Source organism: Pinus tabuliformis, chromosome 4_1 (genome assembly GCF_031772625.1).
Source record: "Pinus tabuliformis cultivar Carrire ecotype Pingquan chromosome 4_1, CPIR1, whole genome shotgun sequence".
NCBI lineage: Eukaryota > Viridiplantae > Streptophyta > Pinopsida > Pinales > Pinaceae > Pinus > Pinus tabuliformis.
In genome coordinates this window covers 29,302,109-29,374,197 of record NC_142303.1, presented here as the reverse complement: position 1 = coordinate 29,374,197, position 72,089 = coordinate 29,302,109, and positions in this window count along the sequence as shown.

The following is a 72,089-nucleotide window of genomic DNA, read 5'->3' as shown; positions in this document are numbered from 1 at the left end:
TCTTGATCTGCAGATACAATCTGAATTTGGTTGTACCCACTGAAGCCATCTAAAAATGAAAATTATTTTTTACTAGCAAGGGTATCTAGCACCTGATCAATAAAAGGAAGGGGAAAGTTATCCCTGAGAGTGGCTTTATTAAGTTCTCGATAATCAATGCAGATGTGCCATCTCCCATCCTTTTTCGGGACTATTACCAACAGGGAGGCCCATTGGCTATTATATATAGGATATAGAAAGTTATCGTCTAAGAGTTTTTGTAATTCTTCTTTCACAACATCTCTTAGAATAGGTTTCATGCACCTTCGAGATTGATGAACAGGTCGGGCTCCCTCCTGAATATAAATATGATGAGTACAAGTTTCAAGAGGTATGCCTTTCATGTCCTCATAACTCCATGCAAAGGCATCAAGGTGATCATGAAACAAATCAACAAGTTGCTCTTGTTGAGATGAGTCCAGGTCTAAACTGATATGTAAGGATTTGCCTGGACTAGTTTCAACAAGAGTAGTCTTGGAATCAAGAGTGTAGGAAGATGCTACGAAGATTGGTGATGGGGAGGGTTGAGAATAAAAAATTTCTTGAAAATCTGGTCTAAAAATTTGATGAAACATGTCAAAATTAGGCATTGTTTGCAAATTATTCAAGAATTATTGTAATTCACCCTCCTGGGTAGACTTTGTATGATGGTGGATCAAAGAAACAGGTTGACTGTCCTCATCACTACTATTGTAATCTAACCACAAAGTGTCTTTGAGCTCCTGAATAGATCTAGCAGGTGGGTATAAGGTGAATTTCTTCCTAGAGTCTCCATGTGAAATATACATATCACCAGACCGACATCTAATGTAAGCATCGACTGTGGCAAGCCATGGTCACCCTAGAATCAAGGGATGTCCACCCACAAGATTTTTTGGCTAAAGGAAAATAAATTATGTGGGGTATTCACAACAGTCTATGGAGACAACCACATCATCTAGTACACCTTTTGGCTCGATTTTTGATCTATCTACAAGTTCAAGCATGGTAGGGGTAAGACGAATATGGACCAACCCAAGCTAATCCATGGTTTGCCTAGTCATGACATTGATGACCGCACCCAGGTCTATTAACAGATTGGGGACATGGATACCACCTATCTGAACAAAGACAACTGATTTTCTAGGATTGATATACTTTTCCATTTGTGCACATCCTGTCATTAACTTGGTTGCTCAACCAATAAATTGAATGGTTTGAGGTTTTTCTCTCTTCCTCCCTAGATTTTTGAGATAGAGTTCCCTAATGATCTTTGTGTAGATGGGGATCTCTCTAATAGCCTAAAGCAAAGGTACCCTTATGCAAATATTCCTTAGCTTAGAAGCTAGACTAGACTCAGGGTCACTCCTCTCCATAACTAGCCTCTCTGGGTAGGGAGGCCGGTTTGAAGAAGATGGTAACTCTGATGGTGTGGGAATGGGATGAATGGTGTCATTGTTCTTCAAATGACTAGGAGTTTCCTCCTCATTTTTCTCCTCAATGATCACCATGGGTTGTTTTTGTTTTGTTGGTTTAATTACCCTTCTCGATCTCAATTTAATCTCATGTATCCCAACCTACAAGTTTTCATGAATAGGAGAAGGGGACAGTTTAATAGAATGGATCAATTGCACCACCTTATTATTAGGATTTGGTACCAGTTGAGCAGGAATTTGGGGTGATCGAAAATGTTGTGGTAAAGGTAATGGTGGCATCGGTTGACTTTGTTGAGGTAGGGGAGGAAGGGAAGGCACTGACATATGGTGAGGTGCATATGTAGGAGGTTATGATGACATCTGTGTAGGATAGGATTGATGTGAATGGTTTGACCCTCTCCATCCTTGTTGCTAGGATTGAGGGGGTTTCCCATACTGATAATGGTTCCCACGCTGCCAAGGTTGAGAGTGTTGAGTGTTAAAATAGGAATATGGATTTTCATTATGACCAAAAAGATGTGGTGATGGTTCAAGAACCATACCTGCACCTACTTGAGGCCAATTTCTCCGTGTTCCCATAGCATGTAATGGTTCAGGTTCAGAATTCTCCCCTGTAAATACAACTTTTAATCCTGGTATGGAGCGAAATTTATCGGTGGCATGGTTCTCTGCAAAAATCACACATTTTAAATCAACAGGACATTCTCTTAAAATCTTCTTTTTCCTATGTTTAGGAAAAAAATAGACAAAGACTCTTATTCATCTACCAATTTCTACTGGATTTTTAAAGAGTCTATTTGCTTGCTAACAGTATCCATTATCTCAATTTTCATATTATCCATTTTTTTCTCCAAAGAAATAATCATATCATCTATAGATCCATGTTTACTAGTTTTATTTTGATTTCCTCTATTGGAGCTAGATTGATTCCTTGAAATTTATTGCAGAAGTCACAAATTTGATCAAAATATTTTTGAGCAATATCCCCTTGTCCTAATAAATTCAAAATATGCCTATAATCTTTAGTAACCCCGTGTAAGAACAAGGTCCTGGTAGTACTTATGTCAAATTTATGTTTCGACCTCTGGAGGATGTATAAAAATCTCTCTAAGAAATCCTCTAAGGTCTCACCATCACCTTGCACAGTGGTAAATAATCGTCTTGCATTTCTCTAGTTTTACAATATTCCTGGTATTTAGTAAAAAAAACTCTCTTCATTTGGTCCCAAGAAGTTATAGTTCTCCCTCCGAGTCCCATGAACCAGCGCAAGGTTGAGTCCTTGAGAGTGGCAAGGAATAACTTTAATTTATGGGCATCTGAAGAGTAATCATAACTTCTACATAGGATGTCAAACTCAAAAAGAAAAGAATCAGGATCTTCGTGCACCTTACCATAGAAATGAGGGAGAGCCGATGGCAGAATGTTCTTCATTTGAGTAATTGTTTCGGGATCCACTATTGGAAATTCAAATGTAGATTGTTCTTTAATTACCTGATTCTCACCAGTCCCCTCAGCATGTTCCTCATGCTCTACCACTTTTTCCCTTGATCAAACCACTCCCATTAAAGAGAGAAGGTTGACTATGTCTCAAATTGGTCTCTAGAGCACAACTAGTTTCCTTCTTCCCCTTCTTGTTTTGTGTCACACTTGAACTGTTGTTTCCATAATCCAAGTTGAAAGTTCCTGCGTGATGAGTTTGTGTCTGTTTGGACTTTCTGCCTACAAAAGAAGGTCCAATATGAGAAACAGTTTCAGATTTATCAGTGTTCCCTCGGCCCTTATTGGCCTTCGGTAATCTACCCCTTTTAGGCATTCATCTTAAAATAAAATCCAAAAAATGACAAAACCTTTAAATTTACAAAAAAAATCTTAAATCAAATGTTGCAAATGAATAAATAAATCGGCACTACAAAATCCTTCAACAATAGAAGCACACTACAGAAAAAATTAAAGCAAACTTACCCCTATTACAAAGGAAAGAAAACAAGAAAGTTCTTACCAATCTTTAGAAACACCTCCCCGACAATGATGCCAAAATGTTGGGTGCAGGAATTGCAGTTAAGCAAGCTCCTTTCACCACTTAATTTGTCAACCCAGGGTTTTGTACACTCTAAGGCATAGCAAAATAAATGCCAAGAAATGATATGAACCTTCTCTAATTGTATTCCTACTTCTTAAATCACAAATTTAAAGAATCAAAAGAAAAATGATGATCAAGCAGCAATTGATACTCAAAGAAAGTCTGGTGCTGGAATAAATGAAAAGTACTTTTGTAGAAACTAAAATGGATTTTTAATTCATTGTGAACAATCTTAACTAATGAAATGACCCTTTATATTTACCTTCAGTGAGACAATGTGATAAATAAGTTATTTAGTGTATCTTTCTTCTTTAAATATATTCTTGTCTGCACTAAATTGTTATTCTTGTACTACAACAACATTCATGTACCAGAATGTTGTGCCTACACTGGAATGAGGTTTAGATACCGAAAGGATTTTTTGTACTTGTAATGAAGTTCTAACCTTCGTGGAGGAGTTCTAAGTCTATGGGCTAGAACACTCTGATCCTATACTGGATCTGAGGTTCTTGCACTAGATAATCAATATTTCTGCACTTGGTTTCTAGATTACTTTTGGAAAATAAAAAGTGTGTTAAGTGAAATAGAGTGCAAAGCAAACATGGTTTGAAGGTAAATTCTCACAAGAAGAAATATGCTTCAACCAACCTTAGATTCTAGATAGGAAATGATTTTCAAAAGTTAAAGTAAATCTTTCTTTAAAACATAAAACTCTTCTATATAATTACGGAAATCATTTAATTGTGTAAACAAGCTTTTCCTGAGATAGTTGTGCATATAATTTAGATCTTCTTTTTGATGTTTTAACTCAGAGGGTTCATTTAATAATTAATCATGAAATTCAATCCTTTCTTCGAAAGTGTTTAGTGCAAGCACAGACCTGTAGGTTACTATAGCGTTTATTCCATATTCATCACAACACAATTAAATCTTAAGTGAAACCTCATATATTAATAATGCTCTTAGTTTAGAAACAAACATCAATCTTACAGGAAGGAATAAAGAAATATTGCAAAAGGAAAGGAGTAAAAGACTTGTGAAACTGAACCAATGAAATAAATCTGCAGAACAAAAAATGCACTAGTATAGGCAATGTTCTTGTACTGAACTTGCAGAAATGAAATCAAACATTAAAAGGAAAGTTTATGTAAATTGAAATCAAATACTTATAAGCCTGCACACCACGGATCTGTAACACAATAATTGTAAATGAAATCAAATTTGTAACTTGTGAGGAAAATCAAAGTAAATAACAAATTCATGTGTGAACTTTCAATTAAGTTAACACACCTTTGAAGAAAGGTAGAACGAGTTGAGTTGGTTGGGCCTTAGCCAACCAACTCGTTTCCATGTTAAGAAATAGAGAAATGAAATTGGTCAAATATTCATCACAATGCAAATGGAAAATGAAACTGTGTACTGGCACATTCCTTCATATTAGTTTCAGAAGAAAAAATACATCTTGAATATGTGATCTAGCCTACAGAGGCGATACTCCAAAATAATTATAATCTCTAAACAAAATTTTACCATAGCATCGCTCCTTAATTCCTATCAAAGTTTTACATTATATACAAGCCTTCATGCCTATGGCCATAACGAAATCATAACAGTAGCCTAATTAAGCCTTTTGGTTGTTCACAAAATACTAATCTAAGATATCTCGTTGAGGTCATGATCTGCAATCCGCTGATTTCTCTCCCACTCCAAGCCCAACTCGAGGTCAATTGATCCTTTACCAAAGATACGCGTCGGTTAGTGTGTTGTCACAAGAGTGCAGGAATCCACTAGCTGGTGCAGGAATCCTACCAATGAGCTATCACGGGAGTACAAGATTCCTACCTACACTCGACCATTCTATCATAATGATTAATACATTTGTTTATCAAATACTTTAGGATATAAAAATATTAGTTGCAAGGATAATTAAAGGTATATAAATCCATAAATAAGTAATTATGTCCATGACAAGCCTTTAATATGAAAATACAAATAGGGTGCATGAATGTGCATAATTTTAGAAAATGGTACAGGAATAAAAAGGTTGTTAGGTTAAAACACGGGTTTAGGTCATGTGTCTAAAGTGGGATAGAGGTAAAAAAATAAGACAATTTAGCCTAACAATAGAACTCAAGGATGACAATAGGTAAATGATATGGACCGTGGAGTCAATCATCTCGATATTGGGGTGAGGGATCACGATGGTAGGACCAGAGTCCCTGTGTTCCGGTGTACTAGTGGTACCAGAATCCACTGGTAGAGGACTAGGCGATCCACTATGGGTGGCCTCGTACTCACAACGTGCTTGAAGGCAATCATGAAATTCATCGAGACGAGGGAAACAATGGGAATAGTGACCATAATGATCGCATAAGGCACAAGGGTGATTTGTGTGCAACATTTTGAGTTTCTTGGCTGGTCCCGATAAGGTAACTTGGAACTCAGGGAACATTTCCTGAACCAAAGGTTTCAGACGAGGAAACTTAGGACAATTATTGGTGGCATGCCCAGCAACCTCACACAAAGCGCATGGAGGTGTCAGCTTTGGAGCTTTGGGAGCGGAAGTTGCTTGGGGAGCCTTGTCCTTAGGTTCCTTTTCCCTGGCTTTGCTCCCCTATTTGGATTCTTTCACAACAAGAGTGGGTTCCTATTGAGGTTGTGGTGGAACTGGAGAAGTGACATAAGTCGTAGGGGCCAATTGAACTAGGGTCAAAGCATGATACGGTCTGAGCTAACCATGCGGAGTGTTCGCTAGGGGATCAATATACCACACTAGGATCCCCAAAGTCATATTAGGGAGAATCAATGAAGCCATGATAGGGACAAAAACGATTCTAGGAGGAGGAAACAAGAAAGGTATATGTCCTGCAGGGTAATGTCCTGATGGAACAACTATTGGATGGTTGAGACCTGGAGGAATAGTTCCTGGTGGGAAAAAAGGGGAGGCACCCACAAAAGGAGGAGGTCCTATGAGGGTGGATCTGGATGGCTTGGCTGAGATGGTAACATCAAGGTATTGAGGAGCTAGCTATTGATTAGATGTACCAGACTGCTTTTGAGCAGCCCGTGATGCTTGTAATATGCAAACACTCAAAGAGCTAGGATCAGAGATGGGAGGGGGAGGAACAGGGAAAGCACCCAACAATGTGGAATCTCTATAGATTCTGGGTGAAACACTGGTGAGAGGGGTAGAACGCTTCTTATCAAACATCGACGAGAAAATGGATTCATGGGCGATCAAGGATGAAGGCTTGTATTATGTCAACTGATCGATAGTGATAAGATTCACTTCATGGGACAAGCACATCTTGTGGAAAACCATAAATGCAATGGTTGACATGGAAAGAGTGTAACTACGACCCAAGAGAATGTTGTAATGTAGAAGGGCATCAATAACCTCGATGTCTACATCGACAGTCTTTCCTGCAAGAGTCACTGGACAATTGTGATACATGTCGAGAGGCTGGGAGGAGTGGCCATCCCAAGCAAGCAAAGTGATGGTAGATGGGGATAGTTCAGGTGACTTGAGTTGCTTCCAAATGGAAATGAACATCACACAGGTGGATGCACCTTCGTCAATAATGCATCAAGAGATGATGCCATTACAGACCCTGATTGGTATCTGGAAAGCAACGGATGGAGGTAATGGAGGATGTTATGATGTATCAATAGGAAAGAAAATCAAACAATCATCTGAAGGATCTACTACGCCCAAGAAGTTAGTATAGATTTCTTTTGAGATGGGCATGACTGGAGGACTTATAGCATTGACATGGAAGAAAGGGATTTCACTAAGTCATCTAATATACTGTATGTATGGGCAGCTCAGTTAGAAGTTGCGTTACGGCGTAATGGTCCCTCGGGGATCTTGGGAATTGACTCAACTTTAGGTTGAGGGATTTTTAACGGACCATTTGGTGTCATAAGAGGCTCAACAGATGCTTTGGTTTTGGACTTAGTGGCGGACAGAGTCGATGGCTTATCATATTGACGTGACCGAGTTTTCAAGTTGATATCAGAGGTATTGACCTTGTCAGAATTCATCATGAGGATCTGGTAGTCACCAGGACCAGAAGGTTAGGGAGGGCGGGCTGCTTAACCTTGTTGAGGTTGAGTAGCAATATATCCTTGCTGAGGGAAATGATTTGTGAGCATAGCTGGTTGAGATGGCACATGATTTTGAGGTGATTGTTGCATGGGCGATTGACCTCTAGAAGTTGCTTGGGCTTCCCACATTTGGCACATCTGGTGTAAGAGGGGACACTCATGAGTATAATGGCCATGTACACCACAACATGCACAAGGCTTCTTCATATGAATAGCCTTGTTCTACTTGGGATAGTCACCCTGTTGCTAGTTTTTGGTGTTAGGCTAGTTCCCCTAGGGTTCATTAGGTTGATTACCTTGGTTACCCTAGCTACCCTAGTTACCCTTGTTGCCTTTCCCCTTATTCTTTTTCTTTGAAGTTTGGGGATTGGTCACACTCTCCTGTGAAAACACTAGAACCTGGGGGGCAGTGGTTGTTGGGGCTAAGGATGCATGGGAGGCTGCAGTGCTAATGCCTGAGGGGATGGAGCACTCAGTGGTGCATAGGTATAATATGGTGAAGGGGAAGCAGTGTGGAGTAAGTAAATATCCTCTGTGGACAGAGGTGATTCCTATAGCCCTAGAGTGGGTCTACCTGCAAACAGAATAACCTAATGAAAACTTCCTTAAACTAGAATCGAATAAGAGGGCCTACCTCTTAGAATGCTACTCCACTTGATGATGACCTCGCTCCTTTGCTCCAACTTCCTTTGAATTCTTCTCCTTCAAATACTTGAAACAAATACACAAGAGAAAAAAGCAAACGTAATAACATAAAATCGCATTCAATTTACTTAAAAGGTCATGGAATCCTAATCCATTAAATGTAATATGACACTCAATGTAGGAAATAAGTCATTAGCTGTATTGATATAAAGCTCAGAAAGAGATACAACCAAAGCCTTGATGTTGCAAGTCTCCTTTGACGTATTCGGGTTCCAACACCACTTCTAACATCTCGTGGTTAGCCTCAACAATGTGAGTTTAAGGCTTCTTCCCTTTAGTTCCAAACCAAACCAAACACACTATTCTCCATTTACACACATGAACTAGAAGGAAAAAAGCTATAGATATATTGTTGGTTATTCAAACTCCAAAAAAGACTAGTTCAACTTGGAAAAGGAGGAGTTTATATAGCTTTGATGGAGGGGATATGGTTCCTCTTATTATGGGAGAGGCCTACTCTCTTGGGTTTGTTCCATCTTAATAAGGGAAAGGATCCCAAACTGAAATCCTCGGCTCTATCCATCCCAACCATTTACTAGACTTTCGTTACGAAGCTTCTAGACATGGAAGCTTTGACTCCATATTTAAAAACCTTGCCAAAAGAGGTTCGACGTGAGTGATGAAGGGCTTACTTGTGTTTTACGGTGCTAGGCCTGGTTCTAAGTCCTGAAAATAGGCGCGAGGGAGGAATTGAGCACTAGTGCCTATCTTGTAAATTGGGATAAAAGGAGGATTCTTGGGAAATTATGCAAAAGGGAAAAGTTATGCCCGTGAAGAGGGACATAAGGGCAGTCTCTTCATGATGGGAAAGCATGTAAGGTTCATTGTAGAGGTCCTCCAAGATCGAGGAATGGGGAGTACAGGGACAGTGAAAAAATGCTATGTAACAGATGCCCCCTAAAGCGTGAAGGCCGAACTAGAGTGAGGGGTGAAATGATTTAGAAGAATATGTGTGGAACCGGATACCGTCACCTGAGAACCTGCAAGCAAGCATAGATACATATACATAGCTGAAATCTATGATAAATGATACATGAATCGTGGTATGGACACAACCACCCAGAGAATGATCATGTAAATGGATCCAAGGCATGGGCGCAACCATCCTATAAGGAGGATCATATCAAAACCAAGGTATGGTCACAACAATCCAATAATGAGAAGGATCACATATAACAACTCATGGTATGGTCGCACCCGTTCATCTGAAAGAGAGATGTAGATAAACATGATCATGTAACATCGCCTTGCAACCTAGACTTTTGTAATATGGGCCCAGGTTCTTGCGCTCCAACACAACCTGATCAAAGTACAAATTCTAACATGTGAATAAGTGCATTAAAGTCGAACATGATAGAAAGTCGCTTGATTAATAGTCAATGAAGCAAATCATTAACAAGCATGAGAGAAACCACCAATAATGATAATGGCTCTCAAGGTACTAGTAGCACAATTCACATAATGTGAAAAGGAACTGAAGTTGAACACCTGTGAAATCACCCAATCAAAAGCCAATGATGTGAACTTGTTGTCGAGTGCGAAGAACTTGCCATTAGGGCATGCAATCTCTAAGGTACTGGAAGGGAGTCTCTCAGTCAACTTCCCGGATAATGAGCTAAAGTCGACAGGAAGCGACCTTGTCGAAGGAGGGCCATGTGTTTTTTGGAAAACTAGTCTCTTTTCAATCTGCTAGCCCTCTAGGATTGGTAGCTATCCCAACAAACAAACAATCAAAGCAGTTTGGGATTTCCTCTATGTATGATAGATAAGAGAGAAGCAAAGGAACCAACCTGTATCTTCTGCTTGATTCCTTTCTTGATTTCCCTCCCCCTTGATAGAGCTTTCAACTCCTCTCCTACTTATCCCGCTTAGAGAATACCTATAGAGACAAAGTAACAAACACCATCAAAGCATCTTGATCTATATATCATAAACAATGCAGAATTAGAAATACATTGAACATATAATGAATTCAAAAATAACAACATTCACAAATACACGATTATATGGAGGAAAACTCAAAGAACTTTATTAAAATAGAAGGGAGAATTACAACCCAGCTGTCTGATCCAGCATCATCCTCCTAGCATCAAAGCCCTCTTCACCTCATGAAAAGCAAGATCACCCAACAATACAATACTCTTTCTCAGATACAAACTATCAACACTTCCTTACAAATTACAAAATTCCAGCCTCCAGATCTCTCAGATGAGGGATCCATTTATAGATGTCTGCAAGGGTGTGAGTCATCTTTGGGTTTTTGATTAGTGTCATTCCACTTGTTGTTTTTGGTTCCACTTGGATATTTCTTGGATCTCTTACTCATCCCTAGGCAAATTCAGAGAAACAAGTGTCATAGGAGAAGTTTCTAGTAGATTCCATGAGAATTCACTTAGCAAACTATCTTGGACATTTGTCCATTCTCACTCATTGCACCCCACAGAAGGCCTCATTAGTATGCATTGCACCTGGCTAGTGTAGAAATCAGTATGCATCGCACCCTGACAGTGGAGTAGTCAGTATGGTCCTGTTTTGGCTAGTTCTGGATGGTTTTTCAGGTGGAACTTTTGGGGAATGATGTAATCAGTTGACCATGAACTTTTAGGGTATGAAACAACACCTTTAGGGGTTAAAGAGCCCTAGTTTATCGACATATAAGACTGGGGTTGAAGTGCCCAAATATGTCTATAATAGCTACCCACTAAAGCATGAGGTCGTAAATCTTTGATGTTGGGTGAAATACTTTAACATGAGGATCCAAGGTTTTCGAAACTGGAAGGCAACCTATACAAGATACAATACAATACATCATCATCATATAATTTTCATGATCTAGCTGAGGCGTGAATTCCCATGCTCAACTTTATAAATTCATTTCATGTACATAGAACAGATAATCATTTGTAGTTGTAGACTAGTGATTCTTCATATGCAGGGTCATTGTCCTTGGCTTGGATGACCATTTGTGTAGCTTCTTTGTACATTTGATGTATTTATATTCCTGAATATATCGCAGCCCGGATGGATGAAACTAGATCCGGGGTCTTCAAACTCGTTCAATCTTCGCTTGATGTACAAGTCGATCCATGTGAAAAGATGTTCTAAAGTCAAACATGGAAGGACATCGCCAGATTACCAGCCAATAATGTGAGTTGTTAACAAACGCGAGAGGAATCACCGATAATGATAATGACCCTCAAGGTACTACAGTGCAATTCACGTGGTGTGAATATAAGATCCAATGTCGAACACCACGCAAAATCTTTTGGTCGAAGGCCATTGATGTCAACTTGTCGCCAGAAGTGAGAAAATTTCCATTAAGGAATGCAAGCTTCAAAGTACTAAAAGGGGTGTTTCTAAGTCAACTTCTTGGATAATGAGCTGATGTCAACAAGAAGTGACCTATTGTAGGAGGGCCTTAATGTATCCCACATCTACGACATGAAACGAAGCAAATGATTTTCTGGAGGTGAAAACGATTGACGACACAAGGTTCAAGAATGACGGTCATGAAAAAATGGACGTTGAAGGTATTGCAGTGGATGAGACATTAACTGGATGGTGAATTCTCAACTGAATGACTTCTCTTGAACATATCGGCGACACTAAGATGGATTGGTAGCGTTAACCCCAAAAATGGATGGTGTGAAAGACCAATGGTGAAATGACTGGTGAACGGAATAACCCAACCTGACTCAATCATGGTGATGGAGTGAAAGTGTCATGTTCAAGAGCAACCTGCTACCATAAAATTCTTTAAGTTTTCTTCCCTTTTTCCACAGTCATCGCTGACCAGTACCTCCTTATTCTTATCAAGCTTGAGGAGGATAACATGTGCTTGTTCTAGAATTTGTCCTTTGGGCAAACATGTCGCTATGTTTTAGCGAGTCTAGCGACAATGAAACTCGTTCTTGTCTAGGTGGACAAGTTTGTCGCTATTGTTTTAATGAGTTTAATGACAAAGACAACTCGGTCCTTTTCATGTTTAGAGAGTTTCAAAAGGAACGAAAAGAAAACTCCAATTTTTTTTTTCATAGCATAATCCCTTAGGTCTGAAAAAGATTAAAATAATACAAAAGGGATGACTTTTCCAATCACTTTAGCGAGCCGAAAAAGACAAGCGCTCAAACTTTTTCATGAGATAATCCCTCAAGTCTGAAAAATATTAAAATATACATGAGGGATGGCACTTTAAATTACTTTAGCGAGCTGGAAAGGCCAATAGCTTGACAATATTTTCATATTTAACAAGTCTGAAAAGGGTTTAAAGAGGACTCATTTTTGAGGAACGAGTGGTATCCGGGGTAGTAACTGGTTCCAGGTAATCCTGGAACTTCTCAAAACATGGTGATGTGAAGAGGGTGTCTAATAGGACCACTCGTCGCAGCTGTTCCTCAAAAGGGTAAACAATCAAGTGGAAGTGTATGATTGGCCAAAAGAATGGAGGTGATGGCAGGAACACAACCAAGGCTCAAAAGGCTGATGTAATGGCAATCATGAAGGTTATTTACTGAAGGTAGGTTCATTTTTTAAAGAGATTGAACTTTGGGGGAACATATGCTCTGTTTGGGAGCGGGTTCATTTTTTAATGAGCTTGAACCTTGTGGAAACTATGCTCAGAGGAGGTGGGTTCATTTTTTAGCGAGCTTGAACTTTGTAGAAACTATGCTCAGTGAAGGTGGGTTCATTTTTTAGCGAGCTTGAACCTTGCAGAAACTATGCTTGGTTTTTAGTTTTCTTTTTATGTAAACTAGAAACGACAAAACTAAAAGGCTAAAAAAAACTAGAAAGCTAAGGAACTACTGAGGTTAGGTAGGATGGTTTTGTCAGTAGTTTAGACAAAAAACTTCCTTTGCTTCATCCGCGGAGCAGACAAAGGTGAATGGTGTGATAGACCAATCACCTAACCTAAGAAGTTAAAAAACTAAAAAGCTAAAAAGCTAAGAAAAATGAAATTTTTCATATTTAGCTTGCATAAACAGGTTTGCATGCCCCCAGACATCGAGAAAAGGAGAGTCTCCAAGTAACCATATGGAAATCACTGCGGTTAAGCAGTATTGTTTTTGTCAGCGGAGCCGACGAAACACTTCCTTGGCTTTGTCCATCAAATAGACAAAGGTGAATGGTGTGAGATAACACTTCCAATCACATAACTTACAGGGAAACCTATATTTTCAGTTGGGTTTGTCTGCCTAAGCAGACCAGGGTGCATGCCCCCTAAGCTTCGTTACATTCACCAGACTACTCGCGGTAATTAGGTGGATGGAATGAAGGTTGAAGAGACACTCTTGATGCAAAAGGACCATTTAGGGGTGATGTTTGACTTGGAGCTGTGTTTGAACCGGGAAATGAAAGCTGGTCAATAAGCTGGACAATTTTGCCTTCATGTGGGAAACACATCACTCGAAAGAGTGTTGAAACAATAGCCTCCATGTTGTAAACATAGTCACGCCCAAGGAGTAGATTGTAATCTAATGGCCCTTGGACTACCATCACGTTCAAGTGAACGGTTTTCCTTCTTAAAGTAATTGGTAACTTAGGAAGGATCCCTAATGGTCGACTGGTTCCTTTGTTAAAGCCTGACAAATTTTGTGTAACAGGCATAAATTATGGCGAACCAAGCGCTTTCCAAGCAGTTGAGGAAAGGATACTCACTGATGCCCCTTCATCTATGATACTATCATACACGATCATTTTGTAAACTTGTACTATGATCTGGAATGGTACATTAGAAGGAAGGCGAGATCTTGCTAGTCGATTCCAATCAAAGGAAGTGACTAGACTGCTTGGAGGGGGTACCGAATAAACGATAGAATTAACCTCTTGAGTAGCGAGAATTGGGGGATTCTCTTCTTATTGTGAAGGAATGGGTGGATTGACCCCAAGTTCATCGGACTCTAAAGTAACAAAGAGAATTTGAATGATATCGTTCTCACTCTCTTGAGGATGGATATGATCTTTTGAAGGTAAAAATGGGTTGACTTCCATCTTGACTTGTTTACTTTGGTCCGATATGGACTCAGAAGATTCAGTTTCAACGATAGGTGTTTTGACCAATGGTTCAGTTAAGTCAATTGGATTTTCCATTAGTAAAGGACTAGGGGATAGTTTCCTGTATCCAGGTGGAAGTCACTGCGGTGAAGCAGGACGGTTATGCAAGACTCTTTTGGCCTCACCAAAAAAAATACAACGGGGAAGTATATGGTTCCCTTCACATAACGCACATGGAACTTTGATTTTTCGTTTCTGTCCATGGACTTCACTATCACTAGTTGATGGTGTATTATCAACATGATCATCAGAGGTTGATGACACCGGTTGGTGCGAATGGGGGGAACATTCTCTCAAGATCCGAGGAATGCATGGACAATCTCGATGATAATGGTCTCCTCTATAGATTATGCAAGGATATCTGGGTTTATGAGCTTTAATGTGTGGATTTTCACCAGTTGATGCATCCAAATCTATGGTTGGTTGGTTGCCCCCTTGTTAAATTGGCTTTTTCTTCTTCTTCTTAGCCACTTGGTTATTAGCATCACTACTTTCACCAAGTAAAGAGGAAGAAGGGGAGGGAGAAACAAATGAAGAAGAAGGCGAGAGGTCAATTTTAACATCAACTAGATGCTGATTCGATTGCTGAGGAATCACGTTATTTTGAAGCACAGAGGTTGAGAATAGCCATACTGGCAGGCCAATAGTAAGTTCCGGAAGGGACAAAGTGGCCATATGAGGTGTGCCAATATTTCCCCAAGATGTAAAAGGACTAGGAATCTCCTCCAAAGGGATTCCTTGATTGGTGGACTCCATTATCTCAACCTAAGACCAATAAAGGAACAGGCAAGCTATTCCGAAATTAATAAATTTTAATGATTCTTTGACACAACTTTGCTTTTTCAATTTTTAAGAGTCAAGAAAAAGCTAAATATGACACTAGTCCCCTTCGATTTTTAATGAGCCTCAAGTGCTTAGATGGACCTTTTCCTTTAGAGAGTCGAAAAGGTATGAAAGTGGCTACTCTGGAGATCTAGACAAAGGGATTACCAAACCAAATGCAAAACTGCAAAATACAACTTGGTGATAAATTAAAGAGAAATTACCAAGGACTTATGTATAGCAGTCAATCTTCCCGAATGTTGTGTTCAGTGCATTGCAATCGATATGGCGGCAGACACAGCTTCCTATGGATAAAGGATATGAGCCTATTGTGGTCTCCCAATATATACACGATGGTATGGGAAGCACAAGTTCGTGCTAGCACTTGTTGTATCAAAGAGCAGGAATCACCCAACATTCAATGAAAATGATAGTTACTAGATTTTACGACGCTGGAACACGTCTCTAGCCTAGACCTCTAGATGTGTTGTGTTAGGTTCCAAAGCATTGTTAAGTTCATTGAAATTTATTTTAGATTTGATCTTGTTTAAAGGTTTTCCTTTCAATGGTTCACCATGTGATGTATATTTAAAATTCCTAAATATGCAGTCTACAATGATAAACAATCGTTGTTTATTTTGAGCAATGAAAATCCTAGCTACTAAGGAAATAAGATTACGATTCTTTCAAATAAAGAGCAAACAACACACACTAAATGCACTTTTCCTAAATCATTTTTCGCACATAGTCTAAATGCAAATGGAAATTCATGTATTTGTTTTCGTTCTCTTTAATGTGAAAATGCTGAAAAAGAAAACTAAGTAGAGCAAAGATCTGAAATATTTTTACTCAAAGCAACATTTCGACAATTTCTTTTTCAAAATAGAAAGGAAGACTAAACGACACTTTTCAATTTCGAATAGAAAATGCTTTCGAAACTTCAAATATCAAATCAATCAAATCAAATACATGACAAAAAGTTCAATCGACTATCCAAGGAAGGAAGACTTAATGACACTTCTCTTTTTGACACAAAACGACAGTTACGACACTTTTTGTACTAAAACGACAGATCGATTTAAGCAACTTTTCGACAAAGGATTGTAAATGATGGAAAAACACACAAAAACATTTACTAATCCTAATCAATGGAGGTTGATCTATGTAATGCAATCAGGCTTCAATAAAGAGACATTGTTCATAAGCAGCAAATCAACTAAACAGAACTGACAACAAGGACAAAAAAAACCCAAATTTCAAGGAGAGAAGTAGGTGCAGTCAGTCATCGCACCTATGCTTCACAAAAACAAGTATGAATCACACCTGCTACACTCAAGAAGTGTAATGCATACTGGTTGACAGTGACAGACAGTGCGATGGGCCAGAGAGCGCAACTAAAGTGAGTTTTGGCTCAAATTTGCAGTTGATTTTAGTGATTTAAGCTGAGCTATGATAGAAAGTAAAAAGCAAAGTATAGAGGTATGATCTTGGGAGGTTACTGAGCTACCACAAGGGCATCTAGAATTTTTGTAAGTCAGATGTTCAGTTCATAAACTAAACTAGAGATTGACTGAAGCAACATCCATCTACTATGCAATTGTAGAGCAAGAGAAGTTCGAAGGCTATCTGGCTAACTTCAAGCTTCGTCTATAGTTTATAAAACAAGAAAAAATAACTAATAGAAATCTATTCGATCCCCAGTGGAGTCGCCATTTTGTTTTTGGGAAAACTAGTGACTTTTCAATCTGCTATCCCTCTAGGATTGGCAGCTATCCTAGAAAACAAACAATCAAAGCAGTTTGGGATTTCCTCCATGTATGATAGATAAGAGAGAAGAAAAGGAACCAACCTGTATCTTCTGCTTGACTCCTTGCTTGATTTCCCTCCCCCCTTGATAGAGCTTGCAACTCCTCTCCTACTTATGCCGCTTAGAGAATACCTGTAGAGACAAAGTAACAAAACACCATCAAAGCATCTAGACCTATTATATCATAAACAATGTAGAATCAGAAATACATTGAACATACAATGGCATTGACAAATAACAACATTCACAAATACACGATTGTATGGAGGAAAACTCAAATATCTTTATTAAAATAGAAGGGAGAATTACAACCCAGCTGTTTGATCCAGCATCATCCTCCCCACATCAAAGCCCTCTTCACCTCATGAAAAGAAAGATCACCCAACAATACAATACTCTTTCTCATATACAAACTATTAGCACTTCCTTACAAATTACAAAATTTCAGCCTCCAGATCTCTCAGATGAGGGATCCATTTATAGATGTCTGCAAGGGTGTGAGTCATCTGTGGTTTTTTGATTAGTGTCATTCCACTTGTTTTTTTTGGTTACACTTGGAGATTTCTTGGATCTATTACTCATCCTTGGGCGAATTCAGAGAAACAAGTGTCATAGGAGAAGTTTCTAGTAGATTCCATGAGCATCCACTTAGAAAACTGTCTCAGACATTTGTCCATTCTCGCTCATCGCACCCCACAGAAGTCCTCATCTGTATGCATTGCACCTAGCTAGTGTAGAAGTTAGTATGCATTGCACCTGGCTAGTGTAGAAGTTAGTATGCATTGCACCTTGACAGTGGAGCAGTCAGTATGGTCTTGTTTTGGCCAGTTCTGGATGGTTTTTTAGGTGGAACTTTTGGGGAATGATGTAATTAGTTGACCATGATATTTTAGGGTATGAAACAACACCTTTAGGCATTAAAGAGCCCTAGTTTATCGACATATAAGATTGGGGTTGAAGTGCCCAAGTATGTCTATAACACCATGATGTATCCCACATCACCGACGTGAGATAAAGGGATGTAATGATTTTGGATTATACAGAGAGTCAGGAATGAGTGTAACTGCAAAAGGATAACTCTTGAACATATCGGTGACATGACTCCAGAGTTTGAAAGCTTTTAGATCCATAGGATCAGAGGTCATGATGACATGGTAGAGATCAAATGGAAAGGAAAAAATGAACCGCCCAACCCGGGAAAGTCAACGATGAAGTGAGGATATCCCAGCCTGACACGAAGCAGAAAGTGTCATGTTCAAGAGTGAGCTTCCGACACAATTGATGGAATTTTCAATTTTCCCCCACCATTTCTGACAGGTACCCCAATTTTTTTTTATTGCAAGCTTGAGGGGGATAACATGTGCTTGCACTATAAGTCCATCCTTCGAATGAATCCAACCTAGTAATATTAATGAGGCCTAAGAAGGAGAAGCTCATGTTCGTCATGGTGATGAATTTGATGTCGTTTAAGTTTAACGAGTCCGACAAAGGTGTAACTTAGTATCTTTTTCATATTTGGAGAGTTTTGAAAAAGACACAGAAAAGAAAACTCCAAAAGGTCCCTTTTTTCGTACATTTGTTTCTCTCAAGCCTGAAAAGGTAGAAAAACGATACATGAGAGAACCGCTTGACCATGTCACTCAAGGAGTACCTTTTTCATAAATAGTTTATCCTAGCCTGAAAAAGGGGTAAATGTATACTGGGTAAACAACATTTCGTAGCCTTTAACGAGTTAAAAACGACAAGAGATTGGAAATATTTTTGTGTTTAAAGAGTCAGAAAAGAGCTTGAAAGTGGACCCCCCTTTTTTATTCTCTTTAACAAGTCAAAAAGGGAAAAACACTCAGTGATATTTTCATTTGAGTTTTTACGAGTTGATAAAAGAGATTAAAGATGACTCTAGTATCATCATCAGTTATCTATCACCTGTCGCTACATAAGAGGCAAACGTATTATCCAATCTATGAGGTGAAATTAGAGGAAATTTTTTTTTTTAAAACCCTAAAATATCATGAAAAATGAATAAAAAGGGGAAAAAGTGAATTAATTTTACCATTTTACCTTTTTACCTTGGTGGAGAAATTTTTTACCCATTTGTGCCCTAGATTTTCAGGAGCATATTGCAACAGATCTAGGAGGCCGGTTGACAATCCATCAGTTGCAGGTAGGAGCTAAGACCCTTAGCTTTATTTTTATGCTTGTTATTAACTATTTTTTGGATTTCTAGAGGAGATCTTAGCAAAAAAAACAATTTCCCTCGATCAACATGAGATCCTGCCTTCGGATTGCGTGGATCGAGGGTCATTAACATGACCACTTGCGCCATCAATGCTACTATTTTTGAAACAGTCGTGCTGGCACCGAGAGTAAGACAAATTTGATTTTTTCTATGTTTCTCTTCTTTGAATCCGAATTTCTTCAGTCAAGGATGAATGTTGAATTGATGCTATGGTTTTTTGCAGGAAAAAGACAAAGAAAAGTGGTTGATCAGAAAGAATGTGAGCATGAGGCAATTGATTCACAGGCATTGGAAGACCCAAACTATTTAAATTCCCTGAGGAACTATGGGATCCTCAAATTCTTCCTCACACCGGGTCTTTGAGCTCAACTTGAGCTGCTACAATATTTAATCAGTCTTTGGGACATTAATCGGGAAGCTTTTGTGATCCGAGATCAAGAACTAGAATTAGAAACTTCTGACATCTATTTCATCATCAAACTATCACAAAGAGGGGAATTAGTCAATATCTATGGGCCAGGCCTATTGGGACAAGTGTGAACATGTTTCTTGTAGAATACTGCCCAGAAGCACTGAAATCAAAGAGTGGCATGGTAGATATCATGACTGTTAATGACCTTGTGCTGAAAATGTTGCTCCTGACTATAAACAGAGTGGCTGGGGCTCAAGCATTACATGGGTCCAACAAATCCAAGTTTTAGTATGCTATATACTGTACGGCGACCACTATCTTCAATTGGGCAGAAGCCATGAAGGTAAACATGAAGCGCCAGCTATCCAAATCCAGGGCAGGAAACCTGAGGCAGTTCAGATATGGTTTTGTTATAGTGACCTTATTTTTGGAGTAGATCCCGCTATTTCACTATTAGCTTGTAGAGGTGAACCCCCCGTTACCACGAGACCCATAGATGGTCCGTTGGAGTGAACTGATGCCCAAAACAGCGGGGGCCAGCCTATGTCATACAAGTCTGTCTTCTTTTTATGGCTGAGACGTCAGCTGATCGTGGTTGAGGATTGGCATTATAGTGGTATAGACTTCTGCAGCAATCTTGATATGCCGCTCCCAGAGGGAGAAGATTATGATGATGGAGGTAAGCAAAACAATTTTAATTTTATGATTTTTTTATTTTTTTTAAAATATATGCATTTGTGAGATTTTGATTTTGTAAATGTAGATGTGGGACTAGAGTGACGAGCCAGGATGTTCCCGATCACCATGTGCGTTTTTTGACAGTTTGATATCGCTCCTTATCAGGAAGGAGTCGATAATGAGGAGAAGATCACACAGAACCTTAAGGGATTGACTATGGGTATCTTAGAGTCTGCCCAGGTGGGTGACATCCCATGCCAGTATCAGCAGCACACAGTGGGGGTGTCTGACCAAATCTGATGTTTACTAACTCGAGTAGTATGAGAAGTAACGTGCTATCATGGTCATCATGCCGAGTAGTCCATAGTTTAGCATTTATAGTTTTGAGGCCTGCAAGCCACCGATGTATTGAACACATATATTACGTTTTGGGGTTTTGATGTATGAAACTCAAACATTATCCACACACACACACACACACACACACACACACATAGATATGCTATATTTCTTGCTTCCTATGATACAAATGTTTTGTTTTTTCACATGTTGCGTAAATGTCTATCTAACACATAATTAGTTAATGCATATGTCAATGTATTCATATGCCTACGAATATGATGATATGTGATGTAATCAAAATTTCTTTCCAATAGAAGAATACACAAATACATTCTTAATATGTGAGGGTTTCTGACATAATATTGCCTGTTGAGCTAAAGAACAAGCTGTGAATCAAGGTTAACAACCATTTCTTAAATGTCAAGAGCAATGGCTTCTGATAAGAGTTCAATGACATGCTATACTCAACCATATTATTAGTTGTTTGACCCAAAAAAATACCTTGAAGATCAATCAACTCACCATTAGGGGCATAGATAGCCCATGTCGCAGAAGATATATTTCGGGTACTATGAGAAGCACCATCAGTGAAACCGATGTAAGGAGTCACAGACATCTACAAAGCAGGTGAAGACATAATAAGCAAGAAATCTACTTGAAAAAACACACCAAACCAAACCAACTTGCACAAAAATGAATAACACACTTATGTACAAAAGTAGCCATGCGAGATGACTCAAGCATAGTACTTCTTGAGATATAGCCCATTATGGGGCTTGTCTAAGGGGTTTCCCTCATAATCAATCAGCTCATAGGCTCCTTTTTGTATCATGCATTTGACAATATAGAGACCATGCCACATGGGTTAGAATTTACCTACCCCTAGCTCATCATTTGCTTGGTCATATAGCGAGACTAAATCGCCCTTAGAAAAAGCACAAGGAGAAACCAACTGATCAAAATAGGATTTAACCCACCTTTTCTATGCTTCAATGACTAAATCAACAAGATGGTGAGTTTCATCCAGTGGTTCTAAATACAAGAGACGCTCTTCTTGAGGCGAGGTTTTGGGGAGTAGTTTGATAGCCAGCTTGAGTGAGGGAATTTCACACTCAATCGATAAAGTTTCTTCCAAACCATAGACGAGATTGAAAGGTGTGAATCCAGTTGCATATTTAGTCAAGGTTCGGTAAACCCATAGAGATGAAAAAAACATGAGATGCCAATTTGACTTGTGCATCCCAATGGCGCACTGAAGCATCGTAACCAAAACTTTGTTCACAACCTCAACTTGGCTATTGGCCTAAGGGTAATATAGGGTTGATCAATCGTGATTGAAACTGAACATAGAAGTCAGCTCAATGATCATGTAATCGCTAAAATGGGAGCCATAGGCAGTGACAATGGCTTGAGGCACTCCAATCCTAGAAATTAAGTGATTGAATAGAAATTGTGCCACAATTTTATCATCAGCTGAATATGTAGGCATTGCTTCGGCCCATTTCATGAAATAATCCATAGCAATGATAATATAACCATTCCCCACGGCCGAACGAGGGTTACATGTCATATAGTCTATGCCCCATTTGGAAAAGGAGCCAACAGTAATAACGGGGTGAAGGAGAGTGGGTGGGGTGCGCATTTTGTGCTTATAAATCTGGCACACATGGAATTTGAGAAAAACAAGGATGCAATCCTTAAAGATGGTGGACCAAAAGTAACCAGCACGGAGTATATTTTGAGTACTGGCATAGCCAGACAGATGGCCGCCACATGCGCCTGAATGACATTCATTCAAGACTCTTTCATCTTCCTCGAGAGTCAAACATCAGTGAAGAATTGAATCAAAACCAACATGCTATAAAGTATCTCCAATGATGCGGTAAGGTTGGTATTGATGTTGAATGCATTGGAAATCATCCTTGGTCAAAGTAGACTAGAAGGTAGAGGTTTGGAGATATGCAATGATATCACCGTACCAAGGGTCGAGGGTGCTAATCAAAAAAATAGTCTCGTCTGATAGCTGCTCATCAACACCAGCAGAAAGAGAGAAAATCAACTCGGCAAATACAAGTGATTTCTTGGATTTGACAGTAGTGAACACCAAATCGAATTCTTGGAGGATGACAATCCACTTAGAATACTTGCTCCCCAATAATTGACGATTCAGAATATAAGTCATGGGGTTGCACTCAAAAATAACCATGGTAGTGAAGAGGAGAATATAATTCCGCAAGTGCTGAATAGCCTAAATGGTAGCCAAATACAACTTCTCGACATGAGAATAACACGTCTCAGGATCAACGAGATTGCAATTGAGATAGTAAATAACATGCTCATGGCCTTCGTCATCATCTTGTACCAACACCATAGAAATGGTGCTAGAGGCTGCAGCTAGATAGAGAAAATAATCGCGATAGTAGTTCTGAGGATGCAACAAGGGAGCATTAATGAGGACAATTTTTAGGTCATCGAAAGATTCTTGGGCAGCCTCATCCCAAATAAATGGAATCCCTTTCTTAAGCAACCAGGTGAACCCTGAAGCTAGCTCAACATAGTTAGGCATGAAACGACAAAGGAAATTTTCTTTCCCTTATAGAATCTACAGTTAATGCAATGAAGAGGGAGGGGCTAGATTGACAATAGCTTGGAATTTAAGAGGATCAAGGTGAATCCCATCTTTCGAAACAATAAAACCGAGCAGGTGCCTGAATTAAACCCAAAAGACACAATTATGTGGATTCAGCCAAATGTTATAGTGTCTACAATGAAGAAAAATTTGTCAAAGATGGTCTGGATGGTCATGGAGTTTATGTGAATGAACGGGAAGATCATCTAAATAACGCTGAATGATTTTTTTAATGTCATGGAAAGATTATGACATCACTCTTTGAAAAGTTTCCCCAGCATTCTTAAGGCCAAAAGGGAGATTTTTATACACAAAAGTCCCTGATGGACAGATAAAGGTAGTCTTATCTTGATTAGCCAATGCGATGTTTATTTGGTTGTAACTAGAAAAACTGTCCATAAAGGAAAATATTTCACTACCAGCACATTCATTGATGATTTGGTCTATAAAAGGAGTGGGGTAGTTATCCTTTGGACAAGCACGATTTAGGTCACGGTAATCAACACAGATCAGAATGGTTCCTTGCTTCTTTGTCACCAGTACGATATTCGAGACCTAATCTATCAGAGGGATTGGATAAATAAATCCATCTTTGAGTAGTTTTTAAACTTCCCTCTTAATGGCAACCGCTTTTCTAGGGTGCACTGGACGAAGTCGTTGTCAAACGGGCTTCGCATTAGCATAAGTTAGAATCTTGTGCACAACTATACTTGGGTCAATGTCGGGCATTTCTTCATATGACCATGAAAAAACAACTTGAAATTCTTGAAAAAGACGAGTGTAGAACTTGATCTCATTAGGAGAACAAGTCACCCCAAAATTAACATTTTCAATGACACCAGGCTTGACAGAAATATCAATCGACATCATTTGGGTAATGTTACCCATGTTCCCTTCTGACCAAACTTCATGAGTCATGATCGGGGTCTGAAGTGGTTGAGTCGAGAACCAAGAAGAGAACTTCTCAAGACAGGTAGAAATGACCGTCAAGCCAGGCAAGAACAAGGAATGATGATGAGTGTCGTTCCAAGGTACTTCCTCCAAAGACATAACTTCCATGATGCTTTTGTTAGAAATAAAAGTCTTAGCTAAGGGATCGGGAGATTCCAAAGAACCAAGCCATGGGGATTGAGAATACATGTCGAGAGATGTACTTGAAACAGGATTATCACAGGATACAAAAGTTGAGGCCAAAACAATCTCCACATAATCAAATCGGCACGGCTAACGGCATAACATCGCCCCATGTACCAACAAGATCCGGCGAGGGAATGACCCAAGGATCATAATTGACTAAAATCATGTTGATGGAGGCAACATGCGAAGGTGAGAGTGGAAATATACCCATCAAAGCAGGATCTTTAAAAATTCAAGCCCCCACACTCTCATAAGGAGCACCGGTGTGCTTAAAATAAGGAACATTGTCGTCTGACGAGGAAGAGGAAAATAAGGACAGTTGGTCGACTATGACAATCTTCCCTTGATGGGGAAAATGAATCACACGAAAGAGAGAAGAGGCTACAGCATGCATGGTATGGGTCCAACTTCATCCGAGTAGAAGATTATAGTTCATATTTGCATCAACAATCTCTACTTCATGAATCACGTCCATCAAAAGCTTCCAAAGTGTTAGGGGATTGGTTCAAGGTAGGAGAACCAATTTCCTTCGAACAAGCGACTGACATGATGTAGGTAGAATCACCTTCATCAATGATGGTCCTATGAATTGTCTTCTCATTAATGATCACCTCGATTAGAAAGGCAATCTGATGAGGTAATTATGGAACGTGGTTTTCTAGATCGAGACAAATGAGATTGGAGTCAAATGGATCAATACCTCCAATAGCCGATAGCAACGCTTTCTACTAAGATGGACAGCTTTGAAGGACCTTGAGAGAAAACATAGCTGATGGCGCTTGAACCAAATACTCAATAATGTTATAATGCTGAGCGGCACGAGCATTTGGATTGTATGAGTACTTCCGTAGCACACCCCAGAGGGTGGTCGAATAGTGGAATCTGGATTAGGATGCTCTATATGGAGAGGACCAAAGGAAGACGAGATAGAGGAGGAAGGGGTGCCTTCTTTCTCTTTCCCTATTGTTGGGGTAGGTTCTTGATAATCTTTCAATTTGGTAGCCACATTTACCGATGAAATCATCATAAACACTTAGGAACCTCGGGAAGCGGATAACTGAGGTTGATCTACCAATTGAGTCTGCTGGGATAGGAAGGGATCTTTCAGAACAATTGGGGTCCCTTTGAGCAAACAACTAATTTCAGATCGTCAGGGAAAATCTTTAGTGTAATGATCCTCCTCACAGATGAGGCATGGATACTTGGGCTTCCATTGAGAAGCATCACTAGCAGATCACTTAGGAGGGCCCTGTTTTGGGGCATCAGTTTTACCCATCGGGGAACTAGTGAACCTAATGGTTCAGCAACAATGACTTTGTCTCAAACCACAACTTCATAGTGAACTGATAGCTAAAAATGTGTGAGGAAAACCATAGCGAGAGTGTTAAACTCATTGTAGGTACCTCGAAGCAATTCAATGTACCACTTAGCTACAGCACCTGTGATAGTTCGCTGAAAAAGTCGAAGATGAATAGAATCATCAACATACGAATTAGAGGAGCACCAGAGGTGATATGTCATCACGTGGGCTTGTGGATCCTCTTTTGCTTTTCCCTCAAACTTTGGACAATCACTCAGAATCTTGGACGGAACTGGAGGCCAGTACAGTGAAGGAAGAATTGGATCATTCGTGAGTCTAGAAACATCTAGCAGCTCTAGTGTGGCCAAGAAAGGCAATTGCATATTGAAAGGCATTTGGGGCCTATGAATAGGCCAGGATTGCAGAACCCATCCTTGTTGATAAGGATTTTGTCCCCATAGTGGAGGATTTTGTCCATAGGGCATTTTATTTTGCCCCCACTATAGGTTACCTTTCCCGTAGGGAGGATTTTGACCTGGTTAGCCTTGATATTGTTCAGCCATAGGCTATTGATAAGCAACATACGGGTTAAAAGGTTGTTGAGCCTGTTGGCCTTGGACAAATGGATTTTGAACCTGCTACCCTTGGACATAAGGGTTTTGAACCTGTTGCCCTTGTACATAAGGATTTTTCACATGCTACCCTTGGACATAAGGATTTTGAACCTGTTTCCCTTGGACATAGGGGTTGTGAGCTTGCTGCTGCAGGGCTTGACCTTGGCCTTGCAAAGGTTGACCCTGTTGATATGAGTACAAGGCTTGCTGTTGCCCAGGTTGACCTTGTTGCTGCAAGGGCTAGCCTTGCTGATGTAAAGGTTATCCCTATGGCTGCAGAGGTTGACCTTGTGAAGGCATAGGTTGGGAAGCTTGGGGAACAAATTGCACCTACGACTGCAAAGTTTGTTGCGGCTGTTGCAAGGGTTTCCCATATGGTTGCTGCAGTTGTCCATGTTGTTGCAGTGTCTTCCCTTTCTGCTACAAAGGTGGCCCTTGTATCTGCGAAGGTTTCCCTTCCTGCGACAAGGTTTTCCCTTGTTGTGGCAAGGGTACTTGAATAGTTCCTGGAGCAATATCTTGAAAATTGCTGAATTGGTTCTGGCCATATCCACCAGGCATGGCAGATGGACCAGGCTGAGCATAGGGTCCAGCTTGAGGGACGTAAGGTAGATTTACCATCGCTTGTGAACCATATGGAACATAAGGAGGTTGGACTGGACCCTGAGCCACATATGGCTGCTGGAACTAGACATTACTTGACCTAGATTGACCAGCAAGGTTCGGTTGTTGGTAATGGATATTACTCGATCTAGCTGGACCAACAGGGTTCTAAATAACACCATAAGAGGGTTGGTTCATTCCAACCATGTTAGTTTGTGATCCACTCACGTTGATTGTGACAGACATCATCGAAAGATTCGGGCTCTGCCCCCCAAGCGGTGGCATGGGTTGCCCACTTGCTAGAGGGGTCGAAGAACTGACCGAGACTTGACTCGAGATTGTCGGTTGAACCAAAAGAGTCAGTTGAAATGACGAAACAAGTGGATTCAGAATGGTGGGTTGCATTGGAACAGACGTAACTACAGAATGCACAATTGGTTGAGAGGTTGGGTTCTGAACGAATGGACCTAAATTAGGCATAGTGCCAGATGACCAGATAGGGTTGTGATATAGCGACGAAGCACTAGGAGTGCTTGAAACCAATTGAGCTAAAGAAACATAATCACGAGGTAACTCAGGGTGGACATTCATCGTAATGCTTCCCGTGTAAGGGAAACCTTCAGGAGGGAATGTATATCCCTTATCATCAATAACATCACGAGCGTGTGTAGCAGAAACCTCTGAGTGACCTGGAGAGGAGACTGGGAGATCGCCTTTTGATTCCATGGGTGGAAACAAACAACGACAGATAACGGAAGATGTTTGAGGGGATAATTCCAAAGGAATACCTGGTTGATCGTACGGATTGTATGGATGCTACGGTGATATCACAATAGGATCGAACAAAGGATTCGAAGGAAAAATAACCATTCCTTCCTAACCTTCAGTGGTCAGCGGATTCTCAGGAGTCTGGATAGGATTATCTAGAGATTCTAGGCCAGATTCATAAGGAGACCTAGTATCTGATGGGGGAGGATGAGATGACAAAGGTTGAATACTTAGAACAATTCCAACTTCAACACATTGATCCTCGAGTGATTGCGGGAGTTCGGGAAGAGGCTCCTCATATGATCTTTCAGATGGAGGAGTGGAAGAGGAACTTGGTGAACCTGATGTTCAGCCACGATGGCTTTGTCTCAAATAACAAGAAGAGAGAGATTAATTTCAGGGCTTTTACAAAATGTATTAAAGGTACTCACGATGTGGTCCAGAATGAGACTATCGGGAATGTTATGTGATTGTGGGCAAAATTTTTTTAAGACGCTGAAATAGACTGGTACTTTTTCATGTTTTGAGAGTCGAGAAAAAACAAAGATGACTCTATCTCTTTCGATTTGAAATGAGCTTGAAAGGACAAGTGCTCGGTGATATTTTAAATTTAGGGAGTCAAAAAGATTAAAATGAAAGCTCAGGATAATCTAGGCAAAAAGGGATTACCAGGTAATCATGAACTGTAGAATACCTCCCGGTGAACCAAGAAGTACGGGTAGGAAATCTCCCCGAATGTTGTGTTTAGTGTATCATGTTTACAAGGAGGCAGACTCGGCTTCCTGTGGATAAAGAATTGCAAACCTGGTGGGGTCTCACTTTATATATGCGAAGTGAACGACAACTACTAGGTTTAAAGACGTCGGAACACGTCTCTAGCCTAGACTTCTAAAATGTGATTGCTAGGTTTCAAATGTTCCTTAGGTTAATTGAATACATTTTAAAGTTTATCTTGAAATTATATTTCATTTTTCAGGCCCTATCAATGTGACAAGAAAAAACTCCTATATGCAACTAAATGAGACAAAACCCTTTCAATTCAATGAATGTTTACACTAATGATGGTAGAGAAAAACAATCAATGCAACAAACAATCAATTGAAAGCAAGATGGCCTTTTCAATACTTCGCTTTTGAAAAAAAAATAATGAAAGTTCTTTTCTCTTCCTATCTTCCTATCAAATGCAGTTTAGATAGTCCTTTAAATAGTAAATAGAATTCATTTCTTTTCGAATGAAAATGATGATGCAACTCTAGTTTTCAATGATGCTAGCTAATGTAACATATTTATTCAGCAAAATAGAAAGATATACTTTTCAATGGAATGATAAAATGAATTTTCACACAAACATTTCAATGAAAATTTTTAAAATAATCAACATCAATAAAATTCCAAGCACAAAGAGAGAACACTTTCTAAACGAATGGTGCAAAGACTCAACCACAACAAGATGAGCAATGTAATCTGTCCCTGAAAAGAGATGCTTAATCAAGAGAAGAATAAATGACGCTTTTCAAACTTGTTCAATTGAAATCAAAGCAATAAAGGGACGAAAAACGAAATGCATGGAGCAGCTAACCAACAACTTGACTTGCTGAGCACACAAACAACCAAATGGGCAATGACCTAGATGCCCTAGGGTCACAAACCATTCAAAGACACAAAAATAAAGTAGGTAAATCTCAAACCAAACAAGCACACAAACCAAGCTAATGAAGATTTCTAGTCAGGGAGAACACAGGAAAAACAAGCTAAGAGGCAAGAATTAAGAGGGAAATACACACTAATTATGATTCAGGAGAAACCCTGATGTTCACTTACAGGAATCAATGCGATTTCCTAATTGACAACAAGTGCCACAAAGGGGGACAATGTGACTGTTTGAGAGAAATTCACGTTGATCAACACAATTGTCAGAAAATTAAACACATTGATCGAGGATTTCAAGAAAAAAATAAAAATTTTCAAAGGCCAAAACCAGACTTGCCACTATAAATTTCAGACTCAGAGTGGTAAACTAGGAAAAGGACGTAAAACCAAAGGGAAAATGTGATATAACAAAAGTTCACACAAACCATGAAATGAAAATCGATCAAAAGAGAGGGATGGCTCCCCAGTAGAATCACCAATTTTTGGAGTAGGTAAATCTCCTCTATGGACAGAGGTGATCCCTCTGGCCCTAGAGTGGTCTAGCCGCAAACAAAACAACCTAATGAAAACTTCCTTAAACTATAATCGAATAAGAGGGCCTACATATTAGAACGCTACTCCTCTTGATGATGACCTCACTCCTTTGCTCCAGCTTCCTTTGAGTTCTTCTCCTTCAAATACCTGAAATAAATACACAAGAGATAATAGCAAACATAATAACATACAATCGCATTCAATTTACTTAAAATTTCAAGGAATCTTAAGCCATTAAATGTAATATGACACTAAATGTAGGAAATAAATCATTAGTTGTATTGATATAAAGCTTAGAAAGAGATACAACCAAAGCCTTGACGTTACAGGTCCCCTCCGATGTGTCCGGGTTCCAACACCACTTCTAACATCTCATGGTTAGCCTCAACAATGGGAGTTTAAAGCTTCTTTCCTTTAGTTCCAAACCAAACCAAACACACTATTCTCCCTTTACACACATGAACTAGAAAGCAAAAAGCTATAGATATCTTGCTAGTTATTCAAACTACAAAAAATATTAGTTCAACTTGGAAAAGAAGGAGTTTATATAGCTTTGATGGAGGGGAAATGGTTCCTCTTATTATGGGAGAGGCCTTATCTCTTGGGTTTGTTCCATCTCAATAGGGGAAAGGATCCCAAACTGAAATCATCGGCTCTATCCAACCCAACCATTTACCAGACTTCCGTTACGAAGATTTTAGACATGGAAGCTTTGACTCCATATTTAAAAAAAATTCCAAAAGAGAATTGTCATGAGTGATGAAGGACTTAATTGTGTCGTATGGTGCTAGGCCTGGTTTTAAATCCTTCAAATCGGCGCGATGAAGGAATTGAGCACTAGCACCAGTCTTGTAAACTAGGATAAAAGGAATATTCTTGGGAAATGATTTAGAAGGGAAAAGTTTTTCCCATGAAGAGGGACATAAGGGAAGTCTCTTCATGATGGGAAAGCATGTAAGGTTCACTGTAGAGGTCCTCCAAGATTGAGGAATGGGGAGTACAGGGACAGTGACAAAATGATGTGTAACAAGCCGTCTGGTAGACAAGTTGAGCACTAGTTGTCCCTGACATCTTCTGATGTGGTTGGGTAAATGCGTAAGAGGTACTTTGTCCTAAATATATGTTGATGGCAGGAGGGGCATAAGTGTTGGAGGAACTAGTGCCCCCCGACGGATAGCCATAACTCTGCTAAGTATATGGTGAAGGATGTGAAATAGCTCCAATGATACCGTTGGTAGCGTGAGATGCCCCCAGTACATTGGCACCACCAAGACGAAGGAGGTTTGGTATAATGATATAGACATAACTAGGTTGAGCATAAATCAAGTCATATCTCAGAGCGATTTGGAGAGCCTCTTCCTCTGTCTAAGGAAAGTGAGACGCAACACCTTTGGCAATAGGCGCTAAAAGAGTACTAAGAAACCAATTGAGGTATACATGGTCTTCGAAGGGTGGAGCACGATACATGCTCCTCCTTCTACACCATTCCTGGACATGATCAGAAAGACGGGTGGCAAAGGAATGACGGAATGCGGTCAAGAGCTATGTACTAATGTTGTATCGGAGAAGTAACTGAAAATATGAAAGTAATTCTTTAGTAAGAGTCGTGAAAGTGGAATGAGAGGCAGCAGGTTGGTCGACATACCACTTCGCAACATCTCTAGTAAGTGTACGTTAAAACAACTTAATACTAATGGAATCATCAGTGATGGAATTAGATGAACACCACATATGGAAGGAGCATATGTGATTAGTGGGGTCCTCTCCATAATTACCCTCAAACTTGGGAATGTCGGAGGGAAGCTTAGTTGGCATAGTTGGCCAACCAACATCGTGGTGTATAGGGTCATTAATCAACTGGCTAAATTCTGGGAGGCTTAACCTAGCCATGAAAAGTAGTATTGTGGTTAAAAGTGTGCAACAAGAAATGCTAAGTTTAGAAATTGCTAAAAATAGAACTGCTAAAAATAGCACTTCTAAAATAGTAGTTTGGCTAGTGTGGATTTTGGCCACATTGGGTGAGAGGTGAAACTGCTAAAAATAGCACCTTCTAAAAATAGTATTTCATGGTCCCTTCCTATTTTTAGCAGTCCCTGGTCTAACTGTAGGAAGTAAATTCAAATTTGGTCTTACCAGTAGTTTAAATATTAATTAATTAATTTTCCATGAGTTAATTAGTTATGGAAAATTAAACTTGAAGTCTTTGTGAGAACATGCAAGTAGTTGTCATACTAATTGAGGAATTTATCCTTGATTTTCTCCATTGATTGAGGAATCAAGCATGAGTTCTATAATGAGAGGATCAATTGACTTAGTTTAACTTAGTCAAGTCTAGTTAGATTAATTTAACAAGTTGTTAAATTAATGAGATATAGTTTGTTGATGCTTGCATGCATGTGACAACTATTATTTTCAGATAACTGAGTATTCTCTCATGGATAACTGATGCATGGCAGTTTAGATAGAGATCTAGTTGAGATCAGATGAGGGACAGTGTACTATTAGATGCTAGGATCTTCCTTCTGAATATTCCTTGCATGCAAGAGGAACTTGAGTACTCAAGGATTACATAGTTGGACCTGAGGTTGACAACAGGTATGATTGGGGCCAATTCCCACATGTTATGTAATTGGACCCCAATAAAAATTGTGCAAGGAAATATGGGATTGGAGGACTTGTGGCCTATATATTGAGGCCTAAGTAGTCTATGATATTCATCTTCTGATTGCAGAGAAAGCAGGATAGCTTTTGACCTGATTCTTTTTGTATGTAGAAGAGGATTTCCAATTGATTAATAATATAGTGTTGGGGTTTTATACTAGTGCTTTCCCCAATGATATATCTTGTGTTATGGCTAATTATTTCTCTTACTCGGTTATATATGTTTATGCTTGATGTTGCTCATGAATTTTATTATGCTTTCGCTTAATGTTTTGTAGAACTAGATCAAGTATTATGCTTTAGTACATTGCATATATCAGGTTGATCTACAGGTGAAATTTCTACATGGTATCAGAGCACAGGTGATCAAGGAAGAACAATATACAAGCAAGAGAAAATTGAAGTTTATTACTCAGGATATCGATCTCAAGTTCTTATCACATCTATTTCACCGATGGCGTTCTATGGTTTGAGGCTTGAGTATGCCCTTGATGGAAACTCAAACTATATAGCTTGCAAGGATCACATGGAGGTAGTATTGGAATATAATGGCCTTAAGGACTTCATTGATCAAGAAGTCCCTAAGCCTACTGATGCTACTCAACTGGCGGAATGGAAGAAGTGTGTGGCTAGAGCTAGGAGAATCATCCTGGAGGGAGTTCGAGATCACATAGTCTCGAGCCTCCATGGGAAGGAGACTCCATTTGCAATGTGGAAAACATTGAAAGATTTATATCAGAATAGCAGTGATTAGAGGAAGTTGGCACTGAAGGACAAGCTTCAAAAGATCAAGTGTGAGAAAGGTGACACAATCACTACATTCCTGAACAAGCTCACCAACTGCAGAGATGAGCTTGCAAGCGTAGGGATCACTACAACTAATGATGATATGGGGAGTCTAGCACTCCTTGGCCTTCCTAAGAGCTAGCATAGCTACTAGGACTCGGTTAATGGAAGGGAGAAACTGCCAGATTGGGAATGACTATGGTCGGATTTGATGCAAGAGGAGATCAGACGAAGCACCATGGATGGATCTTCATCAAAACATGATGATGAAGAAAATTTGGCTTTAGTAACTAAAGCTAAGAAAGGGAAAGGGAAGCCATCCCAATCTAATTCTTCTCAAGGTGGGAAGAAGTTTGACAAGTCAAAGTAAGATGCTTTCATTGTCATGATTTGGGCCATTATGCTACTAATTGTCTACGAAAGAAGTCCAAGAAAGGTTCCTCCAAGGAATCTGATGGTGAGGCACTAGCTTCAAATTTTGAGCTGGATTTCTCGCTTATCGCATGCATCGTTTCATCCAGGTGACAAGAATCGAGATAGTGTTTGGTACCTAGATAGTGGAGTTTCTTTCCACATGTCAGGTGACAAGAATCTTTTAAACACTTTGGAGGAGAAGGATCTCCAGATACGGATCGAGATGGGCGATGACGGAAAGTACCGTGTCTCGGGTGAAGTTATGTTTGTGTTTCAGAAGGAGTATGGTTCTCCCCTCACTCTTTCTAATGTTATGTATGTACCAGGGTTGAAAAAGAATCTTGTGTCCATTGCTATGCTTGACGATAAAGGCTATGATGTAGTCTTTATTTTGGGAAAGGTTTTCCTAAGGCATATCGGCACTGGACATACCAAGTAGATGGGGATTTGAGTTAAGAATCTCTATAAGTTACAAGTAGATGACTGTGCTGCACTGAGCTCCAAAGCAGAGGTGGTGCATGGCCAAGATATTGGCAAGTTATGGCATAGGAGGCTAGGCCACTTGCATCACGGGGCCTTGAAGGTCATGTAGCGAATTTCTACCAGATTACCCAAGTGCAAGCTGGAGCAAACGAGCACATGCAAAGGTTGCACTTTGGGTAAGTATGCAAAATATTCCTTTCAGGATCGGGATAGTAGAGTGAGAGCAATTTTGGAGTGAGTTCATTCAGATGTATGTGGGCCCTTCTCTACAACCTCCACAACAAAGCATAGGTACTATGTTATTTTTTTTGATGATTTTTCTCGTAGATGTTGGATCTACTTTATGCAAAAGAAGGATCAAACCCTCTTAAAGTTTTGTGAGTTCAAAGCTTTGGCAGAGAAAGCATCAGGGATGAAATTAAAGGCCTTGCGAAGTGATAACGGTGGAGAGTATGCTTCCCAGTAGTTTAAAGACTTTTGTGCTTCAGAAGGAATTAAACGAGAACTCACGGCACCTCATAACCCACAACAGAATGGGGTGGTCGAAAGGAATAACAGGTCTATTGTGGGAGCAGCTCGAGTGATGTTGCATGACCAAGGCCTACCACTTCATCTGTGGGCTAAGGCATGCAATACAACAGTATATCTTCAAAACAAAAGTCCTCATCATATTTTGGGGATGAAGACACATATGGAGGCTTTTTCGGGGAAGCGACCAGATGTGAGTCACTTCTGCATCTTTGGATCACCATTTTTCTGTCATTTGACCAAAGATGCTCAGAAGAAGCTAGACCCAATAGCTGAGTTGGGAATACTTTTGGGGTACATGGATACACCTCACAACTATTGTGTGTTTCTGCTTGCCAGTCAAAGGACCGTAGTGCATAGGGATCTGAAGTTCGATGAGCAGTGAGCCATGTGAGTGTCACTTGAGAGGGAGCTCAAGTTGCATGGTGATGATGAGGAACTATTAGTTCCTAAGGAGGAGGAGCCTCTTGATGATGCGGATCAGCCGCATGCAGAGATTCCAGTAGTGGAGATCACCATTGCTGGAGAGTCTTCTAGAGATGGGTGGGAACGCTCACGAGAAGCTGAAATATTGATGCAGGATGCGAGGGAGAATGTGGGGCAGCCATCCTCTCAGCGTAGACAGAGGAGATCTCCCGATAGATACACTAGCTACATGGCCCTGGTTGGGGAGTGTGTAGCGACCGAGCCTTCTTCTTTTGAGGAGGCAATGTAGCAGCCAGTTTGGGTGGATGCAATGGTAGAGGAGTATGATTCTATCATGTGAAACAGTGTGTGGGATGTTGTCCCTAGACCAGGGGACAAGTCAGTGGTTAACTCCCGATGGCTTTACAAGGTAAAGCAGGCAGCTGATGGCATTATTGAGAAACACAAGGCAAGGTTTGTTTCCCATGGTTTCTCACAGGTTGAGGGGATTGACTATGATGAGACTTTTGCTCCTGTTGCAAGGTACTCATCAATCAGATTGATTCTAGCACTATCAGCTTAGATGGGTTGGAAGATCCATCCGATGGATGTGAAGATAGCTTTCCTCAATGGGGAGATTGAGGAAGAGGTATACATTGAGTAGCGTGAGGGATTTGAGACCTTCGATCATGAGTCGCACATGTCTCGACTCAAGCGACCATTGTATGGGCTGAAGCAAGCACCCCATGCTTGGTATACCAGGATTGGCAACTATTTCACCGAGTTGGGCTTCACCAAGAGTGAAGCGGATGCAAACCTCTACCACATCATGGTAGAAGATAAACTATTGATTATTGTACTTTATGTCAATGATCTTATTTTGACAAGTGATGATTAGTTAATCAAGTATTGAAAGGAGGACCTTGCAAGAGAGTTTGAGATGAAGGACATGGGCCTCATGCACTACTTTCTAGGCATGGAGGTGTGGTAGAGAGATGGGGAAGTATTTGTGTCTCAAGGTAAGTATGCCAATGAGATACTCAGGCACTTCCACATGGAGATGTGCAAGCCCATGGAGACTCCTCTAGTAGGTAACTGGAGGAAGGAGGATGCTACTTAAGGTGAGGTAGTAGCTGTTACTGTTTATCGGCAGCTTGTGGGTTCACTCATGTATCTGGTGAACACACGACCAAATTTTAGTTTTGTCGTGAACTAGCTGAGTCAAGCTATGGATCAGCCAACCAAGTTATTTCGGAAGGTGGCAAAACATGTGCTGAGATATCTCAGAGGCACTACACAGTATGGATTATGGTACAGGCAGACAGAGGGACTGAAGCTCCAAGGCTTCACAGATGCAGATTGGGCAGGTAGTCCATCAGACAAGAAGAGCACTTCTGGAGGAATATTCAACCTTGGGTCAGCTACAGTTTCTTGGTATAGCAGGAAACAGAGATCAGTTGCACTTAGCTCAACAGAGGCTAAATACATGACTGCTAGTCAGGTTGCATGTGAGGCCATCTAGATGCGGAAGAGTCTAGTGGGATTTTTTGGTCAGATGATGGATCCTACCATTAAACTCTCTAAGAATCCAGTGTTTCATGACAGGTCCAAGCATATAGATATCTGTTATCATCATCTACGGGATTGTGTAGTCAAGAGGATCATGATGTTGCTATACATTTCGATCGAGGAACAGGATGCAGATATTTTGACAAAGGCATTGTCAAAGGGAAAGTTTGAGTTCCATAGAGATAAGATCGGGGTTGATGATAATCCCTTTCTTGTTGAGAGGGAGTGTTGAAAAGCGTGCAACAAGAAATGCTAAATTTAGAAATTGCTAAAAATAAAACTGCTAAAAATAGCACTTCTAAAAATAGTAGTTTGGCTAGTGTGGATTTTGGCCACATTGGGTGAGAGGTGAAAACTGCTAAAAATAGCACCTTCTAAATATAGCATTTCATGGTCCCTTCCTATTTTTAGTAGTCCCTGGTCTAACTATAGGAAGTAAATTCAAATTTGGTCTTACCAACAGTTTAAATATTAATTAATTAATTCTCCATGAGTTAATTAGTTATGGAAAATTAAACTTGAAGTCTTTTTGAGAACATGCAATTAGTTGTCCCACTGATTGAGGAATTTATCCTTGGTTTTCTCCATTGATTGAGGAATCAAGTATGAGTTCTGTAATGAGAGGATCAATTGACTTAGTTTAACTTAGTCAAGTCCAGTTAGATTAATTTAACAAGTTGTTAAATTAATGAGATATAGTTTGTTGATGTTTGCATGCATGTGAAAACTATTATTTTCAGATAACTGATTATTCTCTCATGGATAACTGATGCATGGCAGTTCAGACAGAGACTCAGTTGAGATCAGATGAGGGAAAGTGTACTATCAGATGCTAGGATCTTCCTTGTGAATATTCCTTGCATGCAGGAGGAACTTGAGTCCTCAAGGATTGCGTAGTTGGACTTGAGGTTGACCCCAATCAAAATTGCCAATTCCCACATGTTATGTAATTGGACCCCAATCAATATTGCACAAGGAAATAGGGGATTGGAGGACTTGTGGCCTATATATTGAGGCCTAGGTAGTCTATTATCTTCATCTTCTGATTGCAGAGAGTGCAAGATATCTTTTGAGTTAACTCTTTTTGTATGTAGAAGAGGATTTCCACTTGATTAATAATACAGTTTTGGGGTTTTATGTTGGTGCTTTCCCCAGTGATATATCTTGTGTTATGGTTGATTATTCTCTTACTCAGTTATATATGTTTATGCTTAATTTTGCTCATGAATTCAATTATGCTTCTGCTTAATGTTTTGTAGAACTAGATCAAGTATTATGCTTTATTACATTGCATATATCAGGTTGATATACAAGTGAAATTTCTACATATTGGAGCTATCAGAATGGTTCCTGAGATGGTTCCGCTAGATGTGACTGGGGCTAGAACCGGATCCAACACGAGGTTGATTTCCTGCACTTGCAGTGGGTCCTAACATGATGACCGTATGCGGTGAAGGAAGCTCAGAATCAGATGAACCAGAAGAGGAGTCGGTATGGGGACTAGGGGGACTATGAACTCAAACCCTGCGGGGAGGAGTAATATTCCTAAGCATAAATTGGGGATGAAGGCCTAAGAGTCTCTGCGAAAAATGCCTTGGTGGTGCAATGGTTGTAAGACACAAGTGACATAGAAATGGTGAAGGGAGATAAACAAGATGTTTTTGTCTCTGTGTGGGGAGATAAATTAATTAAGTTAATTCTTGGCTTGGCGGTGTAAACTAAGTGCCCTTCGTTTAAGGTGTGCTTGTGTGTGTAAGTGTGTTTATTAATTAATCCCAGATCGTGTTTGAAAAAATAAAAATATTTTTGAAATGAAATGAAATTAAAAACAAAAAATAAACAAAAAATCAATTCTCTAAACCCCTCCCAAACTGGGTTTTCAAGTGTTGTGCTAGTTGGTGGGGAAATCAATTGAAAGCACACAAAAAAGGTGTTATAGACATATTTGGGCACTGCAACCCAAATCACATATGTTCATAAACCAAGGGCTTCTAAACCCCTAAAAGTGTCATTTCATACCCTAAAGGAAAAGGGTCAGCTGATTACATCATGTCCCAGAAGTTCTCCCTGAAAACTACCTAGAACTAGTAAAAACTAGACCATACAGACTGCTCCATGCATAGGGTGTGATGCTTCTCACCTATTACACACGGGGGTTGTGATGCATACTGGAAAGCCCTTTTGTAGGGTGCGATGAGTGAGAGTAGACTAATGGCAGAAGCAGTTTGCTAGGTGAAAACCCAAAGAATCTTCTAGAAACTGCTCATATGACACTTGCCTCTCTGAATTCGCCTAGGGATGAGTAAGAGATCTAAAATATCCAAGTGGAACCAAGAACTATCAGTGAAATGAAACTAATCAAAATCCTAGAAGCTAACTCACTCTCCTGTAAACATCTATATATGGATCCCTCATCCTAGAGATCCAAAGGCTGGAATTTTTCAATTTGCAAGGAAGTGTTGTTGGTTCTCTTTGAAGACATTGTTGGGTGATATTTCTTTGTATGATGTGAAGAGGGATTTCATGCTGGGAGGATGATGCTGGATCAGAAAGCCTGGTTGTAATCCTCTCTTCTACTACTATCAATAAAGCTATTTGAGTTTTCCTCCATATGCTTGTATATCTCTGAATCTTGTTTGTGTATGCATTTATATGGTTAATGTACATCTGATCCTACATTATTTATGGTTAGAGATCTCTATGCTTTGATGGTATTTTGTTGCCTTGGCTCTACAGGTGTTCTTTGAAGCAGGACAAGTGAGAAAGGAGTGGCAAAAGCTCTATCAAAGGAAAGAGGAAACAAGCAAGGAGACTAGCGAAAGACTGAGGTTGGTACTCTCTGCTTCTCTCTCATCTATCTCTCATAAATGAAAACACAAGTGACTTTAGTTTGTTTTTTTCTAAGGTAGCTACCTATCTTAGTGGGACTAGCAGCTCTAAATGGACACTAGTTTTCCAGATAACAAAATGGTGAATCAGCTGGGGAGCGAATAGTTTGTTTTTTTTGTTACTGTTGTTTGCTTTATAAACCACAGACGGAGCCTGAAGTTAAGCCAGCTAGCCTTTAAATTTCTTTTTCTATGCAACTGCAAAGTAGATCAATGCTGTTTCAGTCAATCTCTGGGTTGGTTTGTGAACTGAACATCTAGCTTGAAAACATCCTAAGTGCCCTGGTGGTAGCTCAAATAGCCTCATTAGATTAGCCCCTATACCTTGTGTTTACTGACTATCATTAACTAAGCTTAAACCCCTGAACTTATCTACAAATTGTGAGTGAAAACCAAGCATAGTCTCATCCTTGGACCATCGCACTGTCTCTTCTTGGCAATTTGGATGCATTGCACCTCTTGTGTGTTGCAGGTGAGATGCATCCCTATTTCCCTGTGTTACAAGTGTGATGATTGACTAAGACTGTTTCTACCTCCATATTTTGGTTTTTTCTTCATTGTCTTCAGCTTTATTCAGTGGTTTTGTTGTCTGTGATCAGTATATCTCTGTTGAAACCATCTTCCTTTGCATTACTCAACCTCCATCAGAAGGAATTGAGAATGTTTTTTATGTATTTTTCATCATTTACAGTTCTCCTTTGCAAATAGTAGCTTAATCGAATTGTCATCTTTTGATTTGAAAGTGTCGCAAGTGTTGTTTTCAGTCAAGAAAAAGAGTGTCACAAAGCATTCCTCTTTTAGATTGTCGATTATACTTTTGCCATTGTATTTGATTTGAATCATTAAGTATTTCAAGTGTCGAAAGCAATTTTAAATTCAAAATCGCAAAGTGTCATCTTGGCTTTACTTTCTTTTTTTTCTTAAAGAAAATTGTTAGTACTGTCGCTTTGAAAGAACATAGTTTAGATCTATACTTTGTTTTCTTTTTTTCATTCTCACATTAAGGAAATTGAAAAATACATGCATGTGCATTTTTATTAAGACTGCATGCTGAAGTTGATTTAGGAAAAGTTCATCTAGTGTGTGCTCTCTGTTCTATGTTGAAAGAATTTCATTTCTCTTTCCTTAGTAGCTAGGATTTTCATTGCAAAGAGAAAGTAAACGACTATTTATCATCTTGAATTGCATATTTAGGAATTGTATATCTACATCACGCGGTGAACCTTAAAGGTAAACTTCTTAAGAAATATCAACTGTGAAATAAACTTCAATGAACATAAAAACGCTTTGGAACCTAACACACAACATTTAGAAGTCTAGGCTAGAGACGTATTCCGGTGTCGTAAGGACTAGTAACTATCGCTTTCATCGTAGGTTGGGTGATTCCTCCTCTTTGAGACGACAAGTGCTAGTATGGACTTGTGCTCCCACGTACCGTCAAGTATATATTGGGAGACCACAATAGGCTACATCCTTTATCCTTAGGAAGCCATGTCTGCCGCCCTATCGATCGCAATGCACTGAACACAGCATTCGGGAAGATTGACTGCCGTACTGTAAAAAGTATTCTGTAGTTTTGCGATTGGTTTGGTAATCCCTCTATCTAGATTTCTAAAGTAGTCACTTTCATTCCTTTTCAGATTCCTTAAAAGAAAAGGTCCATCTAAGCACTTGTCACTTCAGGCTTATTAAAAATCGAAGGCGATTAGAGTCATCTTTAGCTTTTTCTCAACTCTTAAAAATTGAAAAAGCAAGTTGTGTCAAAGTGTCGTAAAATTTATTTGAATCGGAACAACATCACTGTTCACTCGTTGGTCTTTAGGTTGAGAAATGGAGTCTACCAATCAAGGATTTCCCCTTGGGGGAAATCCTAGTCCCTTCTCTTCTTGGGGAGATGTTGGTGCTCCACATATGGCTACATTGTCCCTTCCAGGACTCACAATTGGCCTGCCCGTATGGCTTTTCTCAACCTTTGTCGTTCAAAACACCACAATTCCTTAGCAATCCAATCGGCGACCAGATGAAGTTGCTCCCCAACCTTCTACTTCATTTGTTTCTTCCTCTCCTTCTTCCTCTTCGCTTGGTGAAGCTAGTAATACTAAAAAGTAAATGAGAAGAAGAAGAAAGGGAAGGAGAAGAAGAAGAAGAATCCAACAACAAAAGGGGGCAACCGTACATCATCTGGCTAAAATCCACACACTGCACCTTCCAAACCTAAATCTCCATGTGTCATTTGTAAGGGAGACCCCTATCATCAAGATTGTCCCTGCATCCCACGGATCCTGAGGGACTAGTTTCCCCGCTTGTACAATTCAGTGTCTTCAATCGCTGACAATCATGTTGAGAGCACATCGTCAACTAATGAAAACGAAGTCAATGGACAAAAAGAAAGATCCAAATTTCCTTGTAGACTGTGTGAAGGAAATCATGCCCTCCACTGTTGTCCCTTCCTAGAAGAAGCTAAGAGAGCCTTGGATAACCCTCCTGCTTCACCTTAGCGACTTCCTCCTGGATACAACAAACTCTTGCCAAGTCCATTGCTAGTTGAAAATCTGATTCACGCACCGTTGTTTTCGGTCGAAGCACCTATCATTGAAGATAAACCCTTTGAGTCCACACCAGACCAAAGTCAACAGGTTGAGACGGCAGTCAAACCAATCTTGTCTTCGGAGGGTCCACCTTCAGATGATACTGTCACCAAGGAGAATGAGAATGACACCATTCAAATTCTCTTCGTAAACATAGACTTCGATGAACATGGGGGAAATATACCCATTCCTTTACCGTAGGAAGGAAGTTCGTCATAGATTTATCCGCCCGTTTATTCGGTCCCACCTCCAAGCAATCTACTCATTTCCTTCGATTGGAATCTACTAGGCAGACCCCGCCTACCATCTAATGTACCATTCTGAATCATAGTACAAGCTTACAAAATGATCATGGTTGGTACTATTATAGATGAAGGGGCTTCTGTGAGTATCCTTTCCTCAACTGTGGAAAACGCTTGGTTCACCATCGCTTCCGCCTGAGATTCGAAATCTAACAGGTTTCAACAAAGGAAACAGTCGACCGTTAGGGATCCTTCCAAATTTGCCTATAACTTTGACAAGGAAAACCATTCATCTAAACGTGATGGTAGTCCAAGGACCTCTAGATTAAAATCTACTCCTTGGGTGTGACTACATTTATAGCATGGGAGCTATTGTTTCCTCACTCTTTCGAGTGATGTGTTTTCCACATGAAGGCAGAGTGGTCCACCTAGTTGATTAGCTTTCATTTCCTGGTTCAAATACAGCTATTAGTCAAATTCCATCCATAACTAGTCTTTTTGCACAAGGAATGTCTAATCAATCTCCAATCCGTCCACTTGATGATAGTGAGTGATTCGGTGATTGTGACTGAAACCCGGGAGGCATGCGCCTTGGTCTGCGTCGGCAGGAAAACCCCAGATATAAGGTAGGTTTCTGCGTAGGAATATGACTAGTCTGATACCCCTGTCCATTTAGGAAAATGGATTCAGACTGGAAAAGGATTCCCTTGTCAAATGAGTGGAAGCTCCCACCATTCACCTTTTTCTATTTCGATGGAAATTGCCAAGGAAGTGTTTTGTCTGCGATGGGGATGGAACAATCTTGCTAATGCAAGAACTCCCATATGGTGACCTGGAAACTCTACTTTATACCTGGGGGCATGCAAACCTTTTTGTACGCAAGTGAAAAGCGACTAGTGTAACTCTAACCCTGTAGTTTTACTAACTTCAATTGGTTAATTTAGGTGATTGGTTTGATCCACCATTCACCTTTGTCAGGACCAACGAAAATGGCAAAGCACAGGAGACTGTTTCTCTCCGAGAGACTATCCTACCTAACCTTAGTAGTTCTTTAACCCTTAGGATAGTATTTGGTCGTTCCTAGCTCGCATACAAAAAGGCTCAGGAGAAAGTTGCGCATGGGGCAAGCTCCCTAAAAAATGAACCTACTGATGGGACATCCTTATTATACGATTGACACGAGCAGTTTTACGCAAAGTTCAAGCTCGTTAAAAAATAAACCTAGCAATGAGCAAGTGTTTCCATAGAGTTCAAGCTCATTAAAAAATGAACCCCACCTTCAGTAAATAATCTTTGCAATCGCATAATTACCAGCTTTTGAACCTTGGTCATGTTCTTACCATCACCCCCATTCTTTTTTAGTTGATCATATGCCTCCTTTTGATTGTTTACCCTTTTGAGGAACAACTGTGACGAGTGATTCTATTAGCCACCTTCTTTACACTGTCATGATTGAAAAGTTCCAAACCTTACTTGGAACCAGTTGCTACCCAAAAACATCACTCGTTCCTCAAAAAACGAGTCTCCTTTAAGCTCTTTTCATTTGACTCGTAAAATATGAAAAGATTGTCAAGCAATTGGCCTCTCCAGCTCATTAAAGCAATCAGAAGTGCCATCCCTCCTCTAGATTTTAATCTTTTTGGACTTGAGGGGTTATTACACAAAAAGATCAAGCACTTGTCTTGTTCGACTCGTTAAAACTATCGAAAGTCATCCCTTTCGTATTATTTTATACTTTTTCGGACTTAAGGGATTACATTACGAAAAAGGACCATTGGAGTTGCCCTTACGTCCCTTTTTAGACTCTCTAAAATTGAAAAGGACCGAGTTATCTTTGTCGTTAAACTCGTTAAAACAATAGTGACAAACTTGTCCATGTAGACAAGAGCGAGTTTCATTGTCACTAGGCTCGTTAAAACATAGCGACAGGTTTACCCGAAGGGAAAATTATAGAACAAGCATATGTTATCCTCCTCAAGCTTGACAAAAATAAAGAGGTATTGGTCAGAAATGACTAGGGAAAAAGGGAAGTAAACTTGAATAGCTTCATTGGTAGCAAATTGCTCTTGAACATGACACTTTCACTCCTTCACCATGATTGAGTCGAGTTGGGTTATTCTGTTCACCGGTCATATCACCATTGGTCCACCGTACCATCCACCTTGGGGTTAACGCTACAAATTCATTTCAATGTCACTGGTATGTTCAAGAGAAGTCGCTCAGAGAATTCACCAACCTAGCTAACATCTCATCCACTGTAATACCTTCACTCTCCATTTTTCATGACCGCCACCTTGAACCTTATATCATCAGATCGTTTTCACCTCCAAAAAATAATTTGCTCCATTCCATGTTGTACATGTGGGATTCATTAAGGCCCTCCTATGACGGGTCACTTCTTGTCGACATTAGCTCATTATCCAAGAAGTTGACTTAGGAACAACCCTTTCAATACTTTGAAGCTTGCATGCCTCAATGGCAAGTTTCTCATTTCCGACGATAGGTTTACATCAATGGCCTTCGACCGAAAGATTTTACGTGGTGTTTGAAATCAACTCATGTATTCATACAACGTGAATTGTATTACAGTACCTTGAGGGTCATCATCATTATCGGTGATTCGACATCAAAACATCTTTTTACATGGATCGACTTGTACTTCGGGCGAAGATTGAACGAGTTTGAATACCCCAGATCTAGTTTCATCCATCTGGGCTGTGATATATTCAGGAAAATAAAGACATCAAATGTACATCACAGTTGCATAGATAATCATCCAAACTAAAGGATGATGGCTCTACTAGAATCATCAGTCTGCCACACAGACGATTATCTGTCTTATGTACATGAATACGAATTTATAAAGCTGAGCATGGGAATTCCCGCCTCAGCTAGATCATGAAAATATTATGAAGATAATGTATTGTATTATATCTTATTATAGGTCACCTTCCAGTTCGAAAAACCTCGGATCCTCATTATAAAGCATTTCACCCAACATCAAAAGATTTACGACCTCATGCTTTAGGGGGAAACTATTATAGACATATTTGGGCACTACAACCCCAATCAAATATGTCCATAAACCAAGGGCTTCTAAACCCCTAAAAGTGTTGTTTCATACCCTAAAGGAACAAGGTCAACTGATTACATCATCTCCCAGAAGTTCTCCTTGAAAAACTACTCAGAACTGGTCAAAACTGGACCATACAGACTGCTCCATGCATAGGGTACGATGCATCTCACCTATTACACATGGGGAGTGTGATGCATACTAGAAATCCCTTCTATAGGGTGCGATGAGTGAGAGCAGACAAATGGAAGAAGTAGTTTGCTAGGTGGAAACCCAGAGAATCTTCTAGAAACTACTCATATGACACTTGCCTCTCTGAATTCGCCCAAGGATGAGTAAGAGATCTAAAATATCCAAGTGGAACCAAGAACTATTAGTGAAATGACACTAATCAAAATCCCAAAAGCTGACTCACTCTCCTGTAACCATCTATATATGGATCCCTCATCCTAGAGATCCAAAGGTTGGAATTTTGTAATTTGCAAGGAAGTGCTGTTGGTTTCTCTTTGAAGACATTGTTGGGTGATCTTTCTTTGTATGAGGTGAAGAGGGATTTCATGCTGGGAGGATGATGTTGGATTAGACAACTTGGTTGTAATCCTCTCTTCTACTACTTCTATCAATAAAGCTATTTGTGTTTTCCTCCATATGCTTGTATATCTCTGAATCTTGTTTGTGTGTGCATTTATATGGTTAATGTACATCTGATCCTACATTATTTATGGTTATAGATCTCTATGCTTTGATGGTATTTTGTTGCCTTAGCTCTATAGGTGTTCTTTGAAGCGGGAAAAGTGAGAAAGGAGTGGTGAAAGCTCTATCAAAGGAGAGAGGAAAGAAGCAAGGAGACTAGCGAAAGACTAAGGTTGGTACTCTCTGCTTCTCTCATCTATCTCTCATAAAGGAAAACACAAGTGACTTTAGTTTGTTTGTTTCTAAAATAGATACCCATCTTATTGGGACTAGTAGCTCTGAATGGACACTAGTTTTCCCAATAACAAAAGGTCAAGAGATCTAAGTGTCAGTGTGAATGGGATCAAATGACACTATGCTACTAGAAAGTGGTGCAGCAACAGAAAAAAAACCGAGGAAAATCATTGCAAAAAGATAGGGATATGGGTGTGAAACCTAGGGAAAACAATGGCACCCTAAGGAAAATGACCGAAGAAGGTTCAAGAGATAACTTTGGATGGAAACAACCAATCTTTGAAGATTTAAAATAAGAAGGTACAGATCTGGAAAATATGGTTGAAAGCTCTGCAAAAACTCAAACTTCTTACTCATCTAAGCTCCTCCTATAAAGGTGGAAGCATACTAGAAGTCCTAAGGAGATAAATTCCACTTCGACAAGTGAAACAGAGTAGATCAAGGCCTAAGCAGGCTAAGGCAGTGGTTAACGAACCCAACAGACAACTTTCAGCAAAACCCAGAAACAGAACAGAAAAAATCCCAAAAACCCTAAAATCATAGGTATTAACCTGTTTAGGGGGATATCACACATTTTGGCCTAGAAAGTGAACTCTGGACCTCCAGATCACACTTTTGGGGCATAAAGTGTGATTTTTTCTCCTCAGTTCTCGGGTAGCAAGTCTCAGAAAAATTTCTCTTCTCTGTCGTGGCTGGTTCCTGTGACCTGCGAAAATGACTAGAAAACTGACGAAAGTCAGAAATTTGACTTATCTAGGGTTAGAATTCTAGTAAACAACATTAATGAAAAAATAAAACCCCTAAGCTGAAAACTGAAGGTCACCCAGGTTTCTAAATCAGAATTAAAAATGCAGTGCAGTCACCAATTTGTTTGTCGATAACTATGTATCTAATTCCCCAGTGGAGTCACCAATTTATTATGTAGAATTCTTCTTGAATGTGTACGAAAAGAAACCACTTTAAGCTATGGATGACAAACAACCTTAACAATAAAAATGGTTTATGAGAAAAAATATTTCTTTGTAAATCACATGATAGTACATTTGTCGACGCGTTTCGAACCAACGAGTGTGGTTCATCGTCAGGACAGGTTGAAGAATCAAATCATGGTTACATCTTAATTAGGGAGATCAGACTTTCCAATGGCTAGGTTTGTCTAAAAAACGACTATATTAGACTGGACAGGGAAAATAGATATAGTTGACCCAGAAACGGCTATATTTGACTATTTAATTAAAATAATATTATTAAGTTAAAAAGAATCTTATTTTTATTTTCATTTTAAGTAAAAAATGAACCAATTAAAATATTTTTTCTCATAAACTTGATATGGATCACAGAGACCTCAATTCAACTAATAAAAATGGTTATTAAATAGTGTAGATCTGTAGCAAATGATAGAAACAAAACCTGCCAAAGCCCTGATCTATGCCACAGACATAGTTAAATAGCAAGATGGAATAGTAAAATAAATGCAAATAACTCCAATAATCCAATGGAAACCAGATATATAAAGAATATATTTTATTAAACAACGCCTGTGAAGGGAATAAATAATGTTACCAGTCCCCCTCTATGGGATGGGTTCTTTGCTATCCTCAATGTCTTCAGGTTTTGTAGAGTCTCTCTCCTCTATTATGTGTAAAACCCAGCAAACAAAATGTTTGAGCTCAATGAGAACTCAAATGAAAAAGAAAACGATGTGCAACAATGATAATAATTAGAGTTGCAGTGGTGAGTGCAACAAGGAAAATAATCGAAAGTGAAGAATGAATGGAAAACCCTTCTATTTATAACAAAATATTAGGTTATCCTCAAATAATGAGCAATAATAAAATATTATTAACCCCATTCTAGAATTAACCATTTGGAATATTTTATTATATTTGGTTTGAAGGAAAAAAGTATTTAAACATATTTAGAAATAATAAATAAATAAATGATTTATTTATCATCTCAAGAAATATGGTTAAGGAATAATAAATAAATAATGATTTATTTAATTATTCCTAAGGGATTTAGTCAAACTTGACAAGGAATAATAACTAATTAGTGATTAATTAATTATTCCAAGAGAAAAATAAGATAATTAATTATTTATCTATTTATTTATTTCTCATAATTGGGTCAAATGTGACAAAAAAATATTAATTAAACAATAGTTTAATTAATATTTTTAGAAGATAATTAAATAAATAGTGATTTATTTAATTATCCTTCATGGGTTTAATTATAAATGACTTAACAAATGTGGTTTATAATGGATTTGAGACTTCTGCGATCTGCATTATGTGTGGTTATATCTTCCGGATCCATCGCATTTTGTTATTTTATGCATCAACGTTTCGAACCATCCTCTGTGGTTCATCATCAGGATTTAGATTTGTGAAGAAGTCAGAGAGAGATGCGGATGAATAAATAAAGGTTAAGGTGGGTACTATAAGGAGCCGACAAGTTTTAATGAAGGTGAGGTTTTTTTTTTTTTTTTTTTTTCAATTTAGTTTAAATTTAATTATGATTTTTATTTTAATTTAATATGTTTTTATTTAATTTAATTTGATTAATATAATTTAATAATTTAAATTAATTTAATTAAACTTAATTTAATTTTTTTTTTTTTAATAATGATTTAATTCAGTTTATAATTATTTGGTTTTAATCTAATTTAATTTTGATATAATGTAATGAATTTTTATTTAATTTGATTTAATTTTATAATTTTAGTTTGATTTATTATTTTTATTTATTTATTTTATATATATATATATATATATATTTATTTATATTATTATTATTATTATTATTATTATTATTATTTTTCATGGACTAGAAGATTTAATTTATTTTAATTTAATTTGTATTAATTTTAATTTTATTTTATTCCAATTATTTATATATATATAAATAATATAATATAATTTATTTTGAATTAAATTAAATTTTTCGTTTAATTTAAACATGATTTATTTTAATTAATTTTGTTATAATTTTAATTAAATTAATTAAATTATGGTTTTAATTTGATAATGAGTTGAGTTTAATTTAACAAACGATTTTTAAGGATTGTAACAGGAGGACCAAGAAGCAAAGGGTCGGGATTTGTCTAGGATATGGTGGACCCCTCTGTTAGGGTTGGAATCCAGTTATCACTTATTTTCCAACCGTCATCACGATTTAGGTTATTGGGGTGTTTTCTTATTTCGATAGCTTCTCTAAATTTTTTGTGGTGGTAATGCTCTATTTTGGCCATAACACAGGAGTTTTCGATGCAAATGTGATGATTGGTTTTACTGGAGTGCTCAGCGAGAGCTGAGGTTTTGGAGCGGTTATGGTTGATGTCAGCAGCATGTTCTTGAATCCTAGTTAATATCGATCGGCCGGTTTCACCAATGTATGTTTTGCCACATGAACAAGGGACCAAATAGACCCCTTTGTGGTGCTTAGGGTCAATAGGATCTTTTACAGATTTAAGACATCTGTTAATAGTTTTCATAGGTTTGAAAGTGGTTTTTATGTTGTTCTTTCTTAAGATGTGTGAAATCTTGTCAGTGGTGCCTAGAATGTAGGGAAGGTGAACTGTACCATCATAATCATCCTTGTGTTGTTTGTTTATGGGATTCTCAACTTTCTTGAAAACATTAATTCCTTGGTGTCTCTTGTATCCATTCTTTTTGAAAACATCCAAGAGGTGGTTCTTTTCTTGCTCAAAGTTATCATGATCTGAAATACGTATCGCCCTTGTCGCTAGAGTGTTTAGCACTCCAAGTTTCTGAGCCGGATGATGGTGAGAGTTAGCATTTAGGTAATGTTCAGTGTGTGTTTTCTTACGGTAGACCTGGTGAGATATTGTGCCATCCTGGTTTCTTTTGATAAGGATATCCAGAAAGGGAAGACAACCATTTTCTTCCACTTCCATCGTAAACTTGATGGAATTTGATTGGTTGTTAAGGTGTTCTAGGAATTTGTTTAAATTTTCTTTTCCATGAGGCCAAATGACATAAGTGTCATCAACAAATCTTTTCCACAGTTTAGGTTTTAAGGGGGAAGATTCAATGGCCTTGGTTTCAAAATGTTCCATGAACAAATTAGCAATGATGGGAGACAGGGGTGATCCCATGGCCACACCACAGGTTTGTTCATATATCTCATCTTTGAAGCTAAAAAAGGTGGATTTTAAACAGATTTCCACCAATTTAGCTGTGCTAGGGTCAGTGATTTTGTGAACAACATCCATGGCTTCATCTATAGGAATGTTGGTATAGAGGGCTTTTACATCAAAGCTCACTAAGATGTCATCTTGGTCTAGTTTCATATGTTTGATCTCATTCATGAAATGATAGGAATCTTTGAAAAAGGAGCTAGTGTTACCCACCAAGGGTTTATTAAGTAATTTATCACAATGAAAGCAATTTTACTATGGTAAAATTGGCTTTACTTGGTGTACTTCGATCCATCTAGTAAATTATGGCTAGATGATCAATTTTTTGTGATAACAATCATTTACAATATGAAACACACAAAGAGAGATCAGAGCACCATAACATAACACATAACCCAAAAAATAATCAAATGCATAACACACCAATGATTTTTGGTGGAAACCCCAAAGGGACAAAAACCACTTGTTGTTGCTATGATGCTTCTCATTCTCTTATTATTACATAAATCAATTAATTACATTTTCAGTTGGTATCCACTAGCTAGGTTCCACTTCCCCTCTGAACATTATTGTTGGCCACCACTAGCCAGGAAGTCTCTACTCACATGACTTTGTAGGGCACCACCTGTTGGAAACCACCACTCCCAATAAGCCTCACCCAACCACCAGTAGATGGAGCTACCACTCTCAAAATATTATTTTGTTGGCCACCACCAGTATGGAGAAAACACCCCTTTCTTGTTTAGCCACTATTGAAAGGAGGCCCCAACCTCCACAAACTCTTGGAGCCACACTTTCATTCATTTTTAAACTAGACTCCAAGAAGAACTGTGTAGCTCAAGAACAACACATTAGTCCTCTTTGTCATATATAAAATATTTTTGAAAATAAACACTTGATACAAAAAATATTATGATCAATGCACTAACATCAATCATGCAATAAATGATCTTCAATCATTCCTTACTCCATCTCCTCGATTTCTACATAAGATGTTGGTTTAAACACACTTCTATTACCTTTCTGCAACTTCTACAAACTACTTCAGATTTTTCACATAATGTCGCTCACAACTTTCACACTCATCTCCTCTCACACTTTCTCTACCAATAATGCAACCAACCTCTACTCCTTAGAACATTCTCCTATAAATAGTTTGTTGGAATGATTAAAAAAATAATTGCAATCAGAGTAATGGAGAGCTAATCATCTCTATTCATATCCTCTTGACTGGTCTGATATTTTGAGATTTCTCCTCCTTGACTTGATCCTCCATAATATTTATTGAATGAGGGATATTATCAACTTTAACCATCTTTTAGATGGCTTCCTCGGAATTTTTTACCAATTACCAAGTGTAAATACCATAAAGAAAGCCCTTGGAAGTTAACTGAGTGCACATAGAATTAAGGGAAAACCACCTACCAAGTGTAACACTCCTCCTCCTTTCAGGAACTGTGTTATAACACATGTGACTAGTCCTATAGGGTACATTATAATGCAGATAGTCCTCTTTTTACCTGTGTTATCATCTATTCTCTACCCAAACGTCAGTTAAACTACTTCAACACCTCCATAACTTGTCCATCTTCCTCTGCAAGCATCTCCAAAAAAATAGAGCCTTTACAAACCTAGCTCAAGCCTCTAATCATCACAACAAATCCTCCAAACATGTTCAACTTCCTCTACAAGAATCAAGACACAAGACATAATCATAAGAATCTAGCTTGCTAGATACCTCTGCATCTTTCTGTAGCTCTACTACCAATCGCCAAGAGTGGGATCTCCAGGTTGACATCATCATAATTCAAACAATGTTAAGTGCTTGTTGACATCAATGCAACACTATAACTCGAAAATATCTCCCACTTTGCATTGATTTCAACCTCAACCCGATCTCCATAACTTGATCTGACCTCAGAATCTGATCTAATCTCCTTACTCTCTTCATACTCTCTCCCCCTTTGACATCAATTGAAAAGGGAAATACCAACAATGTGGGGATTGAGAGAGGTAATCACCCTATCATTTTCAACACCATGTTGACTATAAGGTTGATAAAAGTTGTTCTCCTGATAAGAATAGATGTCTCTCCTGCAAGATAAGCATGTGAAACAATGAAATCAACTTCCAAACATGACTCTAGCCAATACCATACATCCTCTCATGTTGGACATGCTCCCTTTAAACATGTAGTATTGATATAACCAACCTTTCCATGCTACTATAGCAACACTTTTGCTTCTCTGCAATAAGCATCCTTGCTAAGTGCAAGAGACTAATTCTCATGGGCTAGGACTCCAATTGAATTTGACCAATGATATACAATCAACAAATCAACAAGCAGAAAAACATCACTGGTAGAAGATAAGACAATATAACAACAATATCTCCAAAATCATCAATGCATGGCCAAATAAGTACATCCAAGAAGAAATCAAAGAAATAGTAGCAACAACATAAGATTTTGCAATAAAAACATGTTAGCAACTCATCAACTCATCATCTCCTTGACCTCATGCTATCAAGGTCAACACACTATCTCCTCGTATAGTAAAACCCATAATCCCCAAGAAACAATAGCATTATACCAAAACATCATAGGAAATATACATACTCTCATAAGACTCATGCAACAACATACTCTCTTCATGCATCAACAACAATATACCTCTCTCAAAGTCTCATCCATTCACACCATATATTGATAGGACATCAATACTCAGCAATAGACCCATTAAGCCAACTTGATCTATCTTATAAACTCATCAAAACTAAGCCATATAAATGAAAAACATCCTAGTAGCAGCATGCATATATATATATATATATATATATATATATATATATATATATATATATATATATATATATATATATATATATATAAAGGCATGAGTAACAATATGCACACTCTAGAGTTGTTAACTCCAATGCACCAACTTTTGATCTCAATAGCAGCCACACAAGCATGATAATACATGGCATAGATGTGCATATCAACTTTTCCAAGCAAGCATACTGACACATCGACTAAATATCCATGAGACAACCACCACAAAAACTTTTATCAACATCTTCTTGTAATAAACCAATGTCAAATAGATGCATAACAAGCTCCTTCACAACAAACATAATGCTAAAAAATTTCAAATCCATTGGAAGCAAGAAGCTCCCCCTAAATGTGTGACATATCTTCAATCCTTTATAGTTCTCTCTATGAAGAGTTCATGCTCAAATCACGAATCATGTATCAAAACCATGATCGAAATGGCCTCATCAATTGGAACATTAGTAGCATCAATATTGCATAATATAATCAACATCAATAGGATAGGCATCAGTAAACCCTAGCTACAAGTTACCCTAAGAAATCCAAAATAACCTAGCACCATATGTTATCATCATGTATAGCAATAACTACATCATTCAAGAAAATAAGAGCAAAGCCTAGCTTGTATTCAACTCACATAAATCTAAACCTTGAACATGCACATGGGGTCATATGCTTGGATGCCATGTCTTCAAAAATATCATAAGAATAAAAAAAAAAAAACTTTAAACCTATCAGCTTATATATGTGGTTGATCTAATTGATAACATTGAACTAAAATAGGATAAAATATGAAATAAAAACAATACTTCAAACCTCATGTATCTCTCCCTTATCCAATGCATCTCCATCCTAGCATGCATATTTGTCTTCATACAATTTCTTTGATATGGCTACACCTCCAATGGTCTACATGCAACTCAAGATGTGGCCATATGCTCCCCCTAAGACCATGCAGGCTTCAGTTTTTGGTGGGAATCTCTTGATACTCCTTTTTCCTCCAAACAGTAACGGGTTGAACTTTGACCAAGAAACCATGGATAAGACTCAAACCTCCTCTTCTTCACATATTTCATGCAATCAATACCCTTATGGCCAAAATCATTGCATGGGTAGCAGTAAACATAAAAAGGAACTATTATACATGGCTATTGATTATCTTCATGATGAGAGAACTATTCCTTGCATGCTTGCTCGAGGATGCTTCTCCTTTGGCTGCTCCTTCTTTTATAGGACTTAATCTCTTAATTCCTTCTGTAATCTATTGTAATATGTCTAGGTTTTTGACAATTAAAACATCCAACCTCTCCCAAGGGTCTAAATTATCTTCTTGAAGAATCATTTTTATTTGGCATGTTCTTTGCTCCTTTCTTGGTTTTTGGTTTTTATGATGTTCCTCCTTCTTCACGCTACTATTGTTATTACCTGAGTTGCTTGTAGATGATTTTGTGATAGATTTACTCCTTTTTAATTATTCTCTTTTAGAATTTTCTTCAGGTTTCAACACTTCACATTTTACCTTAATCTGCGTCATTTGATTGCTTGCTTCCTCTTCAGTTTTCCTTACCTTCTACAGGTAGGTTTTTAATTCAGAAATTTCTTCCTTGAAATTTTTCTCTCTTTCTTCAAGCATTTGAAGCATTTTTTTCCAAAATCTCTATTTTCAAGTCAATGACTTTTTATTACACCCAATGCTAAGATCAAATGAGTTTGATATTCAACTAATCTCTCCTTTCTCCACCATCAGAAATTTTCGAATTTGATTTCTCTCCAAAATTATTACCTCCACTTCTACTTGAAATATCAATCTCAATTGATTGGTTATCATCTTCTAACCCATCAATCTCAAGACCATCATCATCATTGCATGTGCAAGGAAATGGGCAATCTAATGTAAGATGACCATCACGAATATCTTCACCATTCTTTATCAATACAAAGAGGGGTTCTTTTGAATTTGAAATCTTTCTGACTTGATTGTTGCTCTTCTTATTTTGATACATATTATTCTTTTTCTTGTCCATGCTCCACGATCTACTCTCGAGCGGTTAAGATTCACTAGAGATAACTGGCTCTCATACCACTTTTTAGAAATATAGATCACTATTGAGAGGGGGGTGAATAAGTAGTGATGGGACTTACAATTTTTTCTCCAATTAATTAACTCTTTAAACATTTATAATCCAAAATACACAAAGAGATATAAGAGCATCATAACATACACATAACCACAAAAATTATCACACACATAAGACATCAATGGTTTCTGGTGGAAACCCCGAAGGGAAAAAACACCTGTTGATGTTGTGTTGCTTCCCATTTTCTTATTATTATATAAATGAAAACATTATATTTTCAGCTCGCCTCCACCAACTAGGAGTCAATACCCCTTTGAACATTATTGTTCGCCACCACCAGCTAGGAAGTCTCTACTCACACAATGTTTCAGGGAACCACATGCTGGAAGCCACCACTCTTAATTACCCTTGCCTAGCCACCACTCAATGGAGATACCATTCCCAAAATACCATTTTATTGGCCACTAGAAGCTAGTAGCAACCACCCCTTTCTTGTTCAACCATTATTGAATGGAGGCCCCAACCTCCTCAAACTCTCGAAGCCACACTTTCATTCATTTTCAAACTGGAATGCAAGGATAATTACATAGCTCAAAAACAACACATTAGTCCTCTTTGTAATATATAATATCTATCCAAAAACAAACACTACATACAAACAATATTATGATGAATCCACTAGCAGCAACCATGCACTAAATTATCTTCAATCATTCCTTAATCCATCTCGTCACTCTCTGCATAGGATGTTTGTTGAAACATGTTTTTGCTATCTTCTACAACTTCTGCAAACCACTTTATATTTTCTGCATAATGTTCCTCATAGCTTGGAAACTCTTCTCTTCTCACACTTTCTCAGCTAATAATACAACCAACCTTAACTCCTCAAAACGTTTTGCTATAAATAATTTGTTGGATTGATTAAAACAATAATTGCAATCAAATTAATTGAGAGTTAATCATCTTTGTTGACATGCTCTTGACTGATTTTGTATTTTGATATTTCTCCTTCTTGAATTGATCCTCCATAATACTCACTAAATGAGGGATCTTGTCAACTTTAACCATCTTCTAGATGACTTCCTCAGACTTTTTGACTAATTACCAAGTGCAAATACCATAGATAAAGCCACTAGAAATTAACTAAGTGTGCATGGAATTGAGAAAAACCCCCTATAGAGTGTAAGGCTCCTCCTCCTTTTGAGAACTTCATTATAATGTAGGTGAATAGTCCTATAGGATGCGTTATAGAATATTTTGTCCTCTTGTTACCTGTGTTACCTTGTATTCTCTTCCTAAACCTTAGTTAAACTACTTCAACACCTCCATAACTTGTTCATATTCATTTGCAAGCATCTCTAGAACCTGTAAAGCCTATGCAAACCCATGTCAAGCCTCTAATCATCATGACAAAACCTCCAAAACTATTCAAATTCCTCAAAAAGCATCAAGACACAATACATCATCATATGAATCCAACTTTCCATATACCTCTGCATCCTCCTATAGGTCTACTACTAATCACCAAGAGTGTGATCTCTAGATTGACATAATCACAAGAAAAACAATGCTAATTTCTTGTTGACATCAATGCCAACACTACAATTCCAACTGGGGGAGGGATGCACAATTTTTTGCTTTTGTGAATAATCCCTACAAATTTACTTCAAAGCATGCCATGACCTTATTTACAACAAATTAGATTCAACAGTCTATATAAATTCCAGGGCCCCCTTATGTCTCTAACAATTAATACAGGGGAGGTACACTATTTGGCATTAATGGAACCATGCAATTATGGAATCCTACTAAACTTTGAACGAAGATAAATTTTAATCCCTTGGGATTTTTCCAAAGTGTCATACATTGTTGGAAAGTTATCTGAGATGACCATTTAACTATACACTTTGTAAGAGCACCTAACTTGATCTATTGTAAAAAATTCCTTCAAAGATATGCTCTTATATCATTTATTCAAACACACTCCCCTAAACTTATAGGCCCTTAACATAAATGACTAGTTTGACATCAATGGCAGCCATCTTTCAATATGCTCAACAATCTCCCCCTTTGGCATTGATGGTAACATTAACAAACATTGTTGAGGCATTGATGGAAACATCTCTTAGCATTACTTCCCCTGACACCTATCAAGATCGTCTCCCCCTTGGATGTTTCACTTTCCATTGTTGTTAGAAAAATCAGTATTGACTGCTCCTTGGACATTCCCCCCTTAGCTATTTTGGCTCTTCACCCCTTAACAATGTAATTGAAACAGGAACTATAAACTCAAAATGGGAACTTTGGCCAAAAAACCCCGAAAAAACTTGAAAAACAGTGCTAAAAACGAAAAGTGTGTACACTAGAATGATGGTTTTTTTTTAGGGTCAATTTTGAACATGTTTTAAAAATGGCAGTGAAAATGAATTTTTTGTGCAAAAATTGTGCGAAAAACACCCTGAAAATGAAAAATGTTGATATTGGAACAATGGCTTTTTTATTAGGGTCAATTTTCAACATTTAAAAAAAATGCCAGTAAAACTGAATTTTTATGTGCAAAAAACACCTTCAAAACGAAAAGTGTTGATGCTGGAATAACAATTTTTTTTTCTAGGGTAAATTTACAACATTTTGAAATAATGGTGTAAAAGATTTTATCATGACTCCGAAAAACATTAAAATTTCAAAAGAATAATGAAAACATAAAATTAAAAGTAAAAACAAAAATTAAAACAATGAAATAAAATAGCAAAACGTAAATAAAAATATATATATTAAAAACAAAACCAAAAATTAAAATAAAAAATAAAAAATCAAATATATAAAAAAGACAAAAAAAAGCAAAAAATAACAACAAAAAAAAAAATCGATCATAAAAATGTTAAAAAAAATAAAAAATTAGCCTTTAAAACATAAGAATTAAAAAACTAAAAAAAATTAAAGAAATATAAAGAATTAAATAATAAGAAAAACATATTTTCAAAAAAACTTACATTTTTTTTCAATCTAGTAAAAAAAAAAAAAAAAATTTGGGAAAAAAAAAACAAACAAAATTTAAAATAAACTATAAAATTAAGAAAGTAAAAATAGAAAAAAATTTAAAAGACATATACAAAAACTAAGAAAAAAAAAGTTAGAACAAATTAGATTAAAAAAATAGAAAATTAACCAAAAAAAAACTAATAATAAATAAAAAACTACTAAAATTAACATTTAAAAAATAAAAAAAAAAAAAAAACCCTAAAAAAATATTGAAAAAAAAAAAAAAAACGAAACATTTAAAATTTTAAAAAAACATACCTATTTTCAAATTCAAAAGAAAAAAAAAAAAAAAAAAAACATTTAAAAAAAACAATATAATTTTGATTTAAAACAAAAAACATATATATATATAATGTTTTGATTTTAAAAAAAATGTTTAAAATATTTCAATAATATATATTTTAGAAATACATATTAAAAAAAAACTTTTAAAATTAAATTTTTATTTAAAAAAAGGGCTCAATTTAACCGCCGCTAGCCGCCCGTGGGGATGTGGCCTTGGGTGGCACGGCTGCTTGCAGCTGTGCCGTCTAGGGCTGCGTCCCACTGGCAACCGGGGTACGCAGCTACAGGGAATCCACAAGCCGCCGCCTGACCGCCCGTGGTGGTGCAACCCTGGGTTGTGCAGCTGCAAGCAGCGGCGCCCCCACGGGCGGTCGGGCAGCAGCTCGGTTGATGTTTTTTTAAATGAAAATTCATTTAAAAAAAAATAACTATAATTTTTATAAACAAAAATATTTATTTTTAAAAAATATTAAATGTTTCTTTTAAAAAAAATCAAAAAAATCTCCAAGTTTTTTTTTTTAAATAAAAATTATTTATTTTAAAACAAAAAATTAAATGTAGGTGTGTTTTTAAAAAGTATATATATATATATATATATATATATATATATATATATATAAAATTTTAAGAAAAGGTATATGGTTTTATAAAAAAATTAAATGTTTTTTTTTAATAAAAAATACATATATTTTTCTAATTTTAAATGTTTTTTGATTTTTTTTTTTTTTTTTTTTTTTTTAAATTTGAAAAAATATATATGTTTTTAAATTTTAATTGTTTTTTGGTTTTTTTTATTTAAGTATTTTTTTGTTTTTTCTGGTTTTTTTTAAGTATTTAATCTTAATTTTAATATTTTTTTATTTTTTTATTTTTATTTTTTATTTTTTTAAAATCTAGTCTGTTTTTAATATTTTTTTTTTTTAGTTTCTGTTATTGTTTTTTTTAATTTTTCTATTTTTACTTAATTTTATATTTTTTTGTAAATTTTGTTTTCTTTTTTATTTTTTATTTTTTTTAGTTCAAAAACAAATTGACATAAAAAATTTTAAAGTGTAAAAAATGGAACTTAAAAAAAAATATCCACATTTAATACATTAACAAATTTAAAGTGTCAAAAATGGTTAAATTTAGAAAATAATTATTTACATTTCATACATTAGAAAATTTAAAGTAAAAAAATAGGTCTTTTAAAAAAAGGGCATGATGCAGAATCGCCGCTTTTTTAAATCAGCATGCAAATCACTAACATTCTAAAACGTAATGTACATAAAAAAAAATAAAGTGCCAAAAACTATTCTCTAAGAAAGATATGTGTGTTCTCCATCGACCCTTTTCAAAATCGGGTCACTTTTTTGCTATCTCTATGAAACGGGTAACAGTATCAGTTCCTGTTTCAAAGTTTGCATTGTTCCTTTAATTTTTCTCCCTATATCACAATGTTTGGGAACTTCTTATCTCCTTTCGACATCAATGGTAAGGGGTGTAAATGGATGAAATATCTCCCCATGATACCATGCATCTTCAAAACAAACGATTCAAGATTCATGGATTGCTTCGAAAAAGAAATGAAAACACTAATTGAACACCTTGTACTCCCACTAAACATGACCTTTTCTTGTTGATATACAACTAATGTGTAAATGCTTCCCCTATAGACATATATAGATAACAAAAAATTTTAAATTTCATTGTTCTTCTTGTGCATCGTACTCTCTAAATTGCTTAATAAATTAGGTATCTTCATGTACCCAACCAAGTTGATTCATTTTGTTGAGGGAGATACCACTCCCAATTTTTGTCTAAGGTACTCAAATGGTTCCTTGTGAAATAGTTTTGTGACAATATCTGCAATCTACTCATTAGTAGCCAAGTATTCAAGTCTAACAACATGGTCAACAACCTGATCTCTCAAGAAATGATACTTAATTGGAATTTGTTTACTTTTGAAAGCATAATAGGGTTCTTGTAGATACTAATGCCACTAGTATTATCACACATGACAGGGATTAGATCATCAAACTCAACTTTGATATCCCTAAGTGTTTGCTTCATCCAAGGATTTGAGTACATCAAGTAGCTATAGCTATGTACTCAACTTCAACTACAGGTAAAGAAATTAAATTTTGTTTCTTTCTTACCCAAGACACCAAGGAGTTTCCCAAAAAGAATGCCACTCCACTTGTATTCTTATTGTCATCAATGTTGTCAGCCCAATCTAAATTAGTATATGCTCTTAAATTGAACTCTTCACCTCTTTCATATCACAGACCAAAATCAATGATCTGATATTCACCCTATGAGTGACATCAATTAAAGATTTATTAAACCAAGGTATTACAGACTCATGTGCTGGTGTGTGTTCTGTGTTATTGAAGCAACAGATCGATCAAATTGCCAATACACAGACAATAAAATGGAAAGACAACAGATAAATATAGTAAGAAACACAAAGACGCAAGAAATTTAATAAGGAGTTCACCCTATTCTCCAGGGCTACATCTTTGATCCAACTTTCAGTGGTGGCCTTGTTTTTATTGTGCCTTTAAGCAGAGAATTACAATACAAGGACTCAATGTGAGTTCTCCTGAAGTAGGTTTTTCTTGGCAGGGTGGGTTCTTGGATTCCCCAAGCCACTTGAGTATACAGACTTCTTCTTCCTACTAGCTTTGTGACCTTCTGGTCTACAGTGGAAAGAGCCAAATGTGATGCTCAGTCCGGACAGATTCCCCTATGGAATGGCTTGAATCTTCAAGCTCCCTAGTGCTCGATGCTAGTGCTGGTCAGCTCGGCCCTTTGTCTCTTCTGCTTTGCTTTACTGTTCTCTCTGTTCAGTCCTCCTCTCAGGGTTCACTGTTCCACTTCTTCGTCTCTCGACTTCAACTAGCTATCTAACTTTCTCTCTGATTCCGACTGTCTCTGTTCATGGCTTTTAGCCATCCATCCCTTATGCTTGTCCGGTTCCTCTTCCACCTATGTTGATTCGCCTTCTATAGTTGTGCTTGGAGTTCCCTGTTCGGCGTCATCATGAATGCTCAGGGAGTGGCCACTTGTCCTCCTCTAAATGGCGCCAACATGCCTGGTCGGTTCATTTCTTCAGTTACGTCATGGATGCGTTCTTCCTCCACCGTGGCGGTCAAACAGATTCCAAATCCCTTCTAAAATGTGGCTTAATTCCCTGTCGGTTCTGCTTCCTCCATCGAGCATGATCTCAACCATCCGATCTAGGCCCTACACATCCAATGCCATACACATGTTTCGCGCGGTTGACTTGCTCGACCGATAGCGCGCGATCAACAATGGTTTTCTCTCACCTCCTGTTGTGGAGGTAAATCCCCTCTGCGGACAGAGGCGACCCCTGCTAGTCCAAATAGGGTCTAGCAACAATCAAACAACGCTAACACGCAGGTTCCTAATTGCAAATGAAAGACCAATGATGAAGGCCTACCTGGATTCCAACGCTAGTACTTGTAGAAGAGTTGATGCTCCCGTTCCTTTGCCCCGGCTGGTCACAATCCTCACGATCCTCGTGCACAGACACCTGCACATGCAAAGAACGATACAAACACAAGCATAAAATCCAATAGATGAAACTATATATCAATCAGAAAGGATATAACTCAAACACCATCATAAAGACAATAAGAGTGGAACCATAATGATAGTCGTCTATTATTGATAAACAAAGAAGAATACAACCATAGTTCTGACGTCAAATCCTTCTCAAGAGGGTCCAGCCAGCAAGTCCCTCAAGCATTCACCCTTGAAGGTAGATCTCCCAAGACAAAACTCTCTCTCACACAAGTTTACACAAGATCAAAACACTTCACAACCTTCCTTAAGCTCTCTAACAATCCCACACTTGTCACACCAACTACCTATCAAGCTCACACATTATCAGCAACACTCCAAACACTATGAATTCCAAACTAGCAGCTTATAGCAATGGTGGAGGCTTAAATAGGAGAAGGAGTCTCCATGAATGGTGGGAGGATGAGCTTATCTCCAAGGAAGGTGGCTCAAATGACGAAATAGACATGCCAGAGAAGGGAGGGCGACATTTACAAGGCCAACAACCAGGTCTGGAGTCATCTGGAAGGCCGGCTGTTAGAACAAACTCGCCCAGACTGGATCATCGCGGGTGCATAACTGCACTGGAGCACTGACATCGCTACCAAATAACCAAGAAAGGCATATCAGTGCGATAAAATATAATCAACAGTCGCACTGTCTCATGAAATTCGACCAGCACGGGAATCATGTGTACTTCCGCGCTGGCAGCACGCTCGGTCTGTTTTGGAGCGCTCATCAGCACGTTTATTTTTACCACAGTCGCGATGATAGCAAAAACTTTGGCAAAGTGGGTCATTTGGAAACATTAGAGAGCATGAGCATGATTAATTTGGTCTCATGACACAATAGGAAGATTGACAGGAAGACAGTGACAAATTACTGTGTAACAGATGCCCCCTAAAGCATGAAGCCTGAGAGAGTGGGACAGGTGAAATGCTTTATGAAACCGACTGAACTGGAACACCACCAGGAAGAACCTGCACGCAAGTACAACTGATATCTCTGATAATCAATTACATGTACTCTAGGCATGGGCGCAGCCATCCAAAAGACGTTCGAAAGAGGTCTGTGGTATGGACGCAGCCACCCAGCTAATGAGACCGTGATGATAGTAAAGGTATGGTCACAGCCATCCATGAAGACTCAAGTATGGGCGCAGCCATCCATCAATGAGTCATGTAATGATCATAATAATCCGCAAAATCGCAACCTGGATCTCAATAGACAAAATCCAGGGTCTTGCGCTCCATCTCGACCCGAACAAAGTACAAGTTCAAGCATGCGAATATAGGAGTTGAAGTCGAACATGCCAAAACATCGTCTGATTACCAGTCAATGATGAAAACTGTTAACAGACGCGAGAGGTACCACCAATAATGACAATGGTCCTCAAGGTACTATAGGTACAATCTACGGTGTGCGAATAAGTGAGCTGGCGTCGAGCACCCGCAGAATCATTCGATCGGAGGCCAATGATGAAAACCTCGCATCGAACACGAAGAACCTGCCATTGAGGCATGTAGGCTCCAAGGCACCTAATGAGCTGAAGTCGATAGGAAGTGACCTTGATCGAAGTTGGGCCATAATGTTTCCCACATCATCGACACGAGACAGAGAAGGATAAGATATTTTGTGTGAGGTATCAGAGGGAGGCTGAGTATTCTTGCAGAGGTCAACTTCTCTTGAACATATCGGCGACACAACAGTGGACTTGGCAGTATTTGACATTAAATGATCAGGGGTCATGGCGACAAGGCAATGAGCAGATGAGAGGTCAAACAGGATAACCCAAACCCACGGAGGCAAGCGTAAAAACAAGATGAGATGTTCCCACCCAGACACGAATGCAGACAAGTGCCATGTTCAAGAGCGACATACTGCCGACACGACAATGATTGTGGTTCCATTTCCCCACCATTGTTGGCGAGTACCTCGATTATTTTTTGATGACAAGCTTGACGGGGCTAGCATATGCTTGAGAGGCGTCATTTTGACAGAATCCGAGTTCATTAAGTTTTAACGAGTCTGACAAAGGAAGAACTCGGCTGCTTTTCCTGTTTAGAGAGTTTGAAAAGACAGCAGGAAAGTGAACTCCAGGGGGGTCCTTTTTCGTAAAGTTGTGTCTCTCGAGCCCGAAAAAGTATAAAACAATGCTCGAAAGAACCGCCCGACCATTACGATCGAGGAGTACTTTTCATAAGTAGTGATTTCAACCTGAAAAAGTAAAAAAGCGATCGAAACCACGTCGCTTCATAACCGTTAACGAACCTGAAATGACAAGGGTCCGACAATCTTTTCGTCTTTACACGGTCGGAAAAGAGTTTAAAGACGACCGCCTCTTATTTACATTTAACGAGTCAAGAGGAATAACTCGGCAATCTTTTCATATTTAGACGGTCAGAAAAGAGCTAAAAGCATACCTCCATTTTCATTCTCTTTAACGAGTCAAAAAGGGAAAAAAAATACTCGGCAATCTTTTCATATTTTACGAGTTAGAAAAGAGCTTAAAGGTGACTTTTCCTGGAGGAACGAGTGGTATAAAGGGCAGAAACTGGTTCCGGCAATGGTGGAATTGCTCAAAACATATAATGGTCAAGAGGCTGGCTAACAAAACCACTCATCGCTGCGGTTCCTCAGGAAAGGAAAAACAACCAAGTGAGAGCATATGATCGGCCAAAGAGATGGTAGCAATGGAATGAAAGAACCAAGGCTCATCTAGCAGAATTTAGCGGATAAAAGGCAATCACGAGATGTAAATCGGGTATGGGTTCATTTTTACACAAGCTTGAACCATGGAGAACTTTGCTTGGATTCGGTTTCATGTTTACACAAGCTTGAAACGAAAAACTATGCTTGTTATGAGTTTGCATGCCCCCAGCATAATGACGCAAAACGAGGTACATGCCCCCCAAGCTTCATTACATTCAACAAAGTGGATGGAATGAAGGTTCACTCTCGAGATCTATGAAAGACTCGACTTGTATTTTACGAGATCGTAATCAAAGACTCGATTTGGAAAGGGAGTTGTTTCATTTTTTTATGAGGTTGACACAATAAAAGAACTATCCTCATAACCCTCGTTTCATTTTTTAACGAGCTTGACACAAGATCAGGAACTATGCTTGAGATCCGTGTTCCATTTTTTAACGAGGTTGACACAGGAACAAACTATCCTCGACGAGATCCAGTTTCATTTTTTAAGGAGCTTGACACAGGAAAGTGAACTGTGCTCCGAACGAACTTCATCATAATGAGCAGGAAGTCGTCACTTCCAAGAATGGCACTCCCGGTGGAAGGACAACATCTTGGAAGTCAGGACCCAATGCCCCCAGGACATTATGCATGACGGCATCATCATGGGATACAGGCATGGGGTAGGTAGCCACGTAGTTGACCTGCGGCGAGGCAGACACAACCGGTGGGTAAAAACTAGGAGGGGGTGGCAGCTGCGCAGGAGGCACCGGGGGACTAAAGAACGATAATTGATCTATAATCACAATTATTCCGTCATGTGGAAAACAAACCACATGGAAAAGTGAAGAGACAAGGGCCCCCATGGCATAAACATAGTCACGACCAAGGAGAAGACTGAAATCTAAAGCACCTTGGACAACCAGCACGTCCATATAGACGGTTTTGCCTCCCAAAGTAATAGGAAATTTTGGGAGGACCCCTAGAGGTTGACTGGTTCCCCCGTCAAATGCTAACAAATTCTGTGCAACCGGCCCAAGCTGCAGGGAACCTAAATCTTGCCAAGTAGTGGATGGCATAAGACTGACAGACACACCTTCATCCAAAACGGTGCCAGGTATTGCCTTATCCTAGGCAAGTACTGTAATCTGGAAAGGCACATGGGATGGAAGGCGGAAAGCAGTCAGGTGACTCCAATCGAAGGAGATGGCCAAACTACTTGGTGGGGGAATTGTATGATTGCCCCCATGCTCTATAGGAACCGAAGAAGGACTTTCGAGAGCAGCTGGGACAGGAGAGTCATTTCTGGACTCAGGGGAATCTGAGGAGACGAGAAGAACATGGGCATGATGCTCTTCCGAAACAGAGTGATCGGCGGGTGGTGAGCTCGAATCGACACTCTTTTCGACCAATGGTTGGTCTGGAACAGGCTTGGGCCTGGTTCGGGAAGAGGAGCCTGGACAAGAGAGGAATATTGGTCGATTTCTTTGTCAGCAGGGGAACGATCTGCGGCTGCAGAGAGACGTTGATAGCCAACAGGTAGTTGGGGTGAGGGAGCTGTAAGACTTTCCAATACGATGGAGGCTTTATCCATGAGCGGACAAAGGTGAAGGGGATGATTGCCTTCACAAAGTCTACAGGGGATTCGAATCTTCCCTTTTCCCTTACCATTTCCAGCTGATAGGGTAGCATCGCCGTGAGCTGCAGAGGATGATGAGGGGAGGGCTGGATCATGAGAACATACTTCTAAGACCCTGGGAATGCCAGGACAATCGCGAAGAAGATGGTCCTCCTTACATAATCTACAAGGAAATTTGACCTTCCGTAGAGGAGTAGAAAGTGGCCCGATGGGAGGTGTACTCGAGGCAGTGGTTGCACTTTTAGCCTCTCCCTTAGGAGACTTCTTCTTCTTCCTCTTCTTCTTCTTCTTCTTAGTCACATGGTTACTCGAATCTAGACTTCCACCAGGCGAAGTAGAAGATGAGGACGTAGAGACAGGCGAAGAAGGGGAGAGGTCCACCTTAGAATCAACATGATGTTGTTCGGGTGGAGGAACTGATTGACCAGTAGTTGATACGGTAGGGAACAGAGAGGTTGAGAACAACCAAACAGGCAACCCAACAGTTAACCCAGGAAGGGACAATGTTGCCATGTAAGGAGCGCCAACATTTCCAAAAGGAGGGAAATAACCAGGACTCCCATCAGACGGGATGCCTGGGTTGGTAAACTCTAGGAAAGTTTCCATCACAAACGAGGAGAAACCCTACGCGAACTAATGCAAACAAGATCTAACCGGGTAATGTTAATTGCGGCCGAATAAATTTTAAGACGCAAGGACACAACTTGACCTTTTCATTTTTTAAGAGTCGAGAAAAGGACAAAAAGATGACTCTAGTCTCCTTCGAATGTTTAATGAGCCCGAAGTGACAAATGCTCAGATGAGCCTTTTCTTTTAAGGAGTCTGAAAAGGATCAAAAGTGACTACTCTGGAGAGCTAGGTAAAAAAGGCTTACCAAACAAATCCGTAAAACTGCATATACACCTTGGCAGTCATATGAAAACTAAGGACTTTCCGTACGGCAATCAATCTTCCCGAATGCTGTGTTCGGTGCGTTACGGCTTGTAAGGCAGCAGACACGGCTTCCTGTGGATAAAGGATGATAACCTAGTGGGGTCTCCCCATATACTTGACGGTACGTGGGAGCTCAAATCCGTGCTAGACCACTTGTTGCATCACGGAAGGAGGAATCACCCAACCTTAAGTGAAACAAAAGTGACTAGGTTTAATGACGCCGGAGCACGTCTCTAGCCTAGGCCTCTAAATAGTGAGCGTTATGTTCCAATGTGTTTTTAAGTTCATTTTAGGGTTGATCTTGTATTAGGTTTCGGTTTTCAGGCCTTACCGTATGAAATCTCTCAAAATTGCCTAAATGCAAACTATATGCCAAAATATGTCATTCCATTCGATGAATGCTAATTACAAGAGAGTTAGAGGGCTTTCACACAAACGAAATGATCACAAAACAACAAATAGCTTCCCTAATGCAGCTAATGGAAATTCACAAACTTTTCTTTGAGATCACTAATCATTAATCAAAACGAAAAGCTTCTAGTTCTCATTAACTAATACAAAGCAAAAGAGATTTTTCTTTTTGTTGATGGCAAAGTGCATTAAACAAACTTTTGAGAAATAGTAACAAACAAATGTGAAAAGAACCGGTTGACCCCAAACAACTGTGATCCGTGTCCGGGTAGTGAGAAGTAATCGAAACAATGTGAAGACTGGTTCAACAACAATCACTTAAACAACCAAGTAAAAGCAAGCAAAGAGGAAGGTTTCACCAAACCACAAGCAAGCAGCAAACGAACCTTTGCAAACGAGTAACCAAGCAAAGCTGATCCAACAAAATTGGAATGATAAAACTAGGTCACAAGACAAAAAGCAAGATTCGCTCAATGAGACTCACAAGAAAGTGCTTCAATCTTTAGACAATGAAAATCAAGTCATAAACCAAGTGAAAATAGCAGGGGATAGCAAGACCAACAGGCTCAGGAGGTAGAATTGAAGAAATTCAATCCTACAGGAATCAGCGCGGGTGGAACACAGCAACAGTGCGCTGATCAGAAACTATGCGTAGCAACAATGCGATGTTAGCGCGGAAGTACACGACTTACCAGCGATGGTCCGATTTTCAGAACCGTCGCGACTGTTTGGCGTATTAACGCGATGATCAGGAAATCACAGTAAGGGCTGCGCGATGGCAGCGTGATTGTTTAATTATAAACCGCGATGAAGCTAAAAAACTGTCACAATCAAGCCAAAAACTCCCAAACCAAGGCAATCACTCTTTAAACAATCAAGGCACTTCCCAGACCGAACCAGGAATCCCAAAAACAGAGAACTAATCCCCAATCTTTGAAAAGAGAGCAAAAATCAAACTCAAGGAAAAAATGAACAAAAAGGACAAAAGCCAGCTCCAAGTTGTTCAGTTCGTAAACCAAACCAGAGATTGACTGAAGTGGTGTTGATCTACTTCGCTAATGCAGAGCAATAGCGTTTCGAAGGCAATCTGGCCATGCTTCAGGCTCCGTCTAAAGTTTACAAATCAAACAACAAGGTAAAACTCCCACCGTGGTCGCCAAATTGTTGTGGATGTAAATCCCCTCTGCGGACAGAGGTGATCCCTACTAGTCCAAATAGGGTCTAGCAACAATCAAACAACACTAACACGCAGGTTCCTAATTGCAAATGAAAGACCAATGATGAAGGCCTACCTGGATTCCAACGCTAGTACTTGTAGAAGAGTTGATGCTCCCGTTCCTTTGCCCCGGCTAGTCACAATCCTCATGATCCTCGTGCACGGACACCTGCACATGCAAAGAACAATACAAACACAAGCATAAAATCCAATAGATGCAACTATATATCAGTCAGAAAGGATATAACTCAAACACCATCATAAAGACAATAAGAGGAACCATAATGATATTCGTCTATTATTGATAAACAAAGAAGAATACAACCATAGTTCTGACGTCAAATCCTTCTCAAGAGGGTCCAGCCAGCAAGTCCCTCAAGCATTCACCCTTGAAGGTAGATCTCCCAAGACAAAACTCTCTCTCACACAAGTTTACACAAGATCAAAACACTTCACAACCTTCCTTAAGCTCTCTAACAATCCCACACTTGTCACACCAACTACCTATCAAGCTCACACACTATCAGCAACACTCCAAACACTATGAATTCCAAACTAGCAGCTTATAGCAATGGTGGAGGCTTAAATAGGAGAAGGAGTCTCCATGAATGGTGGGAGGATGAGCTTATCTCCAAGGAAGGTGGCTCAAATGACGAAACAGACATGCCAGAGAAGGGAGGGTGACATTTACAAGACCAACAACCAGGTCTGGAGTCATCTGGAAGGCCGGCTGTTAGAACAAACTCGCCCAGACTGGATCATCGCGGGTGCATAACTGCACTGGAGCGCTGACATCGCTACTGAATAACCAAGAAAGTCATATCAGCGCGATAAAATATAATCAACAGTTGCGCTGTCTCATGAAATTCGACCAGCACGGGAATCACGTGTACTTCTGCGCTGGCAGCGCGCTCAGTCTATTTTGGAGCGCTCATCAGCGCGTTTATTTTTACCACAGTCTCGATGATAGCAAAAACTTTGGCAAAGTGGGTCATTTGGCAACATTAGAGAGCATGAGCATGATTAATTTCGTCTCATGACACAGTAGGAAGACTGACAGAAAGACAGTGACAAATTACTGTGTAACACCTCTGCCTGCCACATGTCGATCGATGTGTGGAATCGCTCTGCTCTCATCCAAAACCTCTTACCGTTTAAGGGCGCCCTGATCAAAATGCTGGTTTCCAGAGCACAGGTCTCGCCGTTGTGTTTTATCGTTTTTCCTTTTCCGCCCGTGGTCCTCTGGTTCCCCCATGTGACTGAGTGCTCAGGCTTCTCATTCACGGCCCTATTTGCCCAGCGATGTGCTAATCGCGCATCAAAAACCACCTCTGTTTCCCGATCCGGAGCTCCCAGGGGCTACTTTGGCCTCCCACGCAGTCTCCATGGGCCTCAGTCAGCACGCTTTGACCGAGGTCCTCATCGTTACACGTTGGCTGCCATTGCCACTAATTTAGGGGCATTTTTTATCGTTGTTTTGGATTTCTTTAGAGATTTGTTTGACCTGATACAGTCATGGTTCTTTGATAGTCTTTTATGGATCCAATTCAGATCACGGCCTTCCCACTGAGAAAGCTTTTGGACCACCAAAAGTTGGTGTTCAAGCATCAACTAAGTGAGGATACTGTTTCTTCACTTGTCCAATCGCAATCCACCTCGCACTGCTTGGCTTTGAACCTTTGACCCCAATCTTGAGGTACTCAACATCTCCCCTGCACGTTGGCCTCACCTTCCTGTCCAGCACTATGTCTTCCTGCAACTCATTGAGGTATTGAGGTAGCAGGTCATCAATAGGAGGAAATTGACTTTTCTCTTCAGGATCCTCAATCATTAAAGGTTCAAACAATCTCAAGAAATCTACATTTACGACTGAGTAGATGTGCATGTAAGCTGGTAAATCAAGGCGAAAAGCGTTTTCACCAATCTTCTCAAGTATCCTGAAGGGTCCATACCTGATAGGTTTTAGCTTTTTACCTTCACCTTGCATCCTGTCCTTGCTGATATATAGCCAGACTTGGTCTCCAACTTGAAAAATATGCTCCATCTGATGCTTATCATGCCTAGCCTTGTACTTGGCCTGGCTCTTTTCCAGTTGTTCTTGTACTGCTTGGTGGATCTCCTGGATCTATTCAATGAACCTAGTTGCCTTGTCCACATCACTGTGTCCATCAACCATGGTATCTTTACCAAAGACAAAATCCAAAGGAGACCTTGGTGTGAAACCAAAACAGGTCTCAAAAGGAGATCTCTGTGTAGAAGAGTGTTTGGCTATGTTGTAAGCATGTTGCACATAACACAAGTGTTCATCCCAAAGCTTAAGATGTTTGCTACAATAACCTCTCAGTAACTGGATCACTGTCCTGCTTACTACTTCTGTCTGGCCATCCGTTTGTGGATGAAAAGTTGTGCTTTTCTTCAGTTTGGTGTCCATCAGTTCCCACAGACTCGACCAAAATTTCCCCACAAATCAGGTGTCTCGATCAGATACAATGGAAGTGGATAATCCAAAATGAACCCATACATGTTCAAAGAACAATTTTACAGTATGTTCAGCTGTGATCTATTTACTACAAGGTATCAAAATACACATTTTGCAGAACCTATCCACAACAACATATAGATAATCATGACCTTTCCTAGATTTAGGCAGTCCTCCAACAAAATCCATGGAAACACTTTCCCAAGGGTGAGAAGGAACTGGCAATGGAGTGTACAAGCCTAGTTTTCTATTGCTGG